The sequence below is a fragment of the Quercus robur genome, chromosome 2 (genome assembly GCF_932294415.1).
Source record: "Quercus robur chromosome 2, dhQueRobu3.1, whole genome shotgun sequence".
NCBI lineage: Eukaryota > Viridiplantae > Streptophyta > Magnoliopsida > Fagales > Fagaceae > Quercus > Quercus robur.
The window spans coordinates 67,907,323-67,979,411 of NC_065535.1; the positions used below are offsets into that span (position 1 = coordinate 67,907,323).

The 72,089-nt window shown below is 33.6% G+C and overlaps 1 protein-coding gene across 15 annotated transcripts; it reads right to left on the bottom strand.

The window, feature by feature from the left end:
* Positions 1 to 5,166: 5,166 nt before the first annotated feature.
* On the bottom strand, positions 5,167 to 46,902 carry LOC126714665 (beta-glucosidase 13-like). 15 transcript variants are annotated; one of them, XM_050414906.1, is made up of 13 exons: positions 46,473 to 46,812; positions 46,275 to 46,385; positions 43,566 to 43,641; positions 43,395 to 43,472; positions 43,169 to 43,256; positions 42,841 to 43,060; positions 42,553 to 42,668; positions 42,229 to 42,449; positions 42,073 to 42,104; positions 41,869 to 41,974; positions 15,120 to 15,228; positions 14,796 to 14,946; positions 5,167 to 5,532 (listed from the first exon to the last, which is right to left on the bottom strand). In XM_050414906.1, exons 1-13 carry the CDS (start codon positions 46,764 to 46,766, stop codon positions 5,515 to 5,517), a joined length of 1,620 nt encoding a protein of 539 aa, XP_050270863.1. In that variant the 5' UTR covers positions 46,767 to 46,812; the 3' UTR covers positions 5,167 to 5,514. The 15 variants fall into 15 exon arrangements, 14 of the variants coding, with proteins under 14 accessions (XP_050270863.1, XP_050270873.1, XP_050270871.1 ...); XR_007651655.1 differs by lacking the exons at positions 5,167 to 5,532; positions 14,796 to 14,946; positions 15,120 to 15,228 and adding exons at positions 14,485 to 14,695; positions 41,219 to 41,469; positions 41,647 to 41,755 and having other exon boundaries at positions 46,473 to 46,809; XM_050414916.1 differs by lacking the exons at positions 14,796 to 14,946; positions 15,120 to 15,228; positions 41,869 to 41,974; ... (6 more) ...; positions 43,566 to 43,641; positions 46,275 to 46,385 and adding exons at positions 5,857 to 5,965; positions 6,080 to 6,185; positions 6,284 to 6,315; ... (5 more) ...; positions 7,774 to 7,849; positions 11,730 to 11,840 and having other exon boundaries at positions 5,167 to 5,683; positions 46,473 to 46,902.
* Positions 46,903 to 72,089: the final 25,187 nt, after the last annotated feature.

A 72,089-nucleotide genomic window follows, 5' to 3' on the forward strand; every position in this document is an offset into this window, starting at 1 on the left:
GAAATTAAGTTCAAGTTCACAAAATTGGCTTGAGCATAGAGTTTCTAAGAAAACCCCCAAAATTTTGAAAAACCATTTGTTCAATTTGTAAAAAATTGACCAATTGATCATCACACAAGTTAGAATACAAAATATAATAATCAATTACATCAATTCAACAAGCCAATTTCATCAATTAAACTCAATTTGAACAAAATCCCCAATTCGGGTTCAATACAAGCCCTAGAATTTTTAATTTTTACAAAACCTCAAATTGATCAAATTAACCATCATAGATCATGAATATATCAATGTAGCAACAAAACCCATTGATCAAATTCACAAGATAAGGCTTGATGAATCAAAAATCCCAAATTATGCATAGTTCGAAAATTTACCCAAAAACCATGAAATAATGCATGAAATCATGAAAAACAATGCAAAAGGAAGGGTAATATGGACATACCGGCTTATGGAGAGAGAAACCTTACAAGAAATTTGGAGGAAAACGACAAAAAAATTGTTGTGGAGCCTTGCCGAGTCAGAGAGAGAGAAAAAGTTTTGAAGAGTTTTTGAAAAAGTAGTTTGAACAAGTCAAATTTGATTTTTTTTTTTTTTTTAAACACCTGATTCACGAGTTTCAATTGATCAAAAAATAGTTTCGATTGGTCGAAAGAGACAGAGGCTCCTTAAAAAATTTAAAACAATTTCGATTGATCTAAAAACAGATTGGATCAATCGAAACAGACAGTGGCTCACAAAATTTTGAGGAAAAAAAAAACACAGTTTTTGAAAAAAATTTTATAAACATCTTAAAGCATTGAAATTGATGAACAAAAAGCATGAGTATGTGATGATAAGTATTTCAAAAACAAAGATTTAAGCCCAATTTTCCCAAAGTTAAAATTTCTTACATTCTCCATAAATTTTCAAGCATCAAATCAGTTTTGCATAAAACTCAAAGTATTTGCAAACTTGGTTGGTCAGACCAAAGACACACACAGTAACATGTACAATGTTTAGCAAAAAGTAACTTGTGTAGTGTGTGCAACTAGCAAAAACTTGAGTTACATGTGAGGTAATATGTGTATAGTAATTAAACACAAATTTTACAAAATTCATCACATAGAATTTGAAAGATACTATTACCAAAAAAGTTACATCATATAACTCCCACATCTCCTAAATCATAAGCTTGCAATCATGTAAGTTTTTTGATTTTGCCTCATATTGTACACACAAATTTTAATTATTCAGAAACTTATTAAAATAGCCGGGATAATGTATACACCAATTTTATTTAATTGATTTAACATTAATTCCAATAATGTACACACCAATTTTAGCATTTAAACCGACGCTATACCTTATGTTCTTTTTGTGCATGTGCTACACTTTCTCGAGCACAAAATCTTATGATATGCACTAAGATGTTCATGATTGGCTAGTGAACAGTGGTGAGATGGTTATTTATGCCTTTCTCTAAAGGTTCAAGTCCGAAAGTCAAAGACATGTGATTTCAAGATCAAGACAAAGTGTTCAAAATCATAAACATCTTTCCCACACAACATGCATTACAAAGCTTCAATTAGTAAAGTGCAATAAGTAAGCTCATCAAGGCTAAACAAGGTACAAAAGACATTTTATGTGAAAATAAATTGACCAACCTTGTTTTCAAAAACCAAGAAAATAGTGCAAAACATAATTTGGTTCCTTTTTTCTTTTTTCTTTTTTATTTGAAAAAAAATAAAAAAAATAACCTAGAATGAAATGCATGAATGTTATGCAATGCAAATCCTAGAAACAGAGAAAACAAAAACCAAAGAACAATGGTCACAAAGAATAGCAATGAAGCACAAGGACCATGTTAGAAGGACTCAATTAGATTGAGCCTTTTGCATCCAAAACTTCTTAGATGCACCACGAGCATTGGAGTTCTTATTCACATGGGAATGATTATCAACTCCAGGATTGGAATAAAGATTTAGAGTCTTTACCAATTCACCAATGAGTACCATAGGATCTTGTGCTTGAGGCATATATACTTTTGGTTTGTTTGCTCTCTTAGCAGCTTGCAGCTTGTAACAGTTTGGATGAATGTGCCCAGACTTTCCACAAAAATGACAAACCCATGCAAGCTTATCATGTGACTTGTCCTTAGAAAGGGTAGGCTGCTTAGGTTTAGACTCTTTCATATCAACCCTAATCTTCCTAAGAGGTGTAACTTCTAAGGGCTTGACAACCTCACTCACAGGGGGTTTAGAAGAAGATGAAGGAACAAAGATAGTGGAATTGGGTGCAGACACATTGATGCTTTCTACAAAACCTAACCCAGTTTTGTCAGAAGGAGACTTTTGAACACTCAGCATATGATCAAGTTTGGAACTAGCAGACCTATTAGATTGTTCTCTAGCAACAGAAAGCTCATGTTCCAAATTCTTGACTTTATCAATTAAAAGCATGTTCTCAGTCTTCACATTATTCAAAAGTTCAATAGCATTAAACAATTTAACAAGCAAAATTTTCTTATCAAGCTCAAGAGATGCAATTTTTTTCAAGCTTAATTCAACATTCATAGCATCTTTTGCAGCAACTTTGCAAAGTTTATTGTAGGTTTCTTCAAGATTTGCTTCCTTAAAAAATTCCCCATCAGAAGGGTTCTCTTCAGCAGATATGCTTTCATTGACTACAGCAGTAGCAGTGAAAGCAATGAAGTTTCCATCCTCGTCAGAACCAGACTCATCATTAGAAACTTTAGAAATTTCACCATCACTAAGGATTACAGTCATAGCCTTACCCTTAGACTTCAAGTAGGTAGGACATTCAAATTTTATGTGACCATACCCTTGACATCCAAAGCACTAAGGACCCATAGAATTATTTGAAGATTGACCTACTTTTTCTCTAAGTTTATCAGTATTGTTAACCTTAGTGGGATCATTCTTCCTAAAGTTTCTAGGTTCAGCAGTGTTCTTATCTCTTGCCCTTCTGTTATCGTTTCTAAGGAAATTCCTAAAGTTCTTGGCAAGGTAAGCAATTTCTGTAGCAGAGAGCTCATCATCAAATCCACCAACATCAACATCATCAACTGACTTAAGAGCCATTGATTTGGATTTGCTCATCTTAGGTAGGTCCAACTCATAGGATTGAAGAGATCCTACAAGTTCATCAACAGGGATGGAGTCCACATCCTTACTTTCAGTGATGGCAGTCACCTTGGGTCTAAAATCTTCAGTCAAAGATCTAAAAATCTTCCTAATAATTTTAAGTTGATCATAGATTTCACCCAAGTTATAAGCAGAATTAATAATATCATTAAGTTTAGCATAGAATTCATCAAAAGATTCATCATCAGACATTCTAATGCTTTCAAATTTTGAAGTTAACTGCTGCAATTTATTGATTTTGACAGCCTTTGTGCCTTCATGCACAGTCTGGAGGATATTCCAAGCAGTATGAGCAACCTCAACATTTGAGATTCTCTTAAATTCCTCCATAGAAACAGTGTTAAAGATAGCATTCATAACTTTGCTATTGAACGCGGCTGCTTCTTTTTGAGAAGTTTGCCACTCACTAACAGGAGTAATGGGCTTTTCTCATCCGTATTCGACGGAGTTCCAGACTCTCTCATCAATTGATTTCAAGAATGCTTTTATCCTTACTTTCCAATAAGCATAGTTATTCCCATCAAAGTGAGGAGGAATAACAAGAGAGTATCCATGTTCCATGTCAACAGGGGTCAAGGATCAGCTCAGTGATCAAAAGATCAACAACAAGAAAGCAACCTACTCTGATACCACTTGACAGTTTTTAGACCCCTTAAAAGCACAATTGGATTAACCTAGGTAATTAGCCAAGTTGTTACTTAGTCCAAATTAACAAATCTAGATTATCACAATCAAAACAATCATATCATGCAAAGCAATGGAAAGATAAATAAGACAATGATATGATCACCCAGGAAACCAAACCGGTAAAAATCTCGGGAGAATTTAACCTAACTATCCTCAAGGTAAACCTGAATCCACTATGAAAGAATCGAAGTTGTTCAACAGGACTTAGACCACTAACATCCTATTGCTACCCACCAGTAGAAACTTACTGACACGATCATGTGCAAGCTCCGAAACCACAGACTCCTTCTTTCTTGGATTCTTCAGCAAGTACAAGCACACCCGCTTGTGTTTCTTTAAGTTCTTATGACAGCAACTGAATGATCATCAAGCTCTTGAAGAAATCTTCTTCTTGATAATCCTAAACTTGTGTAAAGGAAAGCTCCTCATAAATCTCACAAAAGATTTATACAAACAGCAATATGAGCAACACTAAAACGTGGCTAGGGTTTGCCTTATATACCTCGGGCAAATTAGAAAACCCTAAACGTTTTAAAACAAACTAGGGCTGAGTTGGAATTCTGCAGAAAATGCATCTGACCCAATTTTCGATTGATTGAGCCTAAGCTTTGATCGATCGAACTAGGCCGAGAAGCATAAATAATTTCTACATCAGCTTATTCTAACTTTACATAAATGAACCAACTTTGAGCAAGTCTAAACACGACTAAACATCTTGTTTTGATCATGGTTTGCCAACAATACACATTAGAGTTCTAAACACATAAAATCCTAAGTCTTTAGAACCTAACAATCTCTTTCTCTTTCTTTATCCATTTTTCCTTAAATATCAGTATCACCTCGCATATTCCTCCCCCGTCACTTTCTCTCTCTCTTGGACTTTACGTAACAAAATATCTTCTCCCACACTTTTGCTTCTACTTTTAGATTTTTTTTTTTAAAAAAAAAAAAAAACTTATTTCTCTTTATTATTCCCAGACTCTTCACTTTGCTTCATTTTTAGACTTTTATTGTAGTTCTCACAACTCCGAGCGTACAACCAAAGCGTAAGCTCTACTAAGCACACTTCAATAAATAAATAAATGAATATATATATATATATATATATATATATATATATTTATACATATATATTAGCACAATAATTGTAAGCTTCAATGGTGATATTCAATTAATATCCGTACCCTAAAACAATTTTATAATTTATGAAAAATTATTACTTCATGTTTATGGTTCCTTTAACCATTAACATGATTTTTCTATAGAGGTGACATCACATGCCACATTTAAACAATAAAAAATACCCATTGTAATTATGCACGTGAAAATGTAATTTATAATCAAATAAAAATGCATAATATTATTTTTGAGGGCACATAATTTTAACACAATGACCATGCCATAACCATGAAGAAGCATGGATTATTTTCATAGCTGTTAAGGAATTGCAAGTGGAAGTACAATACTAAGTACAATAAGCAATGAAGAAGATGACCAACGAGACTAAATCCACATTATTACAAAACATAAATTCGAAGAGAACTAGTCTCTGTTTTAGCCGCATCTTAAACCACGGTGCTTGGAATACTCCAAATGGTTCAAATTTATTCTACTAAGAAAGTTGGAACTAATTGTCACATTGGTCTGCAACTGATCTGCATATATATGATATATCGGCTAATTAGCTAGCCAAGAAGACCTTGAGCCATTTCCCAGACTTCTTGAGGGTTCTGTCCAAGTTGTTGAGGTAATCAGTGTAAGCAAGCCCGTACCGCACTGTGTAGCCTGACCCCATTTCCAAGCAGTCCATTAAAGCCCACATGAAGTATCCATTTACGTCTGCTCCCTGCCTGCACTCAAACAACATACAATCTTTATGACTTTGTTTGTTGGGACAAACTTTCTTTATGGTCTTATTTATGCATAATATTGGTCCCATCAAAAGAATATGTGACAATTAATTAGTTGCGATCGGTGGATTATAAAGCAGAACAGAATTAGTAGGTAGCACTCAAGAACATACTTCATGGCTTCTGAAATGGCATAAAGATGGGCAAGAATATGCTGAATCCGAACATCATCTTGTAAGGCAGTCTCTACTGCAACAGTATCATCTCGTTTCTCCGGATATCCTATTCCAAGGCATATACAATCATATCAAGATAAATAAATAAAAAATATTTTGTGATGTCTTTTTTTGCTTGATGAATATGAAAAAGAGGAACTATTTTAATTAAATTACTAACCATTCTCAGTAATAAAGAACTTAGGATTGCTGTATGTATTTGAAATATAAACCAATGCATCGGTTAACCCTTGTGGATAGATATAAATTTCAGTACTGCCTGGTGTCTGGGTTAACAATAAAATATCTTGTTCTTAATCGATGTCTTAAAGCCATTGGGTTTAAGCAATGTGTAAACGATAGATTTAAAACAAAACAGTCTTACCGCTGCACCAATGTATACCCCATCTTTCTCAGCTGTGACAAATGCAACAAACAGGAAAGATGGATTAGATATTCCTAACTATCAAAACCAGATTTAGGCTAAATTCAATTGAATGCTAAATTAAGCTATTTTGCAAATGAAACCACAAAAGTTTACCTGAGACTGTAGCAAACTGATAGTCAGAATAGGCAGAAAAGGTTGCATCTTTATCAAATGTTACAGCAGTTGCGTATCTAGATGTATAATAATTGATACCAATAAAGTCAAAGGATCCTTTAATTAAAGTCTTCTCATCATCTGTGAATTCTGGAAGTCCATCCCTTACCAAAGCCTTCATGATGAATGGGTAGTCTCCAAACACTAACGGTTCCAAAAACCTATTCATACAATAGAAAAAAAAGAAAATGAAATTAGACATAATTTTTTCGTCAAAAGGATTTGATTATGTTTGTGCTTTATTGACAATGATAAATTTTCTAACCATCCAACCAAGAAGTCAAATGCTCTCCGGGCTGCATCTTGATCCTGAATTGTATCTGAAGCAGGCAAAAACCATTCTGTCACTAGCGAAAGGCCGATCTGTCCCGCTTGGGTTGCCTATTAACAAAAAAGAAAAGAAAAAAGAAGGTTATATAAATAATGTTATATAGAAATAAAAATGCAAACTAGTTATTCTAAAGCAAAATGGGTGTCAGCTTATGATTGGCCTGGTGGAAAATGCTGCAAAACGTAAAAAAGAAGAAGATGATGATTTAATTAGATTTCACCTGGTATGTGTCTCTGTAGAGTTTTACAGTTGTGGCATGGGCTAATATAATGTGATGGGCACAAAGGAAAGGATCTGTTGCAGCATTTTGGAGTGAGTTGGTCGTATCGACTGTATAACCGTACGGTGCCCAGACTTGTGGTTCATTGATAGTAGTCCAGTGCTTCACTCGGTCACCAAAATATTGGAAACAAACATTGGCATAGGCTTTAAAATCATCCCTATCAGTAGTAAGGTGGCAACCAACTACATTGATTAATATCTCAGGAAACTTTGATAGTATGGTGATTAAAATAAGACATCGAATATAGGAAGAACTTGAACCTACACAATCTGGCTGCTCCAGAAGCCATTGTATTTGTCTCCCAGTGCTTGAGGTAAATCGAAGTGGAACAGTGTCACAAATGGGGTTATACCTACATGGAAAATTCAGAGTCTAGCTCATTTTTTGAGCAGTTGAAAAGAAAATTGGTTTGAAACTTTAGGAACAAAAATTTATTGTCCTTTCATCATGAATTAAGCACAAGTAGGGCTAAAAAGTAAATTGATTCATACCATTATTTATAAGTTCATTTATAAGATTGTTGTAGAAATTGATTCCCTCTTGGTTTATTCCACCATCTACGGTCCCATCTGCAAGTTGATTATGAAAAAGTACATAAATTTCATATTTTCCGAAATAGTTGGCTTGTTTGAGGTTGGGTTGTTTAGAAGAAAAAAACACCAGGCAGAATTCTTGACCAGGAAATGGAGAATCTGTAAGTGTCTGCCCCCATATCTACCAGCGCTTGCACGTCATCCTGTGTTGTGAGCCAGTTAGAAAACGAAAGAAAGAAAAGCACTATCTTTTTATTTTAGTTACAAATTAGTGACAAGAAGGAAGTTGTATTTATTTGGCGAAAATATTGACCTGTTGCATGAAGTTTGTATTTTATCCATAAACTTTAAAAGTTAATTTTCAATTTTTAAACTATTCCTTCTCAAAAAAAAAAAAAATTTAATTATTAAAAAACATTATACTTTCTTTTAAGATTATTTTTTTTTTTCACTAGCTTGAGGGCAAAAATATAAGAACAAAAAAAAGATTTTTCTTTCAACAACTTAGGAATGAAATAAGATTATTTTTTTAAAGTTTTAAGACCAGAAGGTGTAACCTTATTAACAATTTAGAGAAGCAAAGGAACGTTTTTTAAGGGTGTGGGATGAATATTGAAATTCATGCAACATTTAGGTATAAAAATAATACTTTAACCCTTTTTTAAATTCCTTTTGATATATGTTGTGTTACAAACTTATTTTCCAAAATATAATCCTAGAAATAATACAAATTTTACTATATAACTTTTACAAGCTAATGTGTCATCAATCACAAAAATATAACTCAAACATTAATTTCTTTTTATCAAGATTTCTAATATTCATTTATAATATTGTTGGAAACCACCAATCACATTTATTATTATATCAATATATAAAAGTTAAGTATTAAAATTTGTAATATTTTTAACATTTTCCTTTATGAATTTAGGTTGCAACAAAAACTTTGATCCACGAAGAAGGGGGAAAAAGAGAGGCAATTTTCCCGTGTAGTTGTTGTTATTATTATTATTATTATTATTATTATTATTATTATTATTATTATTATTATTATTATTATTATTATTATTTGTAAGGTTGAATTTATTCAACCATCTAATTGGCTTTATTCCGTGCCAAATTTGCTTGTAATTCAGCATTTAGTAACCCTGTATTTAGGTGGGTTAGTTGTAAGGGTAGTGAGTGAGATAGAGTGAAGTTTGCTCAAGAGTGTGCAAGAAAACAGAGACTCGCGGCTGGGACTCGCGGGTGGACTCGCGGCTGCAAGCCGCCAGAAGCAGCACACGTGCCAAGCATGCTGGAAGATGAACAGTCATGCTAGCTGGAGCACTACAGGACAAAACAGGACAACTGGCCATACGGTTAACTCTCGACTGGATCTCGCGACTTGGTCAAGCCGCAAGGTCAAGCCGCGAGCCACCCCTGTTTTGTAAAACCTGACGTTTCACATTCCTCTCCCACTCCAGTATAAATACCCCTTTAACCCACGATTGAAAGAGAGCTTCCAGAGAGAATTTTGAGAGAGAAACCCTAAAGAAAAACAAGATTGTTTCACCCACAATCTATACCTTAGAGTCTCTTCAAATTCCCTTACTCTCTTCCTCTCCATTGTCAAATCCTTGAGAGACTTTATACCAAACTTGGTTCTCACCATTATCATCCCTGTGAGACAGTCGTTTGGATTTCTGGGAAGCAGTTAGGAAGGAGCCAATCTTCATTGGTTGATGCTACGGTCTAGTAGCGGAATCCGGGAAGCTAGAAAAGAAAAAGGTTCGGTGCAACCTCGTTGGAGCAAGAAGCTTGGAGGGCTTAGGTGCACTGGGTAGTTAGGCTTGGAGGGTCTATTGCTGTCCTTGTATCCCAACTGTATTTTCTAGTGGATTGATTACCGCTTGGAGGGCGGCGGAGAGGTTTTTCGCCGAGGACTTCGGTTTCCTCTTCGATAACACATCGCGTGTTGTCTTTGTGTTTGCATCTTCCTTCCTCTCTATCTTTGCCTTTATATTATCTGCTGTGGTTTTATTTTGTTATGGCTTAGATAGTATTTAACCAATTTCGTATTATAGCATGTGTTAAGTTTCCGCACACTAGTTGTTTGACATATTGCTTGTATTGGTTAAGTTGTATTTTGGGGGTCTAAACGTTCAAAGGTGTTTTGTACACGTTTTTGAACTTTCATTATTATTATTATTATTATTATTATTATTATTATGTTTTTATTGTTTCCAAAGCTTTATTATTGTTATAAAGCAGATCAACAATCCTACCAATGCATAAGAATATTTTCCTAATTTGAGATTCATGATTCAATTAGGTATTTTCCTTTAAAGATTTTAGGGCAAATTAAATTATATCCACCTGAGTTCACCTTAGTTAGTCTTTTATAACCCACATTTGTTAAAAAAAAAAAAGAGTAAATATGTATTTCTAAGCTCATTTTATGTCTCTCTTCTCTCAAAATATAAAAAAATATAAATAAAAAAGGAGAAATAAAGATAAAAATGATAATCTTATAAAAACATTTAGGGGTAATTATACTCCCTTCACTTGAGGTTTGGATGAATGACATTCCACGCCAACCTTGAAGGAAAAAAGCACTCCCCTCCTTTGAGATTTGAAGAAATTAACACTCATCATCTTTCATTTATATTAGTAACGAAATATTTTAAATTTGCCTCTTTATAAAAGTTTAACCATGATTAGTAAAAACATAATTGATAAATTTAGAATAAAAATGCCAAATTTATCAAGCTCTAAAACACTTGTAACAACAAATCTCTCCATAACCCGTTTATAAATATAACAAAGAGAGTAAGAAACATGCTTAATATTTTAAAATGCACTTTAATTAAAATTTTAAAGCAACCCTCAAAAGCCAAGCTCACTCTCCAAGGCCACAACCCACAGACCCATTAACCCACTCGTTTTTTCTCTAGATTGAGTCCCAGATACTTGATGTTTTGGGCATTTGATTCAAGTGTCTTGCTACTGTGGTTGGTATTGTTGGCTTGCTGGGTTTGAAGTTGTAAGGTTGTAGACGGAGGAGACGAGATTTGGAGTGGCTCAACTGTGAACCCTGTGAAAGAGAGAGGACTGTTTGTTTCTCGATCGGGAAGATGTGGGGTTTTTTTATGGTTGAGATTTGTATTGGTTACACAAAATAGACATTGGAACCAAAATAGTGTAGATGATTAGTCCATGCTGAGCTACAAATTGAAGGTCGGTCATCATGAATTGTTCCTGCCAGCTTGGTCATCATGGTTTGTTGTTGATTAGATGACCGTGGGTTGCTAGGATTTTTGTCTGCGTGTTCTTGTCTTCTTGAGGCAAACAAGCAGTGGAGAATTTAGATCAATTCAGGTAATGTGACATTAATTAAATACACAATTACATTTATAATATCAATTTGAATTATGTAAAAGGCCCATTTAAATAAAGATAATATATATATATATATATATATATATATATGTTTCCATTGAGTGGCACTATCATTCTTGTATTTATAAAAGATAAAAAATCACTATTCCTTTCCCAGGATAAATAATAGATTCACATTTTCATTTAATCTACTAAAAAAAATTTATTAGGTACTCTGAGAACAATGAACCGTGATATGTAAAAGAAATGTGATAAACAACGCTATTGAGTACTCATTAACTTTCTAGAAATGAGAGAAATTTATTGAATACTTCGAGAATTAGTAGCGATACGTAAAATAAATGTAATGAACAATGTTATTAAGTAGCCAATAAATCTCTAAAAATGAGAGAAATTTATTAAATACTCCAAAAAAAATAATAATGAGCAGTGATATCAAAAAGAAATGTGATTGAACAATGTTATCAAAGTACCCAACAACTGTTCCTCAAAAAACAAAAAAAAAACAAAAAAAGTACTCAACAACTTCCTTGAAGTGAGGTCAAACTTTTGAACTATATATGCACATGAGTTGTGTGCTCTATATATTGCTTTTTGTACTTCCATCCCGTGTAGAAATGCTGTTAAAAAAAAAAAAAAAAACTTTTGTAGAATTGGTTTTATAATATTTATTGAGAACTATGTAGCAAAATTCATATATACTTTGTAACGATTGTATGAATCAACTGCAACGTCCGTGATTCCATCATCATCTTGGATATAACTATCCCAGGTCGCTGGTCCTCTCCCTCCTTCATCACCTTTTCCTTCTGTCTGTACCATTTCATTACATGTCAGTTATATATGCAAAACACATATTCTAAATAAATGAATGTATGTGTGTTTATAATAGAGAGAGAGACCTGAAAAGCAGAAGTGGAGCAACCAAACTTGAACTCAGTAGGGAAGTCTTTTCTTGTTATTTTGCTGGCTGCAGCTATTGCATCCGCGATTGGGTCTGTGCTGGTAGTTGTATCAGTAATTGAAGCTGGTGGAACAGAACCTTTCCAACATCTAATGGTAAGCCTCAAACTCTTGTTCTCATTTCTCAGAGATGGGACTCTCCGACTTGCTCCAAAAATGGTAGTTTCTGATTTCTTCAAAGAACCCAAACCAGCCATCGATGGCCTCATTTGCAATGCAAGGTTAAATGCCATGTTGAGAGAGAGAGAGAGAGAGAGAGAGGAATTTGGTGCTTAGGGATCTATAGCTCTGGGCTATTTATAGATTTGACGTGATGAAACAGTATCGGAAATTTGATTGAGGACTTTGGTGCATCTCCGACAAACACTCTAAAACCAAAATTCTCTCTAAAACCATTTCATTTCATGGCGAACCAAAATGGAAAATGTTAACCTTTCAAAATAAAAAAAGAAAAGAAAAGGTTAACATTACACCGTATGTGTCAACTAGTACCATGCACGTGTTTTTTTTTTTGGGTAGAAAGGAGGATAACATTAACAACAAACCAAACTCCAAAAAGGAGTTAACATGACGATCATACAAGGTACGAACAGAATCTAAACTAATTAAGAAGTAAAGCAACATTCGAGGGGACTCAATAAAGATAGTAAAATCCTGGGAGAAAAGGGCTCTCCTTTTAGCTTGTCCATTAGCACACTTATTAGCTTTTTGATAGCAATGTTGAACTCTAACTAGAAGGATTTCCTTCAGTCATTCTCTGCGTTAGTCAAAATAACATTGATACCATTCGGGTTCCCAACCTCCTTCTCCACAAGATCAACAACCATCTTCGCATCTAACTCACGTGTTACATTTGTTGCCTGCATGTTACATGACTCCTTATAAGTTTTCGTTTGGTAATGACTTTTAGTGGGCTTACTTTTACCACTACTGTGGGTCCTTAGCTTGTTTTTATTTGAAAGGTGTAGTACCATTTGAAAGTTTTTAACTGTTAGCTCATGTAAGAGGTTGATCAGTGGATCACGTGGCACTATTTGCTATAAATGCAAAAAACGTGGAACTCTTTCTTGATAAAATAATGATTACACATTTATAGTTTCATCTACCCGCACTGTTTGCTATAAATGCAAAAAACGTGGTACTCTTTTGATTACACATTTATAGTTTCAACTACTGCACCCAACTCCATTTCCTCTATCCGAATACAACTACTGGTCTCTGCGTTTTAAAATTCTTATTGCAGTCTCCCTGCCTCTTTTTTGCTGCAAAAAGCAGATATGTGAAGGTTGAAGTTTCATGAGTAACTCACCTCAGACTCAGAATCATCAAAGGTCACCTTCAGTTTTTACCCCTTCTCACTTCATTGTTGTAGATTTTTGGTTATAATTGATGCTGTGAGTTAGAATAGAATCAGTGTAACTCAGAAGAGTCAGGACACTGCTACATGTAATGTTAATAAAGAACAAATTCATTCTGGCATATGCTAACTTGTTGTGAGTCTTGTCAGGAACGGACCCATGATTTCTTATTGTTACTCACCCACAGCGCAAAAAACATTGTTAGATCATAATAGGCGTAGAATTTATACAATTTTATCTAAAAATGACCTATATTAGATTATGTATAATTGTATAAATTTAAACGTTTGTTATAATAACCGTGTAAATTTACACTGATATTATTTATTTTATATTTTTTATCTCGAGATGTATCCGAGGTAAAGAAAGAGAGTGGATGATAATTGTCGTAAGTGAAAAAAGAGAATCAGCTATAAAAAAAAAATTGATATTTTAATGAAATGTAGTGTAAAATAAATAATCTGCTGTGAAGTGTTTTGATAATTAAATATGTAAAATAGAAAAAGTAAGTTCTTATACTAAAATAGACAAAAATATATATATATATATATATATTGTAAGAATTGATGCGAATGTCCTTACCTACCCACTACCAATATTCAGTGGCGACTTCAGGATTTTTTTATAGGGAGTCAATAAGAATATAAATCTTAGATAGAAAATGAATCTTGGTCTACGATATTTTTTTATTACAAATTTACCCATACATTTTGTTTGAAGCTACTACATTTATACACCATGGGGTTTTGTAACTAAGTACTTCCTCATCTTCATCGTTTATGAAGTGAAAAACTTTGTAGCCAACAACAACCATTTAAGTTGTTGGAGTTAGTCATATACTAGGATTCGTGCAAAGGATAAAGTCACATATTGGAGATTTGTACAACAAATGATAGAAGACTATTACAATATCAAATCTAATTGAGTATTAGACCGAAGGTTCAAGTGTAAGTTGGTATTTTGGGATAGGTTAAGGTAGTGGTAAGATTCTTCATACTTGTAACCACTTGATTATTAATTAGTGGATTTTTGAGAGTGTTGACCTTAAATTCACCTGGTGAGGTTTTTGTCTTGCTAAAGGTTTTCCCCATTTGTCAACAAATCACCGTGTCAATATTATTTTTGAGGGCACATAATTTTAACACAATGACCATGCTAGAACCATAAAGAAGCATGGATTATTATCATAGCTGTTCAGGAATTGCAAGTGGAAGTACAATAAGCAATGAAGAAGATGACCAACGAGACAGAATCCACATTATTACAAAACATAAATTCAAAGAGAACTAGTCTTTGTTTTAGCCGCATCTCAAACCACGGTGCTTGGAATACTCCAAAATCGATAAGGTTCAAATTTATTCTACAAAGAAAGTTAGAACAAATTGTCACATTGGTCTGCAACTCTGCATATATATGATATATCAGCTAATTAGCTAGCCAAGAAGACCTTGAGCCATTTCGCAGACTTCTTGAGGATTCTATCCAAGTTGTTGAGGTAATCAGTGTAAGCAAGCCCGTACCGCACTGTGTAGCCTGACCCCATTTCCAAGCAGTCCATTAAAGCCCACATGAAGTATCCATTGACGTCTGCTCCCTGCCTGCACTCAAACAACAAACAATCTTTATGACTTTGTTTGTTGGGACAAACTTTTTTTATGGTCTTATTTATGCATAATATTGGTGCCATCAAAAGAATATGTGACAATTAATTAGTTGTGATTGGCGGATTATAAAGCGGAACAAAATTAGTAGGTAGCACTCAAGAACATACTTCATGGCTTCTGAAATGGCATAAAGATGGGCAAGAATATGCTGAATCCGAACATCATCTAGTAATGCAGTCTCTACTGCAATAGTATCATCTCGTTTCTCCGGATATCCTGTTCCAAGGCATATACAATCATATCAAGATAAAAAAAAAATGATTTTGTGATGTCTTTTTTTGCTTGATGAATATGAAAAAGAGGAGCTATTATAATTAAATTACTAACCGTTCTCAGTAATAAAGAACTTAGGATTGCTGTATGTATTTGAAATATAAACCAATGCATCGGTTAATCCTTTTGGATAGATATAAATTTCAGTGCTGCCTGGTGTCTGGGTTAACAATGAAATATCATGTTCTTAGTCGATGTCTTAAAGTCATTGGGTTTAATCAATGTGCAAACGATAGATTTAAAACAAGATAGTCTTACCGCTGCACCAATGTATACCCCATCTTTCTCAGCTGTGACAAATGCAACAAACAGGAAAGATGGATTAGATATTCCTAACTATCAAAACCAGATTTAGGCTAAATTCAATTGCATGCTAAATTAAGCTATTTTGCAAATGAAACCACAAAAGTTTACCTGAGACTGTAGCAAACTGATAGTCAGAATACGCAGAAAAGGTTGCATCTTTATCAAATGTTACGGCAGTTGCATATCTAGATGTATAATAATTGATACCAATAAAGTCAAAGGATCCTTTAATTAAAGTCTTCTCGTCATCTGTGAATTCTGGAAGTCCATCCCTTACCAAAGCCTTCATGATGAATGGGTAATCTCCAAACACTAATGGTTCCAAAAACCTGTTCACACAATAGAAAAAAAGAAAATGAAATTAGACATAATTTTTTAGTCAAAAGGATTTGATTATGTATGTGTTTTATTGACAATGATAAATTTTCTAACCATCCAACCAAGAAGTCAAATGCTCTCCGGGCTGCATCTTGATCCTGAATTGTATCTGAAGCAGGCAAAAACCATTCTGTCACTAGCGAAAGGCCGATTTGTCCTGCTTGGGTTGACTATTAAAAAAAACAAAAAAAGGTTATATAAATAATGTTATATAGAAATAAAAATGCAAACTAGTTATTCTAAAGCAAAACGGGTGTTAGTTAATGATCGTCCTGGTAAAAAATGCTGCAAAACGTAAAAAAGAAGAAGAAGAAGAAGATGATTTAATTAGATTTCACCTGGTATGTGTCTCTGTAGAGTTTTACAGCTGTGGCATGGGCTAATATAATGTGATGGGCACAAAGGAATGGATCTGTTGCAGCATTTTGGAGTGAGTTGGTCGTATCAACTGTATAACCATACGGCGCCCAGACTTGTGGTTCATTGATAGTAGTCCAATGCTTCACTCGGTCACCAAAATATTGGAAACAAACATTGGCATATGCTTTAAAATCATCCCTATCAATAGAGAGGTGGCAACCAACTACATTGATTAATATCTCAGGAAACTTTGATAGTTATGGTGATTAAAATAAGACATCGAATACAGGAAGAACTTGAACCTACACAATCTGGCTGCTCCAGAAGCCATTGTATTTGTCTCCCAATGCTTGAGGTAAATCAAAGTGGAACAGCGTCACAAATGGGGTTATCCCTACAAGGGAAATTCAGAGTCTAGCTCATTTTTTGAGTAGTTGAAAAGAAAACTGGTTTGAAACTTTAGGAACAAAAACTTATTGTCCTTTCATCATGAATTAAGCACAAGTAGGGTTAAGAAGTAAATTGATTCATACCATTTTTTATAAGTTCATTTATAAGATTGTTGTAGAAATTAATTCCCTCTTGGTTTATTCCACCATCTACGGTCCCATCTGCAAGTTGATTATGAAAAAGTACATAAATTTCATATTTTCCGAAATAGTTGGCTTTTTTGAGGTTGGGTTGTTTAGAAGAAAAAAATACCAGGTAGAATTCTTGACCAGGAAATGGAGAATCTGTAAGTGTCTGCCCCCATATCTACCAGTGCTTGCACGTCATCCTGTGTTGTGAACCAGTTAGAAAACGAAAGAAAGAAAAAAGCACTATCTTTTTTTTAGTTACAAATTAGTGACAAGAAGTTGTATTTATTTGGTGAAAATATTGACCTGTTGCATGAAGTTTGTATTTTATCCATAAACTTTAAAAGTTAATTTTCAATTTTTAAATTATTTCTTCTAAAAAAAAAAAAAAGATTGAAAACATTACAGTTTCTTTTAAGATTATTATTATTTTTTCACTAACTTGAGGGCAAAAATATAAAGACAAAAAAAAAAAAAAAAAAAAAAAAAAAAAAAAAAAAAAAGATTTTTCTTCCAACAACTTAGGGAATGAAATAAGATTATTATTTTAAAGTTTTAAGACCAGAAGGTGTAACCTTATTAAAAATTTAGAGAAGCAAAGGAACGTTTTTTATGGGTTTGGGATGAATATTGAAATTCATGCAACTTTTAGGTATAAAAATAATTCTTTAACCCTTTTTTGAATTCCTTTTGGTATAGTGTTGTGTTACAAACTTATTTTCCAAAATATAATCCTAGAAATATTACAAATTTTACTATATAGCTTTTACTAACTAATGTGTCTTCAATTACAAAAATATAACTCAAATATTAATTTCTTTTTATCAAGATTTCTAATATTCATTTATAATATTGTTGGAAACCACTAATCACATTTGTTGTCATATCAATATATAAAAGTTAAGTAGTAAAATTTGTAATATCTTTAACATTTTCCTTTATGAGTTTAGGTTGCAACAAAAACTTTGATCCACGAAGAAGGGGGAAAAAAGGGAGACAATTTTCCTGTGCAGTTATTATTATTATTATGTTTTTTATTGTTTCTAAAGCTTTATCATTGTTATAAAGCCGATCAACAATCCTACCAATGCATAAGAATATTTTCCTAATTTGTGATTCATGATTCAATTAGGTATTTTTCTTTAAAGATTTTAGGGCAAATTACATTATATCCACCTGAGTTCACCTCAATTAGTCTTTTGTAACCCATATTTGTTAAAAACAAGAGTAAATATGTATTTCTAAGCTCATTTTATGTCACTCTCCTCTCAAAAAATAAAAAATATAAATAAAAAAGAGAAATAAAGATAAAAATGCTAATGTTATAAAAACATTTAGGGTTAATTATACCCCCTTCACTTGAGATTTGGATAAATGACACTCCACGCCAACCTTGAAGGAAAAAAACACTCATCTCCCTTGAGATTTGAAGAAATTAACACTCATCATCCTCCATTTCTAATAGTAACGAAATATTTTAAATTTGTCTCTTTATAAAAGTTTAACCATGATTAGTAAAAACATAATTGATAAATTTAGAATAAGAATGCCAAATTTATCAAGTACTAAAACACTTGTAACAATAAATCTCTCCATAACCCGTTTATAAATATAACAAAGAGAGTAAGAAACACGCTTAATATTTTAAAATGCACTTCAATTAAAATTTTTAAACAACCCTGAAAAGCCAAGCTCACCCTCCAAGGCCACAACCCACAGACCCATTAACCCACTCGTTTCTTCTCTAGATTGAGTCCCAGATACTTGATGTTTTGGGGATTTGATTCAAGTGTCTTGCTACTGTGGTTGGGATTGTTAGCTGGCTGGGTTTGAAGTTGTAAGGTTGTAAACGGAGGAGACGAGATTTGGAGTGGCTCAACTGTGAACCCTGTGAAAGAGATAGAGAGGACTGTTTGTTTCTCGATCGGGAAGATGTGGGGTTTTTTTAATTATGGGTGTGATTTTTATTGGTTACACAAAATAAACATAGGAACCAAAATAGTGTAGATGATTAGTCCATGCTGAGCTACAAATTGAAGGTCGGTCATCATGAATTGTTCCTGCCAGCTGGTTGGTCAACATGGTTTGTTGTTGATTAGATGACCGTGGGTTGCTAGGACTTTTGTCTGCGTGTTCATGTCTTCTTGAGGCAAACAAGCAGTGGAGAATTTAGATCTATTCAGGTAATGTGATATTAATTAAATACACTATTACATTTATAATATCAATTTGAATTATGTAATAGGCCCATTTAAATAAAGATAATATATATGTATATATTCCATTGAGAGACACTATCATTCCTATATTTATAAAAGATAAAAAGTCACTATCCATTTCTTAGAATAAATAATAGATTCACATTTTCATTTAATCCACTAAAAAAAATTTATTAAGTACTCTGAGAATAATGAACTGTGATATGTAAAAGAAATGTAAAGAACAATACTATTGAGTTTTCAATAACTTTCTAAAAATAAAAGAAATTTATTGGATATTTCAAGAATTAGCAGTAACATGTAAAATAAATATGATGAATAATGCTATTGAGTATCCAATAACTTTTTAAAAATGAGAGAAATTTATTATATACTTCAAAAGTAATGAGCATGATGTTTAAAACAAAAGTGATGAACAATGTTATCAAAGTACCCAACAACTTCTTAGAAATGGGGTCAAACTTTTTTTTTGATAACCAAATGAGGTCAAACTTTTGAACTATATATGGACATGAGTTGTGTACTGTATATGCACGTGAGTTGTGTGCTCTGTATATTGCTTCTGTACTTCCATCCCGTGTAGAAATACCGTTTAAAAAAAAAAAAAAAAAAAAACTTTTGTAGAGTTGGTTTTATATCATTTATTGAGAACTATGTAGCAATATTCATATATACTTTGTAACGATTGTATGAATCAACTGCAACGTCCGTGATTCCATCATCATCTTGGATATAACTATCCCAGGTCGCTGGTCCTCTACCTCCTTCATCACCTTTTCCTTCTGTCTGTACCATTTCATTACATGTCAGTTATATATGCAAAACACATATTCTATATAAATGAATGTATGTGTGTTTATAAGAGAGAGAGACCTGAAAAGCAGAAGTGGAGCAACCAAACTTGAACTCGGTAGGGAAGTCTTTTCTTGTTATTTTGCTGGCTGCAGCTATTGCATCCGCGATTGGGTCTGTGCTGGTAGTTGTATCAGTAATTGAAGCTGGTGGAACAGAACCTTTCCAACATCTAATGGTAAGCCTCAAACTCTTGTTCTCATTTCTCAGAGATGGGACTCTCCGACTTGCTCCAAAAATGGTAGTTTCTGATTTCTTCAACGAACCCAAACCAGCCATCAATGGCCTCATTGGCAATGCAAGGTTAAATGCCATGTTGAGAGAGAGAGAGAGAGAGAGTGAGAGGAATTTGGTGCTTAGGGATCTATAGCTCTGGGCTATTTATATGTTTGACGTGATGAAACAGTATCGGAAATTTGATCGAGGACTTTGATGCATCTCCAACAAACACTCTAAAACCGAAATTCCCTCTAAACCATTTCATTTCATAGTGAACCAAAATGGAAAATGTTAACCTTTCAAAATAAAAAAAGAAAAGAAAAGGTTAACATTACACCGTATGTGTCAATTAGTACCATGCACGTTTTTTTTTTTTTTTTTTTTTTTTGGGGGTGGGGGGGGGGGGGGGGGTGTGGGGGTGGGGTGGTGGGGAGGGGGGTAGAAAGGAGGATAACATTAACAACTAACCAAACTCCAAAAAGAATCTAACCATCTTCGCATCTAATTAATTCACGTGTTACATTTGTTGCCTGCATGTTACAACCTCCTTCTCCACAAGATCAACAACCATCTTCGCATCTAACTCACGTGTTATATTTGTTGCCTGCATGCTACATGACTCCTTTTAAGTTTTCGTTTGGTAATGACTTTTAGTTGGCTTACTTTTACCACTACTGTGGGTCCTTAGCTTGTTTTTGCCAGAAATCACTACTTTGCAGATCTTACCCTCAAGATTTTTGCTTACTTTTTTTTTTTTTGTTTATTGTAGGTCCATTTTATCCTCTTTTTTTCCTTTTTTTTTTTTTTTTTTTTTTTTTTACAGTAATTTCAGTAAGAAAATAATAAATTTATTTTATTTAGTTATAGCTTTTATTTATAACATTTTTAGTAAAAAACTAAATAAATAATTCTCAAACGGACACTTAAACATTTGCATGTAAGAGTAGGCAAATGCAAGTGTAAGTGAATATAAAGCAAGAGTGAAATAGTGAAAAATGATGTGTATAGTAAAGTATATGTAATATTTTTAGTATCAATAAATATTTTTTTTTGAAAAACTCTTTTTTGGTATTATACTTAACGTGATGAGATTTATTATAGAGTATTTTGAAAGTTCAAAAACATGTACCAATACACTTTTGAACGTTTAGACCCCCAAAAATTAACTTAACCAACACAAGCAATATGTTAAACAACAAGTGTGCGGAAACTTAACATATGCTATAATGTGAAATAGGATAAAAACTATCTAAGCCATAACATAATAAAATCACAGCAGATAATATAAAGGCAGAGATAGAGAGGAAGGAAGATGCAAACACAAAGATAACACCCGATGTGTTATCGAAGAGGAAACCGAAGACCTCGGCGAAAAACCTCTCCGCCGCCCTCCAAGCGGTAATCAATCCACTAGAAAATACAGTTGCGATACAAGGACAGCAATAGACCCTCCAAGCCTAATCTACCCAGTGCACCTAAGCCCTCCAAGCTTCTTGCTCCAACGAGGTTGCGCCGAACCTTTTTCTTTTCTAGCTTCCCGGATTCCGCTACTACACCGTAGCATCAACCAATGAAGATTGGCTCCTTCCTAACTGCTTCCCAGAACTCCAAACGACTGTCTCACAGAGATGATAATGGTGAGAACCAGGTTTGGTATAATGCCTCTCAAGGTTTTGACAATGGAGAGGAAGAGAGTGAGGGATTTTGATGAGACTCTAAGGTAGGGATTGTGTGTGAAACAATCTTGTTTTTCTTTAGGATTTCTCTCTCAAAATTCTCTCTGGAAGCTCTCTTTCAATCGTGGGTTAAAGGGGTATTTATACTGGAGTGAAGAGGAATGTGAAACATCAGGTTTTTCCAAAACAGGGGTGGCTCGCGGCTTGACCTCGCGGCTTGACTAAGTCGCGAGATCCAGTCGCGAGTTAACCGTATGGCCAGTTGTCCTGTTTTGTCCTGTAGTGCTCCAGCTAGCATGACTGTTCATCTTCCAGCATGCTTGGCACGTGTGCAGCTTCTGGCGACTTGCCGCCGCGAGTCCCAGCCGCGACACTCTGTTTTCTTGCACACTCTTGAGCAAACTTCACTCTATCTCACTCACTACCCTTACAACAAACCCACCTAAATACAGGGTTACTAAATGCTGAAATACAAGCAAATTTGGCACGGAATAAAGCCAATTAGATGGTTGAATAAATTCAACCTTACAATCTCCCCCTTTGGCTATTCCGTAACAAAACCCTAAAACAGACTCTAGACTTAACATGTGAGTTGGGAACAGTTGAACAAAACTCACTCACACCTAACTCTAGAAGCTGTGAAGCACTTGAATCATATGAACATAAACTCCTGAAACACAACAATACACCATGATCATTGTAAGCAGAAAATTATAAATGCATATGAAACAGGCAATATGAGATCAAGCAAAGATGGAGTAAATAAACAAACCATGGCTTGATCAACCAAGTGAACACCATAAGGTAGTGATCACAGTGCTCATTCACACTTGGAATGAACACAAGGACATACAAGTTAACAAGCACAAGGCAAGACACTTGTATGCTCAACACTCAACCAATGCATAGCACACAAGGCATATGCATCGCACACAAGGCATATGCATCTAGGAACAATCCTACAAGGGCACAAGAGTGACAGTACAAAAACCAAAATGCAGAACATTTAGATTAAGGTACTGATTTCAACATAGCATAAAGGCTGCACTTAAGCAAGGTAAATACCATAAAGCCTACAAACTATGCATAAAACATTAACCCTAAAAGCTTACAAAAGCATATGGGTACAGACCAACTACCTGAATAACATCATCAAACATATATTAAAGTTTAAACCAAGAGTATATGAAAAGAGTTAGGAACAGCTATACACCAAAACTCAGTGTATGAAAAACCATAAACATTAAAGATACCCAACATAACCATATATAAACACATTACTCCCCCTCAACTAATTACTCCCCCTTAAGAGCTGCTTTTCTGCTTTTCTGCTTCTCAATCATCAATGAACTTCTCCCCCTTTTTGACAGGAATGGCCAAAGGGTCACTGGTCATGCTGAGTTGTGAAGCTGTCAAGTTTGGCAGCCAAGACATCAATCTGGTCTTGCATGGCTCTCATCCTGTCAGAGTGCTCAGTTTGGACTGCCCTGATCCCATCAAGCCTTTCCAGAATGATCTGGAAAGCATCTGGAGGTGTGTCTGCAGAAGTTGAAGCTCTGTGTCTTTTGCCACTTCTCCTAGGTGTTGAAGTTGATGCAAGCCCTGCTGCCTCTGCTTCAGTCTCCATTGGGGCAGCCTCTCCTTCATCACCTTCATCTTCTTCTCCTGGAAGCCTAACACTTATCCTTTTGCAGGTAAGCTTGTTTATTGCAGAGGGTGTAGACATGGGACTGATGTCTTGAGGGATTGGAACACCCTTACTCCTAAAAATCCTCATTAGCAAACTTGGAAAGATCAATTTAGGCCTAGAGGTGGTTCTAGTCTCATCCACAATGGTGTCATAAATGTGGGAACTTATGTCTATGAAGTTCTTTTCTTTGAGATCCATCAGAAAGACTGCTCTAGCACAATTGATTGTAGTCAATTTCTTAATGGGATAGAGGTTAAACATCATAATTATTGTAAGGCACCTCATGTCCACTGGAAAGGCAGTGGTATTCAAACATTTCCCTTCTCTCTGCCCACCTATCCTTTGTTGAATTGTTTCAATAGACACACTCCTATCCTTGTAATTGATAAATTCTTCATCATCCAATCCTTCAAGCCCTAATGCATCATCTATGACATGAGCATCCAAGACAAATTCTTTACCCCTCACCCAGCAACTCAATTCATTATCCTTTATCACAGCATTTGAGTAAAATTCCCTAATTAAGGGTTCACACACAACAGGGAAACCACCCAGAAGCTTTTCCCATCCTCTTCCTTCAAAACAGCTGGGAATAAATGTTTGCCTTAAGTCCTCCAAATCTACAAATCTCTCTTGAATGATTCCTGCATTCAAGAAGTTATCCTTGTATCTCTCAAAGTGGTGAACTGATCTAAACAGTCTGGAATCCATCTTTAATCTTTTGTCAGCCTTCTTTGTAGTAGATTTCTTCTTCTGAGGTGAGGGAGCCATCTGTGAACAATCAGAAAAGGCCACAACAACATAGAGCAATATATGTGCATAACCAGTCAGTACCATGTAATTAACAAAGAGATATCAACCATACAAGTGAACTTTAAAAACTTAAACAACAAGCTACTTAGTTCAAGCATATGGAAAAACCAAGCCTAGGATAGGAAACACATGAACAACATGGTGAAACTATCCTAAAGGCATAATGGAAAAATGATATGACACACAAACAGTATATTGAGCCTAACAGAAGCTTTCCACAGATTAACACACTAATACATGCAAATCTAGCACAGTAAAACTCACAACCTCAAAAAGAACCAATAGAAACAACTCAACAGCTCAAAGTTCAGATTGAAATAAAAGAAACACTTAGCTAAGCACAAGATGAAGAGCAATAAGAGTATGACTATCATTAACACAAACTATAGCAACAGCATCCACAAGCTAAGCAAGAACAGGTAGCAGAAACCGAAACAAAAACCCATTTCAAAAACACAATCATATGCGAAAAATCAAAGGGTAAAAGCACAAAATCAAGTAGAAAAGAGTGTAAAACAGAAAACCCATACCTGTAACTTGACGATTTTGAGCTACAAGAGTGCAACACTAGAGATTGGAAAAGGGAGCACGGAGTGTTTGGGAGGGAGAGAGTTTAGAGAGAAGATGAACAGTCACAAAAATTCGAGGGAAAAACCGAAAAAAGTTTAAAAACTGCTCCTGTTTCTGTAAAACACGCGATTTTCGCGACTGGATTAAGTCGCCACACAGTCGCCAGCTCAAGCCGCCAAAGCACTCAAGAACAAAATTTTGAAAAATTTTTCTAAGTGTTTTTCGCGACTGGAAGGTCTACCCGCGAGTGAGTCGCGAGCTGAGCCGCGAAAATCTCTGAGTGAACCTCGCGACTGGACCTTCCACTCGCGAACAAGTAGCCAAAAATGACCAGCGAAGATGCGACTGAGGCTCGCGACTTGACATACCCGCGACTGAGCCGCCAAAACAGGGCAAAACTGTATTTTTGAAATTTTCAGATTTTTCAAACAAAATACTTTCCAAAAACACCTAAAACACTCAAAAATCTTTTTGTGCTTGAATTAACAAAGATTGAGCATGTGAAAACACATTTTATCAAGTACAATCACACAAATGAATATGGCATTTATTGAACATAAACTTGTGTGTTGTGTGTGGATATCAACAATGAGATAGTCCTTTGTCTAATGTGAAGCTTCAATGATCAATTCAACCAAGGCATACACAATTAGCACTAGATCATGTGACCAATCTCAATTATAGAAATATGAATATATGACTTCCCACACAACTTGATAACATAACTTGGAGTTTTTCATTTGACTCCACTATCAATCATAACATTTGATCTTTTTGATCTTTTGAGGCAATCATCTCTCATTGTGAGAGGGATATATAACAATTCTCTTTGAAAAACAGGCCTTTGGCCTTTTTGAATGAACATTCACTTTTAATATAAGGTCGCTTACCCTTTTTCCTAGTCAAATACTAGAATGTGCGACAGGCTTTTGCAGCTCAATATTTCTTTTCATTTGGAGATTTACATTTGGTGAGCTCTTTTTAGCAAAAAAAAAAAAAAAAAGTGGGAAGATATATAGACACAAGTCTATGCATGTCTCAAGATCAACATAACCATTCACTAATCATTCATGACAAGTTTGAAGATCTATTTACAACAATCACATAGATTTCAAGATTTTTCCCACAGAGATATGAGTGCATGAAAACAAGCAATGCTCGAAAATGCACACAGCCATTAGCACAAAGGTACAAGGCAAAACAAGTTTTGAGACAAAACTCAACACAGTCAATCAAGCTTTTTGATTTTCTCATTTTTATGTGATTTTTGGATTTTTGACACAAGAAACAAAAAGATTGATAAAACAACATTAAAAAAATTCACAAGAGAATAATCAAACAACCAAAATAAAAAAAAACAAGCATACCAAACAAACATAGTCACAAAGCATAGGAAGTATTAATGCATGGACATGTTGTAATGCTTATGCATGAGTACCCCTTTTCACCCACACATCACTTGCGTCTGGGGTGATTTCCTTAAAGGATTGGGTACGGGAGTTAGGACTTTCAAACCTTCGTGAGAAGCTTTCCAAGCAGTTGGTGAATGCACCAATCATCTTCATCACGTTCATCATTCCGGGATCTCCATTTTGATCTCTAGATTGATCACCTGCCCAAGTTCTCCTATCAATTCTGGGTCCTCCTGACCTTTGAGGAGTTGCACTGTTCTTTGCTCTCAGCTTTTGGCAATTTGGTCGAGTGTGCCCTTGAAGTCCGCAATAATGGCACACATACGTTCCTCTAGGACCTCTTTGTGGTCGTGGACGTGACTTGGCACGGGATTCAGACCTGCCCACAGACTGGTTACGATGATTCAGCATCCGTTGGTCCATCACATTCTTCTTCTCCTCCACCTCGAGCTTCACACCAGTAAGGTCAGCTACAACTGGATCTTTGGCCTTTACAAACTTCACTTCTTTAGTGACATTTCCAGTTGAACTACTTCCTCCGGTATATCCCAGTCCGGATTTGTCTGAAAAGCTCTTTTGAGAAGATATAACATCATCTAGCTTCTTGGTGGTGACCCTCTCTATTTTAGCATTTGCTTGCACCACCTCGTTCTCAAGAAATCTCACTTTAGTGTAAGCTTCGGACAGCTCACCATTCAGTGTTTCAATCTCGCATTTGGCCTCCCTATACCGGATTAGGAGACTTTTGTAGTCCTCCTCAGCCTTCTTCATTTTTCTCACAGCAGCCTTGGCTACCCTTGTGTATTCACCCGACTTCTCCAAGAGTGAGTTGTAATTTTCTTGAAGAGTTGCTGTGCTTTCTTCTTCTTCAGTTTCTGATTCTTCAACAATTCCTAGTGAGTCATCATCACTATGTTCTCCAAGGTCTTGAACAAGCAAATTCAACTCATCCGAAGACTCAACATGAGCAATAGTCATGAAAGCTGAATAGTTCCCTTCTCCATCACAGCTCTCTTCAGATTCTGAGTCAGACGAATCTGAGTCACTCAAGGTCGTGGCATACACCTTGCCTTTCGATTTCAAATAATTCGGACATTCCTTCTTAAAGTGTCCATGCCCGTTGCATTCAAAACAAGTGACACCTTGTGTGGATTGGGATTCTTTTCCATCTTTCTTTTTGAAATCCCTCTTCTCCCTTCCAGAATTTTGGAATTTTCTCTTATCATCAAATTTTCCATTATTTTTGAATTTCAAAAACTTTCTGAAATTTTTAACAAGATAGGCTACATCTTTGTCAACCACATCTTCTCCCGATGAGCCTTGATCTTCCACCTTCTCATTAATGGTCTTTAGAGCAAGGGATTTACTCTTCCGTTGATTTGGCAGCGACATCTCATAAGTCTGCAGAGAACCTACCAGCTCCTGTACCTTGATGTCGTCAAGATCCTTGCTCTCTTCAATGGCTGTCACTTTAGCACGAAAACTTTCCGGCAGTGATCGAAGGATCTTCCTTACAATCCTTGAGTCCTCCGTTTTCTCCCCCAAGTTAAACTTACTGACAACCACCTCATTTAGCTTCCCATAGAAAGAGTCAAAAGACTCATCCTCACTCATTTTAAGCTCCTCAAACCGAGTGGTCAGCATTTGTAACTTGGTGTCTTTCACTTTCTTCGTGCCTTCATAAGTTGTTTCCAGAATCTCCCATGCATCTTTGGCAATGGTAATGTGAGAAATCCTGTGAAATTCATCTGGAGACACACCACAGAAAATAGCATTTAGTGCTTTACTGTTAGCATTAGATGCAACAAGTGCTGCCTTATCCCATGTGGATTTGGCTGCCTCAGGTTTGGTCCAACCAATCTCAACAGCATCCCACACGTATTCATCAATAGAACACAAAAAGGCTCTCATACGAACCTTCCAAAACACATAATTACTTCCATCAAAATATGGAGGTGCATTAAGGGATTGAGACCTATCCATCTCAAAAGGGAGTCAAGGATCACACAAATGGTAATGAAACCAAACAGCAGTGTACCCGCTCTAATACCAATTGAAAGTTCAAAAACGTGTACCAATACACTTTTGAACGTTTAGACCCCCAAAAATTAACTTAACCAACACAAGCAATATGTTAAACAACAAGTGTGCGGAAACTTAACATATGCTATAATGTGAAATAGGATAAAAACTATTTAAGCCATAACATAATAAAATCACAGCAGATAATATAAAGGCAGAGATAGAGAGGAAGGAAGATGCAAACACAAAGATAACACCCGATGTGTTATCGAAGAGGAAACCGAAGACCTCGGCGAAAAACCTCTCCGCCGCCCTCCAAGCGGTAATCAATCCACTAGAAAATACAGTTGGAATACAAGGACAGCAATAGACCCTCCAAGCCTAATCTACCCAGTGCACCTAAGCCCTCCAAGCTTCTTGCTCCAACGAGGTTGCGCCGAACCTTTTTCTTTTCTAGCTTCCCGGATTCCGCTACTACACCGTAGCATCAACCAATGAAGATTGGCTCCTTCCTAACTGCTTCCCAGAACTCCAAACGACTGTCTCACAGAGATGATAATGGTGAGAACCAGGTTTGGTATAATGCCTCTCAAGGTTTTGACAATGGAGAGGAAGAGAGTGAGGGATTTTGATGAGACTCTAAGGTAGGGATTGTGTGTGAAACAATCTTGTTTTTCTTTAGGATTTCTCTCTCAAAATTCTCTCTGGAAGCTCTCTTTCAATCGTGGGTTAAAGGGGTATTTATACTGGAGTGAAGAGGAATGTGAAACATCAGGTTTTTCCAAAACAGGGGTGGCTCGCGGCTTGACCTCGCGGCTTGACTAAGTCGCGAGATCCAGTCGCGAGTTAACCGTATGGCCAGTTGTCCTGTTTTGTCCTGTAGTGCTCCAGCTAGCATGACTGTTCATCTTCCAGCATGCTTGGCACGTGTGCAGCTTCTGGCGACTTGCAGCCGCGAGTCCACCCGCGAGTCCCAGCCGCGACACTCTGTTTTCTTGCACACTCTTGAGCAAACTTCACTCTATCTCACTCACTACCCTTACAACAAACCCACCTAAATACAGGGTTACTAAATGCTGAAATACAAGCAAATTTGGCACGGAATAAAGCCAATTAGATGGTTGAATAAATTCAACCTTACATATTTGATAAAATACTTTTCTTGATTGTCAAATTTATTATTTTGACAAAATTTTTGCGGAGAGAAATCTCAACAATTGGTACGGGTTTCTTTCGGAGGATCTAATGAAAGGAGAAAATGCCAGCAACTCAGGTTTCACATGCATTCTCAAAAAATCTCAACAATTTCAACTATGAACTATTCTTGCCCGAATTTATTATCCATGGATATCCATACCCTACCCAAAACCCATTTAATTTTTTCTTTTTAAAATCCAAAAACATTTTAACTTAAATACTCTACCTTTTTCAAACAGACCAAAAAAAAAAAAAAAAAAAAAAAAACCTTAAAAACTAACCACAAGCGACTTCAGCACGTGCGCGTCTTGGTAGAGCTTGACTGACCTGCCTTTCCAAACTGGGAAGTAGGAGTTTCGGACTCCGAAATGGTCCGGATTGGTTGTGATGCCGCACCAGTATATCAGATTGTCCTCGCATTTCATGAAACTAATTTCGAGTATGCATCCAGTTTCGGAGGCTTGCCGAGTGAGTTTAGTATCGGCAGCCATTCACTGATGGTTTCGCCGAAGAGGATCAGGCGAGTGGAGACAGTGGCAACGCCGATTAAATCAGTGCTAAACACGTCATTGTGTTTGACGTAGAATTCAACTTCAGAGGTCCGGTGTGCAAGGGGGATCTTGAAGCGCTTGTTCCACACGAGGCTTTAGGAGTTGGAGATCGCGTGCGGGCCACGGTGGTGCCGGCAAGATAGAGAGAAAGTTCAGATCCTCTCAGCAAGGCTTAGAGAGAGATTTTGAGGTTGAGAGAGTTGATTCGAAGATGGAGAAGACCACCATAGTGGTGGTGCTAGTGATCGGAGTGATGAGTTCAAGGTATTGGGCCATGGAGGCTTGGGTGAGAGAAATAGAGAGAGTGATGGTGAGGATGGAAGCTCAGGTGAGAGAGAGAGTCCGTTTAGGTTCTACCCATGAAGAACCGGGTATTACCCAAAACATTTGGATCGAATAGGGTAGGATATCCATTACCCAATGGGTATGGCCATCCCTAACTGTGGTGGTCGTGCGTGAAGTCATACTAGAAGGAAATGATTTGTGAGAAGTTACGTGCCGAGAAAGTATGGCCCCATCGAAAAGCTCTTTACTTGCTCAAGCAGTACATGGAGGATAATATGCTAATTCACATATATCAAATACAAATATAACAAAGTAGGCATGGCTCACAGTGTCACACATTAGAGTGGTGCTCATGAGGTACCAATTCAGCAACTCATCTTGTTTCATTTCAAATTAATGGGAAAAAAAAATTGTTAAAATTTTAGTGTTTGAATTAGAGACTTAAATTTCGGCTCTTACCTCTCACCTTACAAGAACTTTGTACTTGTGAAATGACTATTATATCAAGTGTGTGCGGTGTTGATTATGGTTATAGTGTTAATATATCTTACTCTATTTGACAAAATTTAATGTATTGTCCTACTACGTAGTTGATAAAAGCTCTATTGTGGGAAAATATTTACTTAGAGTAGGGTCCATTTGGTTGAAATGGTGGAAAATTAGAAGGGTAGAAAAAAGAGGAAGGGATAGAAAAATGAGAGGTTGGAAAATATTTAGTTTTCTATTATATGTGCTTGGTTGGAAGGATGCGAAAGTGGAAAGATGAAAAACTTATTTGTTTGGTTAAGAAGAAAAATAAGATGATAGAAATGAAGTTGGTATAAATCAGTGGCGAAGTCAAGATTTTAGTCTAGAGGGGGCAAATTAAAAGACAATATTAAAAATGAAATTAATCTAAAAATATTAATCAACAATAATAACAAAATAAATAAACAATTGTAAGCAAATATGAATATATTTCATATTATTAAAATAAATAAACAAAAATAATCAATTCATAGCTACTAAAAAATTTACAAACTGATGGAGTAAAAATGTGATTAGTGTTACTTAAAAAATATAATGAATAAATGTTTAAAATTATTTTTTGTGATTGGCGACATGCCAATTTATAAGACATAAGCAATAAAATTTGTAGTATCTCTAGCATCATTCAAGGATAAAATGCTGTGAAAAGTATTATAAATAGTGAAAATGGTGTAAATAATAATATTAAATAAAAAATAAAAAATAGTGAAATAGGGGCAACATGTAGGACAAGACAAAAGCTATTTGTAAGAATAGTGAAATTGGCGAAAGCGTACATGGTTTGGCGTTTGAGAACATTTTTTCCTTTCTTTTTCCTATGTGTTAGAGTCACTTTCAACCAAGTAGAAGTCATTTTTTTTTCCTCCATATCAATAAGTAATTACTTTAGACTACATATGCTAGAAAATTATAGGAGGAGTCACGGGGGGGTGGGAGGTGCCCCCCTTATCCCCTCTGGCTCCATCCCTGGTATAAATAGAGAGTTATGTCTCTATTAAATAAAACAAAAAATAACACATTTTTTTATTAAAAAATTGTGTATAAATGGTACTTCATTTATACTTTTTTTTTTTTTTTAGTAAAAGACAGGAAGTTCAAGAACCAAAATTTATTTGTCAAAAAAAAAAAAAAAAAAACTAGCTAACTGTTTGAGAAAAGAAAGGACAAGCGCATAATAAAAGAAAAGAAAAAAGAAAAAGAAAAAATAAACCGAAGAGAGGATAAGCACAAAAGAAAAAGGAAAAAAAAAAATTTTTGAAGATAAGCACAAATGAAAAAAAGAAGCCGAATGAATATATAAAAAGACAAAAAAAATATTTATTAAAAATAAAGACAAAAGAAGCAGAGTATAAAAGGACAGTTAGCCTAGACAACTATTCTTTCCTATTTTTTGCCTTTAAGCAGATAAAATATTGTAAGATGAGCTGGATTTTGTCACATAGGTGCAGTTTGGATAGCCCGTCTGCGTTTTCTTTGCGCGTTTCCTTCTTTTTTTTTTCTTTTTTTTTTTCTCCCCAGCAGCATCTATTGACCCGGTCAGTTATGAACAGTGCATTTGTGCACTGTTCACGGGTCCCACAAACTCCACTTTTTATCAAATTTTTCATTAAAAATGGGTCCCACAACACTATTCACACATTTAAAAATTATTTTGCTACAGTGTTTTCAGTTTCAGTTTTCAGTTTCAGCAAAAATAAGCTCAATCCAAACGGACCCATAGAGTGCTGGCCTACCTCCTCCTGAGAAACTACACCCTGTTTCGGGTGTATGTTTCCTCCATCTCACAAGCTGGTGGGACCCACAGCTGGTAGGTCCCACCAGCTGTGAGACAGAAGAAACATACACCCGAAACAGGGTGTAGTTTCTCCCTTCTCCTAGGCGTTGTCAGAATATACTCAAAAAAAGTTGAATACCTGTTTGATGACTGCCACAAGGTGCTAATAAAAATCAATGACTTTGTGGTTAGTATGTGGAAAATTTTTGTGCACCATATTTCTCTATTACGCTACCGGAAAGGTTTGAACTCGATGCTTTTGATCTAGAGATCATTGAAGATGTTAGTGGGTAAGCTATCTGGTTTAAAAATTGAGTGGCTGAGGTACGATTCCCTGCCCCTTGGGCCTTAGGCCAATTGGTTTGAATTGGTCCCCCATTTTCCACCCCAGCTCCTCATATAAATGATTATGGCTATGGTCTAAATATTTTGCTCCATCAGTCAATTCAATATCTTGCGACTGGTATTTGGTAAAAACTCGGTGTAGAAAATGTTTCTAGAAGTCACACTATGTTCATGTCCCACATATGTTGTCATGCTCACATTTGTTTCCATTTTTTTTCTTCCCCTATGACCATGAGTAACATTTTTCCCTAGGGTATACGAATAAGTGACATCAGGTTGCTTCTTCTTCCATTCTCACTTGAAATCTCTCTATGCTCAATTTCTCTTGCAATGCAATGGAATTTTGATCTTGTTAGGTTCTAAAGACTTAGGTATTTATGTATTTAGAACTCTAATGTGTATTGTTGGCAAACCATGATCAAAATAATGTGTTTAGAAGTGTTTTAATCTTGCTCAAAGTTGTATATTTTATGTAAAGTTGGAATCGAGCTAATGCAAAAAGTATTATGCATTTCGGCTTGGCTTGATCAATCGAAGCTTAGGCTCGATTGATCGATCGAATCTTAGGCAGAATGTTTTTTTTACAGATTTCCAACTCAGCCCTAGTTGTTTAAAATGTTTTAAGGTTTTCTAATTTGTCCTTAGTATAAAAAGCAAACTCTAGCCACATTTTAGTGTTGCTCATATTGCTGTTTGTGTAAATCTCTTGTGAGATCTAGAGGAGCTCTCCTTTACATAAATTTAGGGTTTTCAAGGAGAAGATTTTATCTACACCTTGATAATCAACTCGGTTGCTGCCATTGAAGTTTAAAGAAAACACAAGCGGATGTGCTTGTATCTGGTGGTGAATCCAAGAAAGAAGGAGCCCGTGAATTTAGAGCTTGCACGTGGTCATGTTAGTAAGTTCTACTGGTTGGTAGCAATAAGAAGTCAAGCATGGGAGCTTGTAAGTCTTATTGTATGAATTTCGATTCTTTCAAGATAGTAGATTCAAGTTTACCTTGAGGATAGCTAGGTCAAATCCTCCCTAGGTTTTTACCGGTTTAGTTTCTTGGGTGATCATATCTTGTGTTATTTATCTTTCCGCTGCATTGCATGATATGATCTTTGTGATTATGATAACCTAGATTTGTTAAATTGGACTAAGTAACAACTTGGTTAATTACCTAAGTTAAATCAATTGTGTTTTAAGGGGTCTAAAAACTATCAGATCTTGTTTTCAATGACCATGCCAGAACTATGACAAGCATGGATTATTTTCATAGATGTTCAGGAATTGCTAGTAAAAGTACAACAAGACCTTAGGCAGTGAAGATGGCCAACAAGAGTGATGAATACACATTATCTTATCATTATTATTAAGAGAACTAGACTATGTAGTTGCAACTCAAACCATGGTGCTTGGAATACTCCCAAGCGAAAAAGGTTCTTTATTCGGCTTGGAAGTTGTCACACAAGTAATTATTTTGCAATTGATATATGGGCCAATCCATGTTATCGTGAAGCCAAGGACTTTTTAAGCCACTTGCGGTCTTCTTGGGTTTTCTGTTCAAGTTATTAAGGTAACCTGTGTAATTAAGCCCGAACCTCACTTTGTAGAGTGAAGACTCTTTTCCCATTTCCATTTAGTCTATTACATAGAGAAGATTTTAATTTCTCTTATTTGTGATTAGTTGGAGTGGTAGAAAAGTAGAGGGATGAAAAACTTTTTTGTCTAGTTGAAAAGAAAAATGGGAGGATAAAAAATGGAGTTTGTAAAAATTTACACTTATTTTACTATATAATATATATTTTTTGAGATAACATTAATTTTTTTAATATTTATAAAATAGATACACATAATTTATTATGAACTTTCTGGATAAACAAAAAAAATAAACAACACAATGAAGAAGAAAAAAGAGATAAGTATATAATCTCTGTATATTAAGACAATTCAGAAAAAATTAGTTATGCCTTTAAAAAATGTCAAAAATACTCCTAATCTAATTAGATAATTTTTATTCTTTAAAAATAAAAAATAGGGTTAAAATTGTAATTCAACGAAATTCAAAAATAAAAAAACTACCAAAGAAATTTTTTTTCTTAAAAATTAGCACACTCTTTATTTAAACATATTTCACGCACGTTTAATATATTTTTTCTAAAAACTAGCACACACTAAACTCAAGAGTTTATTCCATTTCAAATCCTAAATTTTAGTTTTTTAAAAATCTCTTCTTGTGTAATCTCACTAATAGATAAATTCAAATTGAAAAATTACATTAAACTCAATAACAAAAAAGAGTTTCATCACATGTGCAAAGCGCACGTGATAAGGCTAGTATCAATTAAGTAATTAACCACAAGGTCCACAACTATATCCCAAAAAAATGAAACATATCCATCAATTAAAAATAAACAGAAGAAAAACAAGGCATCCAAATTCAGTAAGAACTAAGAACGAGGAAAAAAAAAAAGAAAAAAGAAAGAAAGAAAGAAAGAAAGATAGAAGCAAAGAAAGGCAGCAGAACGACTAAAAAAAGAACCAAGCTTAGGCGTAAAAAAGAAGAAGTCAGAAATGAAGAAAGGATTAAAAAGGAAGCAGGAGTGGAGGAAGAAAAAAAAAAAAAAAAAGGATGAACGAACAAAGCAGGCAAAAAACAATTCAAGGGTCAAATAGTCTTTCATAATCTTGTTAAGTTTTTTCTCCATTTTGGAGAGAATGTGATTTGGTAGTCTCATAAAGAAAATAGCTGGGCTCTACTAATTTTCTCTCCCTTCTCCTCTCCTATCCATGTTCTGTAATATTTTTTTATTTTTTATTTTTTTATTTTTTTATTATTATTTTTTTCTATCTTCCCCGTTCCACCTCCAACCAAAGGCAGCCTTAAAGCCGTACCCCTTTACGTTTGTCCCATTCCTGCACTCAAAGAATAATCTTCATGACACTTAATAGAGTAAACTTACCGGTCTTATTTAAGCATAATAGTGGTGTCATTAAATGGTCGTTGTTAAAAGCATAATAGTAGCACTTTGAACTTATTTCATGGCTTCTGAAACAGCAAAAAGATGCTTAAAAATATGCTGAATTCATGCATCATCTTCTATTAGTGTGTAATCTTGTGTATATGCACAAGTACAATTAAAAATAATTACGATTATATGATTCAAATTAAACATTTTTTTGAGAAAATATTCAAATTATACATGATATTAGCTTACATTTTTTTAAACCATACATTTCTAAAATATTTAATGGTTTATCATTATATATATATGATTTAAAATTTAATTAGTTTTATGCTCTTTGATTTGTGCACCCAATAATTCACTTGTCACAAAAATTTAAAACTTAGATGGACATGTGATGGAAAATTAGACTCCAATTGCAATCCAATTTAGAATCTAATTGGATTTCTACTCTTCAATTTTTACACTCAATAATTAACTAGGAAAAAAATTAAAAATTAAATGGGACACGTGACGCAAAATTAAGAATCCAATTAAAATTTAATTAGATTGCAATCTCTGTTGGGACCATGAACGGAGAGAGACTTTGACCTGGGAGTAATGGCCACTTGCCACCCCACAATTTTTTAAATAAAAATATTAGTAAGTATATAGATACCAATTTTAGTAATTTTGCTTTGTAAAATAACACTTTTTCCCCTTTAACAATATCATTAACTCTTTTAAGAGTAATGTTAAAGCCATAAACTTTTCTACAAAATTTTACAAACGGCTAAAGTAGTAAATTCTTATTGGTTTGCATTTGGGTTCACCACTTACATCAATTTTTTACTTACTATTAACTACTCACCATATTAGCAATTTGTAAAAAAATTGTAACTCTAGCATTTTCTTCCTTTTAAAGGCCATAAAAAAATTGAAACAAAAAATACAAGCCCTAAAAAATTAGCCCAATAACAAAAGTTACCAATAATAAAGCTAAAAAAAAATAAAAAAATAAAAACTTAATCAACCAATTTTACCCAAAACAAACAACTTGCCCCTATAAAAAAATTGTAAACAAAATAATTTTGTCCTTACTTAACAGAAGTCGCACACATAAAAAAAAAACTAATAAATAATAAATATATTAAAAAAAAAAAAAAAAAAAAAAACCCTTACCAGTTAAGCAATAGAGCTGGAGGCTAGAGTCGTTACTTGCAGCTAGCAACAAAGTCGCCCCCTAACTTCAAGTTCTAGTTTTGTCCCTGATTGAGACAATATCGTCTTGTTTTCTGGATATCATGCATGTTTCAAGGCATATATATAAATATATATATATATATATATATATATATATATATATATATATATATATATCTTGATCATATCTATAATTAAAAAAAAAAAAAAAAAAATTGTAATGGGTTGTTTTTATCATGATGATGTCTTGAAGTCATTGTCTCATTTTTTTTTTTTTTTTTTTTTTTTTTTGATAAGAGAAGTCATTGTCTCATTGATCAATGTTTAAAATATAAGAGTTAAACAAAATAATATTACTGGATCGCCAATGAGTTCCTCATTTCTATCAAGTATCAACTGTGACAAACAAACAAAAAGGAAAGATGTGTTACATAATTCTAGCTATAAAAAATTAGATATATCCCAAAATCAAATTCAACTGCATGCTAAAAAAAGTTGTTTTGCAAAAGTATAACATAAAGTTTCCCTTCCATCAGAAACCGTGTAATTGGATGTATAAATAATTGTTTTTTATTTTTGTTTTTTTTATTTTATTTTTTATATACAAGATACAACACTATTTATATAATTTAAAGTTTTGTTTATTCATTGCCAATCCAAGGGGGGAGAAATCGGTTTATTCCACGTCAATAAAAGCAAACCAATTAATACAAAAATATGACATAGGTTCAAAATTTCATGCGAAAAAGATGTTAATTTGAATTCGGTGGATTGCTTTTATTGATTTGGAGCAGTGCATTTACTTCTATTTTTGACTTAGCATTTTTTTATGCTCATTTTCTCTTGCGGTGCAATTGAATTTTGATCTTGTGTTCAATGTGATAGTTTTGTGGAAGCAATGTAAAATAAAAGTTTATATTTTCATTCAAAGTTTGTTGTACTACACAACCATAGATTTTGAATAGAAGCCAAAGGTCTTGTAGTTGAATTGGCACCTCCCTATATATAAAGTACTTGAGGGTCTAAGGGGTAAAGGATTCGAACTGCGGGATTAGCAGTATATTGTAATTATTTTTCAAAAAAAAAAAAAAAATTTTTTGAATAGAACAAAATTGCATCCCTCTCTTAGCAACCCAATCGTGTTGCCTCTTAAGATATTCATGTCTCTCTCTCTCTCTTGGTTATCAAATGACTGCAGTATCACTTAATAGTTTTGATGAAAAAAGTATTTTGTATCAAATAATACCACGTCATCTATATCAAAATCCAATAAACGAGAGACATGTGTATAAAAATAACTACCCACTAACAAATGTTTTTCATTTGTTAGTGGGGTAATTATTTTTTGCTGACATGTCTTATACTTATTAGATTTTGATACTGTTGACATGATATCATTTAATACCAAATACCTTCTCTGCCAACTCCTTATGTGAAATTTTTTTTTTTTTTAAGGACTTTTGTAAAACCCAAGAGAGAGATAGGACATGGGATCCTAATCTTCAGTTGTAGGATCAATCAATAACTTTTTGAATGTTATTGATTTAGCTTGAAACTCTTTCAAAAAATTTCCTTATTTTTCTCAACCATATCAAAAAAATATTTGAATTTCTACGTATTGCAATGATGTCCATCAACACATTGCAATTGACCCTTGAAGATTAAAGAATTACATATGAGGTCCCGTTACTTAAAATTTTATATAATATTTGTCCTTCCACCACACTATATTTCCATAAGCCACTAGGACTGTATTAATATAACTATCATGTCCCTAACTTATGTAACTCTTAATTTCTTGATTTCATAGTTTCTATTGGATTTCAAAATATCTTTGAAAAACTCTTTAAATATATATACAAATATTATATATATGAAAAACACTTTTGAAAAAAAGTCATTGGCTAGTTTTGTTCTGAGTCCAACTTCAATATGAAAATCAACTAAATATATTATCTTCTTTAGAGACTAGTGGATTTATTGTTGAGTATTTGCTTATTTTGCTCATTGCACACATAACCCAACGTATCTGTATATAGCATTTAAAAAAGCATCACAAGTGACATCGTCAAAGCTATGTGCATAATAAATAAATATACACAAACCTCTTATGTTTGAGAGCAATATGAAAATTGTGATGGAACAACCTTTTAACTAACAGTGATCATGCCATAAGATGTTCTTGATCAGATCTAGTTCAATGTATGTACTTGATACTGTTAGGGTTATATTTTCTATATAATTGGCTAATCCTTTAACAAAACGCACTTTACTTATGATTTGGTAGATCTAACTTGGGTTTAATGTATCAAGAAATATGTTGTTCAAACATATCAAGTGGTTTTATTAAAGACATGAAGATAGATCCAAGAAACAAGTGAAGAAAAGTTGGTTAATTAAGTCTCGACAAAAGCTCAACATATAATGCTATCGAGGATTAATGAAAAGGCTTGACATAAGCTTGACACAAGCTTGATCTATCGAGATCTACGATTTTAGAATTTCCAGATCTGAAATTCGGTCCATGATGACTTGTTTAATTACAGTTTCTTTTCTCATAACCCTAGTCATATATAAGGCTTATTTTAAAAGTCATCAAGTATGGAAAATAGTTACTTAGAACTCATATACTCTGTGTGAAGCTACTATGTTTATACGCCTTAGGATTTTGTAATCAAGTACTTCCTGATCTTCATCATTTTATGAAGTGAAGAACTTTGCAGCCAATAACAATCATTCAAGTTGTTGGAGTTAGTCATGTACTAGGATCTGTGCAAAGAAGTTAGTCACAGATTAGAGATTTGTGCAATAAAGAAAAGAAGATTATTACAATATCAAGTTCAATTGGGTATTAGAGCGAAGGTTCAACTGTAGGTTGGTATTTCAGGATAGGTTAGGATAGTGGTAAGATTCCTCATATTTGTAACCGCTTAATTATGGATTAGTAGAATTTTGGGAGTGGTGACCTTAAATTCACTTGGTGAGGTTTTTGTCATACTAGGGGTTTTCCTCATTTGTCAACAAATTATCGTGTCAATTTAATTTCTGCTGCATTTAGTTTATTTGGCGATTTGTTGGTACCTCAATGATTTGCATGTAATTTGACTTAATTAATCAACTTAGGTAATTGAATTAATTAATCAAAGTCAATTTATCTTAACCCAACAGATACAGTACACCCCTTGTTTGCTCAAAGCCTTTCCTTTCCAATCTCAAATTTGTTTTCTTCCTCTCCCTCCAAATACTCCAAAAATCTCTTTCTCTTTCTTTATCCATTTTTCCTTAAATATCAGTATCACCTTGCATATTCCTCCCCCTTCACTTTCTCTCTCTCTTTTGGACTTTACGTAACAAAATATCTTCTCTCTCACTTTTGCTTCTACATTCAGATTTTTTTTTTTTTAAATTATTTCTCTTTATTATTCCCAGACTCTTCACTTTGCTTCATTTTTAGACTCTTATTGTAGTTCTCACACCTCCGTCTGTACAACTAAAGTGTAAGATCTACTAAGCTCACTTCAATAAATATATATATATATATATATATATATATATTAGCACAATAATTGTAAGCTTCAATGGTGATATTCAATTAATATCCACACCCTAAAACAATTTTATAATTTATGAAAAATCATTACTTCATGTTTATGGTTCCTTTAACCATTAACATGATTTTTCTATAGAGGTGACATCACTTGCCACATTTAAACAACAAAAAATACCCATAGTAATTATGCACGTGAAAATGTAATTTATAATCAAATAAAAATGCATAATATTATTTTTGAGGGCACATAATTATAACACAATGACCATGCCAAAACCATGAAGAAGCATGGATTATTTTCATAGCTATTCAGGAATTGCAAGTGGAAGTACAATACTAAGTACAATACGCAATGAAGAAGATGACCAACAAGACTGAATCCACATTATTACAAAACATAAATTCAAAGAGAACTAGTCTTTGTTTTAGCCGCATCTAAAACCACAGTGCTTGGAATACTCCAAAATCAATAAGGTTCAAATTTATTCTACTAAGAAAGTTGGAACAAATTGTCACATTGGTCTGCAACTCTGCATATATATGATATATCGGCTAATTAGCTAGCCAAGAAGACCTTGAGCCATTTCGCAGACTTCTTGAGGGTTCTGTCCAAGTTGTTGAGGTAATCAGTGTAAGCAAGCCCGTACCGCACTGTGTAGCCTGACCCCATTTCCAAGCAGTCCATTAAAGCCCACATGAAGTATCCATTTACGTCTGCTCCCTGCCTGCACTCAAACAATAAACAATCTTTATGACTTTGTTTGTTGGGACAAACTTTGTAATTTTATGGTCTTATTTATGCACAATATTAATGCCATCAAAATAATAAGTGATAATTAATTAGTTGCGATTGGTGGATTATAGAGCGGAACAAAATTAGTAGGTAGCACTCAAGAACATACTTCATGGCTTCTGAAATGGCATAAAGATGGGCAAGAATATGCTGAATCCGAACATCATCTTGTAATGCAGTATCTATTGCAATAGTATCATCTCGTTTCTCCGGATATCCTGTTCCAAGGCATATACAATCATATCAAGATAAAAAATATATATAATTTTGTGATGTCTTTTTTTGCTTGATGAATATGAAAAAGAGGAAGTATTTTAATTAAATTACTAACCATTCTCAGTAATAAAGAACTTAGGATTGCTGTACGTATTTGAAATATAAACCAATGCATCGGTTAACCCTTTTGGATAGATATAAATTTCAGTGCTGCCTGGTGTCTGGGTTAACAATGAAATATAATATTCTTAGTCGATGTCTTAAAGTCATTGGGTTTAATCAATGTGTAAACGAAAGATTTAAAACAAAACAATCTTACCGCTGCACCAATGTATACCCCATCATTCTCAGCTGTGACAAATGCAACAAACAAGAAAGATGGATTACATATTCCTAACTATCAAAACCAGATTTAGGCTAAATTCAACTGCATGCTAAATTAAGCTATTTTACAAATGAAACCACAAAAGTTTACCAGAGACTGTAGCAAACTGATAGTCAGAATAGGCAGAAAAGGTTGCATCTTTATCAAATGTTACGGCAGTTGCGTATCTAGATGTATAATAATTGATACCAATAAAGTCGAAGGATCCTTTAATTAAAGTCTTCTCGTCATCTGTGAATTCTGGAAGTCCATCCCTTACCAAAGCCTTCATGATGAATGGGTAATCTCCAAACACTAATGGTTCCAAAAACCTGTTCATACAATAGAAAAAATGAAAATGAAATTAGACATAATTTTTTAGTCAAAAGGATTTGATAATGTATGTGTTTTATTGACAATGAAAAATTTTCTAACCATCCAACCAAGAAGTCAAATGCTCTTCGGGCTGCATCTTGATCCTGAATTGTATCTGAAGCAGGCAAAAACCATTCTGTCACTAGCGAAAGGCCGATTTGTCCCGCTTGGGTTGACTATTAACAAAAAAAAAAAAAAAAGGTTATATAAATAATGTTATATAGAAATGAAAAATGCAAACTAGTTATTCTAAAGCAAAATGAGTGTCAGCTTATGATTGGCTTGGTGGAAAATGCTGCAAAACGTAAAAAAGAAGAAGAAGAAGATGGTGATTTAATTAGATTTCACCTGGTATGTGTCTCTGTAGAGTTTTACAGCTGTGGCATGGGCTAATATAATGTGATGGGCACAAAGGAATGGATCTGTTGCAGCATTTTGGAGTGGGTTGGTTGTATCGACTGTATAACCGTACGGTGCCCAGACTTGTGGCTCATTGATAGTAGTCCAGTGCTTCACTCGGTCACCAAAATATTGGAAACAAACATTGGCATAGGCTTTAAAATCATCCCTATCAATGGTAAGGTGGCAACCAACTACATTGATTAATATCTCAAGAAACTCTGATAGTTACAGTGATTAAAATAAGACATCGAATACTGGAAGAACTTGAACCTACACAATCTGGCTACTCCAGAAGCCATTGTATTTGTCTCCCAGTGCTTGAGGTAAATCGAAGTGGAACAGTGTCACAAATGGGGTTATCCCTACATGGGAAATTCAAAGTCTAGCTCATTTTTTGAGTAGTTGAAAAGAAAACTGGTTTGATCTTTAGGAACAAAAACTTATTGTTCCTTCATCATGAATTAAGCACAAGTAGGGCTGAAAAGTAAATTGATTCATACCATTTTTGATAAGTTCATTTATAAGATTGTTGTAGAAATTGATTCCCTCTTGGTTTATTCCACCATCTACGGTCCCATCTGCAAGTTGATTATGAAAAAGTACATAAATTTCATATTTTCCGAAATAGTTGGCTTGTTTGAGGTTGGGTTGTTTAGAAGAAAAAAAAATACCAGGTAGAATTCTTGACCAGGAAATAGAGAATCTGTAAGTGTCTGCCCCCATATCTACCAGCGCTTGCACGTCATCCTGTGTTACGAGCCTGTCAGAAAACGAAAGAAAGAAAAAAGCACTATCTTTTTTTTTTTAGTTACAAATTTGTGACAAGAAGGAAGTTGTATTTATTTGGCGAAAATATTGACCTGTTGCATGAAGTTTGTATTTTATCCATAAACTTTAAAATGTTAATTTTCAATTTTTAAACTATTCCTTCTCAATTTTTTTTTTTTTAATTTATTGAAAACATTACACTTTCTTTTAAGATTATTATTATTTTTTCACTAGCTTGAGGTCAAAAATATATGAACAAAAAAATGATTTTTCTTTCAACAACTTAGGAATGAAATAAGATTATTTTTTTAAAGTTTTAAGACCAGAAGGTGTATCCTTATTAACAATTTAGAGAAGCAAAGGAACGTTTTTTAAGGGTTTGGGATGAATATTGAAATTCATGCAACTTTTAGGTCTAAGAATAATACTTTAACCCTTTTTTAAATTCCTTTTGATATAGTGTTGTGTTACAAACTTATTTTCCAAAATATAATCCTAGAAATATTACAAATTTTACTATATAACTTTTACAAACTAATGTGACATCAATCACAAAAATATAACTCAAACATTAATTTCTTTTTATCAAGATTTCAAATATTCATTTATAATATTGTTGGAAACCACCAATCACATTTATTATCATATCAATATATATATAAGTTAAGTAGTAATTCGTAATATCTTTAACATTTTCCTTTATGAATTTAGATTGCAACAAAAACTTTGATCCATGAAGAAGGGGGAAAAAGAGAGACAATTTTCCCGTGCAGTTATTATTATTATTATGTTTTTATTGTTTCTAAAGCTTTATTATTATTAAAAAGCAGATCAACAATCCTACCAATGCATAAGGATATTTTCCTAATTTGAGATTCATGATTCAATTAGGTATTTTCCTTTAAAGATTTTAGGGAAAATTACTTTATATCCACCTGAGTTCACTTCAGTTAGTCTTTTGTAATCCACATTTGTTAAAAACAAGAGTAAATATGTATTGCTAAGCTCATTTTATGTCTCTCTCCTCTCAAAACATAACAAATATAAATAAAAGAAGAGAAATAAAGATAAAAATGCTAATGTTATAAAAACATTTAGGGGTAATTATACCCTCTTCACTTGAGGTTTGCAAGAATAACACTTCACGCCAACATTGAAGGAAAAAAACACTCACCTCTATTGAGTTTTGAAAAAATTAACACTCATCACCCTTCATTTATATTAGTAACGAAATATTTTAAATTTTTCTCTTTATAAAAGTTTAACCATGATTAGTAAAAATATAATTGATAAATTTAAAATAAAAATGCCAAATTTATCAAGTACTAAAACACTTGTAACAATAAATCTCTCCATAACCCATTTATAAATAGAAAAAAGAGAGTAAGAAACAAGCTTAATATTTTAAAATGCACTTTAATTAAAATTTTAAAGCAACCCTCAAAAGCCAAGCTCACCCTCCAAGGCCACAACCCACAGACCCATTAACCCACTCGTTTCTTCTCTAGATTGAGTCCCAGATACTTGATGTTTTGTGGATTTGATTCAAGTGTCTTGCTACTGTGGTTGGTATTGTTGGCTGGCTGGGTTTGAAGTTGTAAGGTTGTAGACGGAGGAGATGAGATTTGGAGTGGCTCAACTGTGAACCCTGTGAAAGAGAGGACTGTTTGTTTCTCGATCGGGAAGATGTGGGGTTTATTTATGGGTGAGATTTTTATAGGTTACACAAAATAAACATAGGAACCAAAATAGTGTAGATGATTAGTCCATGTTGAGCTACAAATTGAAGATCGGTCATCATGAATTGTTCCTGCCAGCTTGGTCATCATGGTTTGTTGTTGATTAGATGACCGTGGGTTGCTAGGATTTTTGTCTGCGTGTTCATGTCTTCTTGAGGCAAACAAGCAGTGGAGAATTTAGATCTATTCAGGTAATGTGATATTAATTAAATACACAATTACATTTATAATATCAATTTGAATTATGTAATAGGCCCATTTAAATAAAGATAATATATATATATATATATATATTTTCCATTGACTGACACTGTCATTCCTGTATTTATAAAAGATAAAAAGTCACTATCCTTTTTTTAGGATAAATAATAGATTCACATTTTCATTTCATCCACTAAAAAAAATTTTTTAGGTACTCTAAGAACAATGAACCGTGATACGTAAAAGAAATGTGATGAACAATACTATTGAGTTCTCAATAACTTTCTAGAATTGAGAAAACTTTATTGGATACTTCAAAAATTAACAATGATATATAAAATAAATGTGATGGAAAATGTTATTGAATACCTAATAACTTTCTAAAAAATGAGAGAAATTTATTAAATACTTCAAAAGTAATAAGCAGTGATATTTAAAAGAAATGTGATGGACAATTACCCAACAACTTCCTAGAAATGAGGTCAAACTTATGAAATGTATATGCACATGAGTTGTGTACTGTATATGCACGTGAGTTGTGTGCTCTATATATTGCTTTCTGTACTTCCATCCCGTGTAGAAATACCGTTTTTTTTAATAAAAAAAAAAAATCTTTTGTAGAATTGGTTTTATATCATTTATTGAGAACTATGTAGCAATATTCATGTATACTTTGTAACGATTGTATGAATCAACTGCATAGTCCGTGATTCCATCATCATCTTGGATATAACTATCCCAGGTCGCTGGTCCTCTCCCTCCTTCATCACCTTTTCCTTCTGTCTGTACCATTTCATTACATGTCAGTTATATATGCAAAACACATATTCTATATAAATGAATGTATGCGTGTTTATAAGAGAGAGAGACCTGAAAAGCAGAAGTGGAGCAACCAAACTTGAACTCAGTAGGGAAGTCTTTTCTTGTTATTTTGCTGGCTGCAGCTATTGCATCCGCGATTGGGTCTGTGCTGGTAGTTGCATCAGTAACTGAAGCTGGTGGAACAGAACCTTTCCAACATCTAATGGTAAGCCTCAAACTCTTGTTCTCATTTCTCAGAGATGGGACTCTCCGACTTGCTCCAAAAATGGTAGTTTCTGATTTCTTCAACGAACCCAAACCAGCCATCGATGGCCTCATTGGCAATGCAAGGTTAAATGCCATGTTGTGAGAGAGAGAGAGAGAGAGAGGAATTTGGTGCTTAGGGATCTATAGCTCTGGACTATTTATAGATTTGACGTGATGAAACAGTATCGGAAATTTGATCGAGGACTTTGGTGCATCTCCAACAAACACCCTAAAACCAAAATTCTCTCTAAAACCATTTCATTTCATGGCGAACCAAAATGGAAAAGGTTGACCTTTCAAAATAAAAAAAGAAAAGAAAAGGTTAACATTACACCGTATGTGTCAACTAGTACCATGCACGTGTTTTTTTTTTTTTTTCATTTTTTGGTAGAAAGGAGGATAACATTAACAACTAACCAAACTCCAAAAAGGAGTTAACATGACGATCATGCAAGGTACGAACAGAATCTAAACTAATTAAGAAGTAAAACAACATTCGAGGGGACTCAATAAAGATAGTAAAATCCTGGGAGAAAAGGGCTCTCCTTTTAGCTTGTCCATTAGCACACTTATTAGCTTTTTGATAGCAATGTTGAACTCTAACTAGAAGGATTTCCTTCAGTCATTCTCTGCGTTAGTCACAATAACATCGATACCATTCGGGTTCCCAACCTCCTTCTCCACAAGATCAACAACCATCTTCGCATCTAACTCACGTGTTATATTTGTTGCCTGCATGTTACATGACTCCTTTTAAGTTTTCGTTTGGTAATGACTTTTAGTTGGCTTACTTTTACCACTACTGTGGGTCCTTAGCTTGTTTTTGTCAGAAATCACTACTTTGCAACTCCTATCTTCAAGATTTTTGCTTACTTTTTTTTTTTTTTTTTTTTATAGGTCCATTTTATCCTCTCTTTCTTTTCTTTTCTTTTTACAGTAATTTCAGGAAGATAATAATAAATTTATTTTATATAGTTTATAGCTTTTATTTATAACATTTTTAGTAAAAAACTAAATAAATTGTTCTCAAATGGACACTTAAGCATTTTGCATGTAAGAGTAGGCAAATGCAAGTGTAAGTGAATATAAAGCAAGAGTCAAATAGTGACAAATAATGTGTATATATAGTAAAGTATATGTAATATTTTTAGCATCAATAAAATTTTTTTATGAAAAACTCTTTTTTTGTATCATACTTGAGCGTGATGAGATTTATTATAGAGTATTTGATAAAATACTTTTCTTGATTGTCAAATTTATTATTTGACAAAATTTTTGCGGAGAGAAATCTCAACAATTGGTATGAGTTTCTTCCAGAGGATCTAATGAAAGGAGAAAATGCTAGCAATTCAGGTTTCGCATGCATTCTGAAAAAATCTCAACAATTTCAACTATGAATTGTGGTGGTCGTGCATGAAGTCATACTAGAAGGAAATGATTTGTGAGAAGTTACATGCCAAGAAAGCATGGCCCCATCAAAAAGCTCTTTACTTGCTCAAACAGTACATGGAGGATAATATGCTAATTCACATATATCAAATACAAATATAACAAAGTAGGCATGGCTCACAGTGTCATACATTAGAGTGGTGCTCACGAGGTACCAATTCAGCAATTTATCCTGTTTCATTTCAAATTAATGGCAAAAAATTGTTAAAATTTTAGTGTTTGAATTAAAGACTTAAATTTCGGCTCTTGCCTCTCACCTCACAACCTCACAAGAACTTTATATTTGTGAAACGACCATTATACCAAGTGTGTGCAGTGTTGATTATGGTTATAGTGTTAATATCTTACTCTATTTGACAAAATTTAGTGTATTTTCCTAGTACGTAGTTGATAAAAGCTCTGTTGTGGGAAAATATTTACTCCGAGTAGCGTCCATTTGGTTGGAATGGTGGAAAATTAAAAGGATAGAAAAAAGGGGAAGGGATATAAAAATGAGAAGATGGAAAATATTTAGTTTTCTATTATATGTGCTTGGTTGGAAGGATGAGAAAGTGGAAATATGAAAAACTTATTTGTTTGGTTAAGAAGAAAAATGAGATGATAGAAAATGAAATTGGTATAAATCAGTGACAGAGTCAAGATTTTAGTCTAGAGGGGGCAAAATTAAATGACAATATTAAAAGTGAAATTAATCTAAAAATATTAATCAACAATAATAACAAAATAAATAAACAATTGTAAGCAAATATGAATATATTTCATATTATTAAAATAAATAAACAAAAATAACCAATTCATAGTTACTAAAAAATTTACAAACTGATGGAGTAAAAATGTGATTAGTGTTACTTAAAAAATATAATGAATAAATGTTTGAAATTATTTTTTGTGGATTGGTGACATGCCAATTTGTAAGACATAAATAGTAAAATTTGTAATATCTCTAGCATCATTCAAGGATAAAATGCTGTGAAAAGTATCATAAATAGTGAAAATGGTGTAAATAATGATATAAAATAAAAAATAAAAAATAGTGAAATAGGTGCAACACGTAGGACAAGACAAAAGCTACTTGTAAAAATAGTGAAATTGGTGAAAAGCTTACATGGTTTTGCATTTGATAACTTTTTTTTCTTTTCTTTTTCCTATGTGACAGAGTCACTTTCAACCAGGTAGAAGTCATTTTTTTCATATTTTTTTTCCTCCATATCATTAAGTAATTACTTTAGACTACATATGCTAGAAAATTTTAGGCAAGTGCCCCCCCCCTCGCCCCCCTCTGGCTCCGCCCCTACTATAAGTAGAGAATTATGTCTCTATTAAATAAAACAAAAGGTAGCACATTTTTTTATTAAAAAATTGTGTATGAATGGTACTTCATTTATATACATTTATATATATATATATATATATATATATAAAAGACAGGAAGTTCAAGAACCCAAAATTTATTTGTCAAAAAAAGAAAAAAGAAGCTAGCTAACTGTTTGAGAAAAGAAAGGACAAGCACATAATAAAAGAAAAGAAAAAAGAAAAAGAAAAAATAAACCGAAGAGAGGATAGGCACAAAAGAAAAAAAGAAATCGAATGAATATATAAAAAGACAAAAAAATATTTATTTAAAAAAAAAAAAAAAAAGACAAAAGAAGCAGAGTATAAAAGGAGAGTTAGCCTAGACAACTATTGCAGGGCATTTTCACTTGTGTATTCATTCGGAATTGGGGTGATTTAATTTTGGTGGACTAAGAGAAAAAAAATTGTCGGGCTCCATTATTTTTATCCTCTCTTTTCCCTCCTAACTAAACACACATTATTTATTTTCTCTCCTCCATTTTCTATTCACTTTGTTTTCAACTCAACCAAACACACCCTAAATTCATATGAAAATATTAATTTTGTGTATTAAGTAGATTATTTTTTTTAGTTCAGAGTACCACATTAATTTCCATTTCCTAAGTTGCATTTCTTTGTGCTCATTTTCTATAGTGCAATTCAATTGTGACCTTGTGTTCAATGACCATGCCAGAACCATGAGAACATGGACTATTTTCATAGGAATCGCAAGTAAAAGTACAATACTAACTTTTTTACAATGAAGTTAAGAGTCTTGTAACTTAACTAATTGATACCTTCTAGTATTTTCAATAGGGACACTAGAATTCAAAAATGATGAAAGCATGGATTAGAAGAAATTGCATGTGTTTGGGCTAGAATTGTTAAAAAAAGTTTAGTTTTTAGTTTTTGTTTTTTATTTTATTTTTATGTGCAAATAATCTAGCTATTTTTTAAAAAAACAAACTAGTTTTTATCTTTTCGTAACACATTAACATAAAAGTTACTAAAAATCAATATTATAAATACAGTTTCGAACCTTGGTTCGGTTTGTCTATTGTAATGAAATATTTCAGTATTGACCTGTTTCCACGTATTGTTTTAGGGGTTACTGGCTTCCCCTCCCAAAAAAAAAAAAAAAAAAAAAAACACCCCCACACATCAACAAAATTTCCAAAAGATAATTACTAATTACCAAAGCATATACAAATAAGTAAATGATAGGGTCATTATTCCTTTAAAAAAATATATTATTTATCTATACTAGTATACTACCATTGATTGGGTGCCTTTTTTAATTTTTATTTATCAAGGTGTAGTACCATTTGAAAGTTTTTAAATGTTAGCTCATGTAATAGGCCGATCGGTGGATCATGTGGCACTATTTTCTATAAATGCAAAAAACATGGATCTCTTTCCTTGATAAAATAATGATTACACATTTATAGTTTCATCTACCCCGCACTATTTGCTATAAATGCAAAAAACGTGGAACTCTTTTGATTACACATTCATAGTTTCATCTACCGCACCCAATTCCATTTCCTCTATCCGAATACAACTACTAGTCTCTGCGTTTTAAAATTCTTATTACACTCTCCCTGCCTCTTTTTTGCTGCAAAAAGAAAATATGCGAAGGTTGAAGTTTTATGAGTAATTCACCTCAGACTCCGAATCACCAAAGGTCACCTTCAGTTTTTACCCCCCCCCCCCCCCCCCCTCTTCATTGTTGTAGAATTTTTGGTTATAATTGATGCCGTGAATTAGTATAGAATCAATGTAACTCAGAAGAGTCAATACACTGCTACATGTAATGCTAAAAAAGAACAAATTTCATTCTGGCATATGCTACCTTGTTGTGAGTCTTGTAGGAACGGACCCATGATTTCTTATTGTTACTCACCCACGACACAAAAAAAATTGTTAGATCATAATAGGTGGAGAATTTATATAGTTTTATCTAAAAATGACTTATATTAGATTGTGTATAATTGTGTAAATTTAAATGTTTGTTACAATAATCGTGTAAATTTACACTGAGAGGGAGTGGATGATAATTATCGTAAGTGAAAAAAGTGAATCAGCTAAAAAAAAAAAAAATGATATTTTAATGAAATGTAGTATAAAATAGATAATCCGATATGGAGTATTTTGATAATTAAATATGTAAAATAGAAAAGGTAGGTTCTTATACTAAAATAGACGAAAAAAAATTAAAAAAAAAAATTGTAAGAGTTGATTCGAATGTCCTTACCTACCCATTACCAACATTTAGTGGCAATTCCAGGATTTTTTTTTTCTAGGGGGTCAATAAGAAAATAAATCTTAGATAAAAAATGAATCTTTTGGTCTATAATATTTCTTTATTACAAATTTGTTCATAGTACTAGTAAGAAAATAAAATATAAACTATTAGTTTATTTGACATATAGTTTCATAATATAATGAACATACTAATTATTATTGCTAAGATAAAGTATTGAAAATCATTCATAGTTTTCAAATACAATAAAAATATTAATTATTATTCCTAAGTGAACTTTAATTATTATTGCTTAGAATTCTTCTATCTATTAATTTGTTTTAACTCTTTATAATTCTTATATTTAACAATTCAACTCAACTTTGACAACTATTATTCTTTGTAATTGTATTAAGTGTGTTTGGGTCTTGATTATAAGTTAACATATTACTTCATCTTTTGTCCTACTATTTGCAGCCCTCATGTGAGTTCCTACTTATTTTATAATTTAAGAAAAAAGTTAGATAAACTGTTCTCAAATAGATGCTAGGAAAATTTTTGTTGTGTTAACATTTATTTTTATCTTCACTCAATCACTCTTGACTTGTCTTACACCCCTAGTCCCCACTTAACAAATAACTAATTAGAAGCACTTTAGATTCAGTAACTAATTTTTATTTTCAAGGTTTTAGATTTTATTAGCTTGTTGTTGATTTTTTTTTTTTTTTTTTTTTTTTTGGGTTTAAAAATGCCAAAATAGTAATAAGAGGATTATATTTAAAATTATTTTAGTTGTGATTAAAAAAAATTAAAATTAAAGTGTTCATATTTTTATTTTAGAAGATCAAACAAGATAAGTATTTTATATATTATATATATATATATATATATATATATATATTCTTTTTTGCCAAGTTGTTCATTTGAACCCCAGGAACGAGGCTAGCACCGCCCAGGCCGACGCTATATGAATTTATAATGTACTACTAGCACACTTTTGTTTACCTTGCATTTTTTTTTTTTTCCCTGAATCATTGCGCTCTAGTCTGTCGTGCATGTTCCTTGTTGTTTCCCCACTTCCAACAAACGGTCAAGCGAATAAACACTATTTCATCAAACGGTCAAGCGGATAAGGATAAACACTATTTTATCAAACTGTCAAGCGGATAAACACTATTTTATCAAACTGTCAAACTAATAAAACTGGTATTTTATTTTCTGTACCGCCCGCAACCCTCAATATATAATACTATATCTTTACTCACGAGTCACAGTAAAAATAATTTTTATTCTTTGAGACAGGATCACAAACACAATCACACCTGTCAACATACAGATCGATTATTCATATATTCAATTCGGTGTCTTGACAAGCTAATAGTGAAGGAAGGAAAAGTCAAGAAGCTTTTACAATGAGGATTTGAAGATGGCCAACGAGAGTGAATCTATATTTATTATTATAATAAAGAGAATTACAAAAGATCAACTCAAACGCACAGTGCTTGGAATACTCCAAAGCGAAAAGGTTCAAATTTATTCTGATAATTAAGAAGGTTGGAACTAATTTGCCAGACACCCAAATTGGTCTGCATATGTGAGATCTGGGTTAATCCATATTAAGGATCCGTATATTATCTTTGTTTAAACAACAATGGTTAGGGTTCATTTTTTTACACTTAATATTATTTAGTTCATTTTTTACACTTAATATTATTTAAATAACACTTATTTATTTTCAAACATCACCCACAAATTATTGGACTTCCCTAAATATTTTTTACTATTATTATGCACGCCCACAACCATTCTTCATTCTATTACAAAATTGGGCTACAAATATAAAATACTATAAGACCTAATATTTTTTGTAAAGCCTAATCCCAAATTATTTATTTTATTGAGCATAAAATCTCATTCTTTTCTAAAGCCCAAGAATTTTTATACTTAGCAATATTTGAAAAGCCCATTATTCAAATACATGGTAAAACAATTTTATCAATGGAATTCAAATACATGATCAAAGCTCATGATTCAATCTCATGGCAAATTATTTATAAAAAAACCCAGTTCTCACTGGCAATATAAAAAAAAAAAAAAAAAAAAGCTCAGTTCTCACTGGCAATATCAGGGGGGGAAAAAAAGTCCCAATTCTCACTGGCAATAATAAAAAAGTCCAGTTCTCACCGATAACATTAAAAACCCCAGTTCTCACTGGCAATATCAAAAACTCAATTTACATTGGTATTATTTTATCAAAAGCTAGCCTAAGATTATTAACACTTGGCAAAAAATACTATGTCATAATTAATTCACTTAAAAATCCAATGATGAACAATGTTTCAATTTCTTAAACATTACTATAATCTATGACAATCATCTTAAGAGCTCGTGGAAAGTTATTTATCTTAAAACTATGATATTTATCTCATACCACATTATAAACCCATGGAATTTATATAGAACACATGGTCACTATTTATATCACAACATTCATAATATTTATTTTCAAAACTCATGGTAACCATTCATCCTACAAGCTCACAATTTAAATTATGACGTGATTATCGGGAACCATAAACATTATTTATGATATGAAATTCATCATTTCAAAAAATAGTAAGTGTTATTTACAAAATCATTTTGAAATAATTAAGCTTATGATGTTATTTTAAATGTTACAACTCATTGCCCAAAGTCTCACTACAAATATCTATCAAAACCCAAAATATTTACTAATAATAAGAGTCCATGAAGGATGAAAACCCATGGCAACATGTGTCATTGATGTCTATTTTGTAGGTCTGGATATGCTATAAAAAAGAGAACAAGCTCAAGTAAGAAAAGGGATGAACACAGCCTAACCTAAAGGGTCTAGCCCACGTGAGCAAACCCGATCCAAAGAACTCCAGCAAAGGCAAATGACTAAAAATAGATAATTAGCTTGGTTCATCCTTGATCAAGGTCCAGCTGAAGGCTTCTACAAGAGAACCAAGTCTTTGAGGATGAACTAGGGGTTGTCCCATTAACTTTCTGTCACCCTCTACCTGACGTGAACAGTGCCCAAAGGTTGTAATAGCGGCCGAAGTCTAATGGGTGATGGAACTTCATCTCCAACGGAAAGGGAGTTGTAACTAAGTTACCAAAATCTCAACAAATCAATGCTATGAATGTCAAAAACATTCAAGAAATGGTTCATGTGCCAAGCCCATGAATCCTAACGGGGAAAATTTGGGAACATGTGGTTTGGAGGGCATGAAGGAATCTCCAGCAGAACCCTCTGAAGTGGGCTTCAACATTGACACCTGGCTTAGGGTGTTGAAATCCTACTTCATAAGGTCCAAATCTCAGTTGCAGCACTAGCATCATTCCTTAATGCCTGTCTTAACCTCATTGGCTGAATATAACCTTAGAGATCCAAGCATTTAATGTAAGATTATGTTGATTTTACCCATGTGTGACATTACCCAAAGAGGCAAGACAGCCTAAAAGAGAATCCACCAATCATAGCCAAATCCTAGGATAATCAAGCCTACCATTTTACCTCCTGATCAGTCCTACATTTTGGACTTTTGTTAATTAATACCTCCCTAAACACTACTATAAAAGGATAAGCACACTAGCCCACAAAACACACACTAACCCCTCTAAAATTTCTGTTATTCTTGTCATTTTGCTTGTGGTTTAACTCTCCCCAAGCTCATAAATCATTCCCCTTAGCCCACACTCACTTAGCCTCAGATATTCCTTTTCTTTTTTTGCATATTCCAAGCCCATAAATGCTTCCTAGCCTATCAGAAACAATCCTTTACCCATTAAAGACTTAGCTTCAGCATTAACTCCATCACACTACCACAAGTTTAAATACCCACTCACTCAAAATAGCCTACACTACCCCATTCATGTCCCACATATATATTCCCTAAGAATCTTAGTTCAACAATTGCTGCACTGAGCTAGAATCTCTCTCTCCCTTCACACCATGCCAATTAAACCTTTCTTCTCACCATGGAACCTTTAATTTTTACTTTTTGTTTCACTATTGAAGGATATAATGTATTTGTAACAATGAAATTCTTCCCTCATATTGATGTAATGATGGCTGAAAGTACAATAGATCCCCCTAACCAAGACACACAAGGACTCCTAGAAGTGAACACTTTCTTAAATCTATTTAATAATTGACTGCTGGATTTTAAGTGTAATTTCACCCTACTGCTGGAGAATTTATTTTTCTTGTATTATTAAAACAGGACCACTAACATACTAATTAACTATTGAGAAGTATTTTTATTGGGCTTTTGTTGCTGTTTTGTCAAGGTGCAGCCTTTATTTATTGCTTGGATAGGCTTATCACAACACCAAAAGCCTTTGGGCATCATCTTAAGAGCTCATCGTTAAGTTTTGGCTTGGTTTCCCCATATTTTATTCAAAGGCGTCAATTTCCCTCTCAACAATAGTTTTCAGCGTTTAAACAACATTACACGTATTTTCACACACTTTTTCATTCACATATATTTCCAAAAAATACAAATAATATTACTAGAATAATATTATCAAACGGGCTCTAAGTTTAACGTCTCACAAAGGACTTGAGCCAGTTTGCAGATTTCTTGGGGATTCTGTTCAAGTTATTAAGGTAATCTGTGTAAGCCCAAATCTCACATTGTAGCCTACCCCATTTCCATGCAGTCCATTAAAGCCCACATGAAGAATCCATTTACGTTTACTTTTTCCCCTTCCTGCACTCAAACAACAAATAATCTTTATGATGACTTTGTTTTATGAAACAAACTTGTTTAATGGTCCTATTTATACATAATATATTGCTATCATCGAAAGGTATTTGTTAATACTTAGCACTCTGAACTTACTTCATGGCTTCTGAAATAGCAAAAAGAAGGCTAAGAATATGTTGCATTTGTGCATTATCATCCAATGCAGACTCTACTAGGATAGTATCATTTCGTTTCTCTTGATATCCTATTTTAAAGCATATATGACTTGATTATATATCAAAATAAAAAGAATATTTTGTAATGAGTCTTTTTTTTTTTTTTAATACGGAAAAAATTTAAGGAACTATTTTAAGTTAATTACTAAGGAGCTGTTTGGATTCATTTTTTTGATCACTCAATTTCCATCACTCATCACTCATCACTCAATTTTTCGCACCCGTTTGGTATCATCACCCAATTTCCATCACTCAATATTTTTAACACTATTTGTGGGCCCATACCTATCAACCAGTACAGCTTTTTCTCTTTTTTTTTTTTCTTTTTTTTTTCCAATACCCAAACTCACCAAAGCTAAAAAAAAAAAAAAAAAAAAGATGGTCAAAAGTTGCGGCTGTGGGTCTCCTATGAGTGTTTAATTACAATATTACCATTGAGTTATGAGTTATGAAAACTGAAAACAGTCTTTGATTGTTTTCAGTTTCCATAACTCATAACTCAAAAATCAGAGAATTGAGTGATGGAAATAGAGTTATGGAAACAAAGTTATCATTTTCCAAACAACCTTTTTGTTATGGGTCCCACCATTTTTTAGTTATGAGTTATGGAAACTGAGAATTAAGTTATGGAAATTGCCAATCCAAACAGCCCCTAACCATCTTGGGATTGTTGATTTGTTGTCTTCTTGCTTCATATAAATCAATGCATCCCTTAACCCTTCTGGATAAACATAAATTTCATTGCTACCTGATGTCTAGTTTAACAATGAAATAGGATGTTCTTAGATGTCTTCAAGTCATTGAGTTTAATTTAATGTGTAAGCAATTTATAACAAAACAATCTTACCAGATCACCAATGGGTTTCCCATTTCTATCAACTATGAAAAATGCAACAAGCATGAAAGAAGAATTAGATAATACTAGCTATCAAAATCATATCTTGGCCAAATTCAATTACAAGCTAAATTAAGTTGTTTTGCAAAGGAAACCACAAAATTTACCTTTCAGTTCAGCATATTGGCATTGACTAATACTAGTATAGGTATCATCTTTATCAAATGGTTGGGAAAATGCGTATTTGGCGGTTCTCGAATTTATTTTTATGGTGGTTATTAAGAAAGTTAAATTATACAAAATTTAATGAAGAGATAACTTGAATATATCAACATCAAATATGTAAAGTATTACAATTTCTTTCTACTAAGAAAGAGAAAAAAAAAAAGGGGAGGGGGGATTGATGAGAGTAATAAAATGTGAGAGAGTTGAAACAATAATAGAGAGAGAGAGAGATATGATATTTGCTACAACTGTGAGTTGAGTTGCTAAGAAGTGCAAAATTATTGTGACGGTAAAGTCAGAGAGAATAACTACCGACATTACAAAGGAGAATTCATGACTACAATATTTCTCTTAGTACCTTTTTAAGGAAAAAATAAATTAGAAATTATTTTTCATGTCATAGATTAAACGAGCTAGTTACCAATTTGAATGATCATAGATTTTTATTTTTATTTTCTTTTTGAATAGGGTTTTTGTTAAATAATTTGTTCACTTATTATTGTTTGGTCTAGTCATGTTTTTGTTTGGGTTATTTTTGTTGTTATTTGGGCTAATTTTTATTGTTGTTATTTAAGACTTTTTAAATTTTTATTTAAGGGGTTAAGGATTATGTTTGAGGGGACATAATTATTATTAGAGTAATGGTAGGTTTATAATATTTTCACAACAAATCTTATGCGACAATCTATTATTGGTGGGTTAAAAAGTGATATCAATATTGGGCCCTAATTAGAATTAGTAACAGTTTATCATGTATGATTTGTTGTGAAATTATTGTAGCAATGTTGTTAACTTGGTATTACTCTTATTTTTGTTGAACCTAAATTCTTATGAGTTATGATTATCAAGTCAGGATGGTAAACATTTATATTAAGATGGTCAAAATAAGTTAGTTTAGTATAAATTTTTTTTTTGGTAAGTGTATATATATACATTTTTTTGCAAGTCAGTGTGGTCCTATGACCACCTTGACTTATACATGGAGCCGCTCCTGCAATTGGGTAGAACAAACCAATAATGAATAAAACATGTAACATAAAGTTTTGCTCGATATTACCCTCAAAATTCCGAGCGGTGTCTATTACACATATTTTAGTGGTGTCTGTCCCAAAATTTCAATTGCCCTCCAAAGTATTCTAGATTTTTCTCTTACTCTCCAACCTGTTCCCATTATTCCAATTTCCAATATTTTATCGTTCTTGTATCCTATCTCTCATCTCAACCACTCATATCTTTCATTTTTGGGTATAAATTAAAGATGAGTTCAAGTTACACTTGGTATAACTCTTATAAACTTACACCTTTTTTATACCGTAGATTTTTAAGAGATCTAACAATTAAAAAAAATCATTAAATGCTATTGTTTTCCACCTTATCACCTAATTAATACTAGCATTCTCTCTCTCTTTCTCTCCTTATTTATTGCTTTCCACTAGATAATGGGCACTGACACTCCAACAAGATTTGAGGCAGCCCAAGACTCCTGATTCATTGTTCGTGCAAGATAATACACCCATCTGTTGTGGTGCTGGGCAGGGGCGGAGCTAGGGGGGTCGAGAGGGGGCAATTGCCCCCCCAGACCTCACCTAAACCCCACCCCCTTAATATATATATATATATATATATATATATATATATATATCTTTCTTTTAGATTTAGTCTTGCTTTATATATGTTTCTGTTTGCTCTAAGCTTATGGTCTTCAACTTTGCATGTAATTGTACTACAGGGCTGTCGCTCTTGGCTTCACTTTTAATACACTTTTCTTGGCCGGTGATTAGTAAGAAGCTCCATTAACTTCGTATAATAATGACTATATATTGATTTTTTTTAAATCTTTTACTTATTTGAAAAATATACTTGTAGTCACCTATGAAGTATCTTAAGTACAACAACATTTATACTAAATCTAACACTAACATTATATTTTATATGCTAATCATTTTTTTTTAATTAGTTAAGTATTTTTTTTAATTATACTAATTAAAAAATTGAAATTGATTTTATCTTCAGCTATTTATTTTCATCTTGCCCCCTAAATTAAAATCCTGACTCCACCACTAGTGCTGGGTCTTATATTTTGGGGCATTGGTGAAAGTAGTTGTTTGATATACAGTTGCAGCGAGCAGGGATGTTAGTTTGTAATATTTGTTCACTTTCTCAAGAGCATTATATCATGTTGAAAATAATGGAGAATCATGTTGTTTTTGTAAACGAATTGAGCTTATTTTTGGGTTTAGCGTGATGTGTTTCTGAAGTAGGTTCAGTGTCCGCAGTTTGAATAGGATAGAACAAAACGACTCATTGGCCACGAGGGCCACGTAATAGTTTCCATTCTAAAATATTTATGAGCTTTTATCAGGTAGACCAACGAATAATATAAACAAAAAATTGGTTTGTGGATGTTAGCAATATTTCCAGTTGAAACCTGGCCTGTAATTTAATCTTCATAGTGGAAATAAATGATAAGCACGTGGAAGTTTTCTGTGTTTTATTTAATTTACCTATAAAAGATTTGTTTGTTGGACTATGCAAAGATTGACATGTATTAGCCCTTAATGTGTAGAATGACAAAGGTTCTTTTGTCATCCATACCCAATTTTGAGTTGTTACACTGTTGTAACTAAATGCTCGAAAATATGTGAAAACACAAAAGCTTTTTAGACTCTTAAATTAAAGTTACGGCTCAATTGATTTTACTCTAACTTAATACTAAGTGCGAAATAGAGTAAATGCGAGTGGATAAATAAACAAGCTACTCTAACCCATAAACATTATAACACAACAGTAAAATGAAAGGTAAAAAAGTAGGGAAGAAGAATGCAAACATAAGATAACACGTCAATGTGTTATCGAATAGAAAACCGAAGAACTCAGCGAAAAACCTCTCTGCTGCCCTCCAAGTGGTAATCGATCCACTAGACAATCAGTTGGGATACATGAGTTAGCAAGAAACCCTTTAAGTCTAATCTAATCGATGTACCTAAATTCTCCAAACTCCTACTCCAAAAGCTTCTCGGAACCTTGTCTTGTTTAGCTCTCCAAATCCCGCAACAAGCACCATGTTGCATCTGCCATCCTTAGCTTCTTCCAATGCTTCCCAGCAGTGCCAAAACCTCACTTGACACTCTAAAAGGGTGTAGTAAGTGTTTGGGCTATCAACCTCTCAATGATATGGAAATGAAGAGGTAGGAGTTGAGGAAAATCTACAAGAAATTGTGTAGAGGATTGTGGGTATAACAATCTCTAATTCTCAAGGTTTGTGGTTAGGGTTTTCTCTTTGAAGCACTCCTCAACTTTTGTGGGTAATGTGGGTATATATAGTGTGGGTAAAAAAAGTGTGTATCAGATAGCACAGTCTGGCAAAACAAAATGTTTCGCGAGTGTCTTGCGGGAAGGTCTTACCTGTGAGCTACTCGCGAAACACAGCTGTCTCCATCTATCCTGACTCTTCGCATTCTAGTCATGTGCAGGGCGCATGCATCATTTCATGAGATGCTTAGTCACGAGATACCTACGAAAACTCTTCTGTCTTCAATTGCTTGAGTCTTCATACTCTCTCTCTTTATCACACAACTCTTACAATTAAATCCCACAATAAATACAGAGTATAAAAGATTGAATAAAATTACAATCAAATTTGACACGGAATAAAAGTCAACAAAATACATAGTTGTAAATTACAACTTTACAATCTCCCTCTTTGGCTATTCTGTGACAAAACCCCTAAAAACAGACTCTAGACTTAAACGTGAGTTTGAGAACAGTGGCAAAACTCACTCACACCTAATCTAGAAGCTATGAAGCACTTGCACGTATATACCTGTAACCTGAAACACTTGTACACAAATAAAACTTTCATTAAGCTTATGAAAAGTTGAATATATGGTACGTATATGAGCAAGTAAAATGCAATCAAGTTTGTAAACACAATATAAACATGTAAGCATATCTTGATCATACAAGAACAATCATTAAAGAATGACTACAATGAACATTTAATAAGTAAATGCTCATCCGGACATGCAATGCAATAAAGATCACTCACAAAGGTATAAAAGAGTCTTTACACAACCCTTACAATTAAATCCCACAATAAATACAAAGTATAAAAGATTGAATAAAATTATAATCAAATTTGACACAGAATAAAAGCCAACAAAACACATAGTTGTAAATTACAACTTTACAACAACAATGCTTAATTTTGAGTTTACTCCATGGACTCATGCCATTTGTCTCACTACCTAGGTCCTAAGGTAATACCCAGAGACAAATTTTAGGGAAATTCCACTAAAGTTAAACACTTAGCTTTCATGGTGTCGGAATGATGGTTAAATAATTAAATTCATTATTTTCTAATAACTAAAACTTTTGAAATAATTGATAATGTGGTATTGAGTTTAAATCTTGTCCCCACTCTACCTACCTTATTAAAAATTCCACATGTTGAGTCCTATTTATTAAGAGGGAATATATATCACAATAATTGTTTAAAAATTAAAGTCACTATATTCTAATAATTGGTAATTTATAACATACTATTCTCATGGACATGGCAGGGAAGAGTGGTAGCCATATTTCATATCATACCAATTTCATGGTCCACGGAAAGTGGTAGCTATATTCAGTGCACACTAAAACGTCTTTACAATTTAAATTTATAAAATCCAAGCGTATTACAAAAAATCATTGAGTGGAAATGCTATCACAAGGAAGAGAGGATCCCTTGCATGGGATTATTTTTGCAATTTTTTTTGTTAGATTGTGTTGAAGAAAATATTATCTAGTGGAAAGCAATAAATAAGGAGAAAGAGAGAGAATGCTAGTATTAATTAGGTGATAAGGTGGAAAATAATATCATTTAATGATATTTTTTTAACTGTTAGACTTCTTAGAAATCTACCGTGTAAAAAATGTATAAGTTTATAAGAGTTATACCTTTTCAAAACCATTTGATTTAAGTAGATCCAACGGTCAAAAAAAGATACTTGTTAATGCTAATATTTTGATTAGGATCTCATTTATTATCCATTGTTTATGACATTCTATATCTATCTCTAACCCAAAAAAGATATATGTTGCTCTCTCTCTTTCTCTATCACTCTTCCACCTCCATGGCCAGGACATTATCATGTCTTCTTTTGTCCAAAAATAGGACAATCTAAAATCCTGCAAGGTGTCCAGCCCATCTATCCTCATACTGAATTTTTTCTATCCCATTCTTGAGGCTAGACAAGTTGTTAATTAAGAGGAAAACCAAATGCTTTCCAGTACTCAAGCCTTCAAGGATCTATAAAAGGGTTGGCCCACATTTATTTCATCACCTAAAAATAATTATTTTCAAATTAAACTTAATCTATGTGACGCTTGTCCTAGCGTTGTTGTTATCAGCTTCACAACTTGCCTTCATTTCTATCTTGTAAAATTTTTCGGAAGGAAAGGAACTAAAAAAGAACTAAATCATGTACATATTAATATACCATTGTCCTAGCGAAGTTCACAAAAGACGAAACGAAGCTCAATTCCAAACAAATGAATAATATTTACCATTTCAATTCCTCCATCTCGAAAGTAGCTTAACAACGCTATTTGACATTACATTACCCATTGAACATAAAAGCATAACAAATAAAAATTGTATAGGTCATAGACAATGTCATAACTCATAATGCAGGACCAAATAATCTACAATTTAACCACTGCTTCTTTTGCTTCCGGCAACTTGGCCGTGGAGGTGGAATCCTATGGTAGTGGAGGTGGAAGACTGAAGGAGGAGAAAGAGAGAGCAGAGAGAAACATGCAATGGAGGAGAGAGAGAGAGAATAAATAAATAAGGGATAATAAATGATATCTTTATCAGAATATTAGCATTAATTAATGGTGTTTTTATTTGACATTTGGATCTATTTAAATCCAATGATTTAAAAAATGTGTAATTCTAAAAAATTACATCAAGTGTAAGTTGAATTTATCTCATATATATATATATATATATATATATATATAGAGAGAGAGAGAGAGAGAGAGAGAGAGAGAGAGAGAGAGAGAGAGAGAGAGATGGGTTTAAGTTACACCTAGTGTAACTCTAAAGAGTTACACATTTTTTAAACCATTGGATTTAAATAGATCCAATAGTAAAAAAAAAAAACCCTCATTAATGCTAATATTTTAATTGATTTTATTTATTATCCCTTATTTAATACATTCCATACTTATTTTTAATCCCAAAAAAAAAAAAAAAAAAAAACTATACGTTCTCTATCTCTCTCTGCCGTGTTGTTGAATAAGACATTCCATACAACATAAGTGTTGTATTCTATTTCAATGCCTCTGGTCCATGGTTATATCAATAGGTTGTGTGCTGTTATTTATTTATTTATTATTTTTATGAACGTCACTGAAGTCTATATCTACAACTATATGAACGTCTAGGAGTTGATATAGGAGTTGATTAATCATTAAAAAAAAAATTTTGAAGAAGAAGAGTAATCAACTCCTATATGAACGTCACTGAAGTCTAAATCTACAACTATATCTCACTGAAGTCAATAGATTGTAGTTTTATCAATAGGATTTAGAGTTTTGTTGTTTCTGTCAAGTTCAGACCTTACTTCACTTGCTGCACATACTTCAGAAATATATTGTTGCAACAACATAAACAATGTCACCAATCTACAAGTGATTGCCAGCTATTATATTAATAGAAGAGGATTGGAGAAATTCTTTCTTTATGGAGTATATTATTAGGATAATGTGTTTAATCTACTGCCTTATTTAAGTAGAAATCAGGTTGTGGAAGAGAGCTAGTCGGTTGCAAAACTATACTCTCTCCATGTACTTAGGTTGTGACCTTTATAGCACCTTTTTGTTATATTACTCATCAAATAGAAGAAACTGTAGATTCTCCAATATAATTATTTGATAAGATAAAACAAAGAGTATAGAATTTCCGGAAAATTTGAAAAAAAGGTGTCATAAACACACCGTCAATGACATTAAATTAAAGCAAAAAGAAATGAGTAATTGTAACCAAAATTATGGCTGATACTAATAGCTAAGGATCTTAGTAGAAAAACAAAACAAAAAACCAAAATGTATTGTTTCATCATGATTAACAACATAGGTCCTTAAACAATTATATTCTAAGTTACTTGACCTCAATAAATATATCAATTCCACCAAGACGAAGCTCATTTTGTGATTCTCTTCAACCACATGTACCTAAAGTAGAAAAAATAAGAAGGTATAAGTAAATTTGAAACATGAGATATATATATATATATTATAACCAAAGTTTTTTTTTTTCATCATCTTTGCTCTCTCCACTATCAAATGTATTTTTTGTTTTGCATTGCCCTTCACAACAACATACATAAATATGACTTGTTACATTATCACTTCTAGGTGCCTTTTTACTCGTACGAATACAGATTCCAAACCCTTCTTTTTTGGCAAATTCTTTGTAAAAAGTTTCAACACCATCAAGGGAGTCAAATTGCATTCCGACATATGGCTTGGATTTCAACTCACAATCACCAAAATCTTCAAGTGGTAACTCTTGCTCTGATAGTCCTGAATTGTTCGGGGCATCATATAACTCTTCATGTTTCATTTGCTATTTAGTAACTATAAGAACCAATATAAATAATGAACGCAAATAAAAAAATATATATGCAAACTTCTATTACTCAGACTCATTTAAGTAATCGAACTTTTTTTCTTTATTCTTTTTCAACTTCTATTACTCAAACAAATAAGTAACCACGGTCAAGATTTTAGGGTTAGTTGCAAATCAAATTCCATCAAGGTTTAAATATAGAAGCAATGAATAAAATATCAATGATAGAGAATGATAAAAGCAAAGTCTAATATAATTTTTTTTTTTAAAGATTTCTTATCAGTGATTCATGTGAGAAAAAAGATGCCTATATCTACAACTACAATCACATGCCTATATCTACAACAATGACAAAAAAGAGTAAATAGGATGAACGCATCCTCTCAATGATTATAGTAATAGAATAGTAATAAATTCCTAGTCCTAAAAGCCCACCTGTTCCAAAATCCTAGCCAAAGTATAGAAACTGGAGATAGAGACGTGGAGATAGAGAACAAAATAGTCTAGAAACCAATTACAATCACATGCAATAGAATAAAATAGTTCATCGACTCAAAAAAAAAAAAAAAAAAAAATCATACCCCGAACCAAGGACCAGAGACGTTGAGATAAAGTACAACACGTCAACTCGTGTTATTCAACAACCTATAAGATTCAGGACAATTGAGTTCAAAAAAAATCACAAAACCGTTCATAATTGTTTGTTTGTTTGTTTTTATTTATTTATTTATTATTATTATTTTTTAATTTTAAGTAGCACACAACCTATTGATAACCAAGGACTAGAGACATAGAGATAGAATACAACATTGTAGGCTGTGCTCTTTTTTTTTTTTTTTTTTTTCCCCATTGCTACTAGCGACTTGGCCGTGGAGGAGATAGAGGAAGAGCCGTGCAAATCAAGAGAGAGAGAACGTGTAGTTTTGTTTGGGTTTAAAAACAAGTCTGGAATGTATTAAATAAGAGATAATAAATGAGATTAATTAGAATATTAGTATTAATGAGGGACTTTTTTTACCATTGGATCTACTCAAGTTATATATATGTGGGGTCCGGCCCAAAATAATGGGCTAAGTAAACTACGGGCCCGTCCGAGAAGTATCTTGTCCGAGGAGAAGACATAGCCCAAACGTTATTTAAGCCCAATTGCGGTAAAAGAAACCTGTCCGAGGAATAACTCCTCCTCGGAAATTACGAAGTCCGGATCAAGAGCTCGCCCCCAGCCATTTGCAGCTCACCCTCCAAGCATATAAAAAAGAATAAAACCCGAAATATCTCATGGAAAGCTGCCACCACCACATTAAATGTGTCACAACCACTCTCTTGGCCGCATTAATGAGGAAAAGACCCCTGAACAGTGCTGCTTTGGCCACTGCAACTCACAGAGGAGTGATAAGGGTGTCTGATAAGACAGGTGCTCAAGTAAGGACCTAGATGATCAACAAGTGTAAGATTCAGATAAGAATGGGTGGCCTATATAATGTAGTGGAGTCCCTCAAAGAGGGGGACGAAAATTTGTAGGACCTTGACCCAGAAAATAGAATTTACTGTGAGATATCCATTCTTGTGTTTTTGTCTCTGCAATAACATTGTCCATGTATCAGACCGACTAAGTTCACTGAGGCTAAGTTCTTTGACCCATCCTCTACAAAGATTTATTGTGTGTTGCGCCTTGGGCCAGGGCCTGATCAGTAGGATTTGGACCAAGAAAATCGTGCAACTACATATATATATATATATATATATATATATTTATAACTTGAGACAGGTTCAAGTTACACCTGGTGTAACTCTAAGCAATGTTACACCACTCAATTTTTCTTTAATTGAATGTGAATTTTGTCAAATCCACTATTAAATTGTATTATCTTTGTATATTTTCCATACTTGCAAAATTTTAAGGTAATCAAAGATTAATAGCCATATCATCAATCAATTTTTTAAATTCAAATTTTTGTAGTTTAAAATAATGCATAAAATATGAGTTTATAGGTCGAATGGTAAATAACATCCAATTGACATGAAAATTGGCGTGAATGTTAAGAACATATAGAACATGTAAATTAACGGTGAGATTTTCAAAATATAAATTCTATAACAAGTTATTAAGTGATGTAACATTGCTTAGAATTACATCAATTGTAACTTGGACTCAACCCATATATATATATATATATATATATATATATAATATAATATAATATAATAAAAATTGGGCTTAGAAGCCGTGGTTGCACCAAATGGCTTCACCAAATTGCAGAAATATTTTTAGATTTTTAAAAGAATAGATATATTTTTTTGTTCTTATCTTCTTCTCCTATAATTTCTAACTTGATAAAAATCTTAATTGGATTACAATCCAAATTCTAATCCTTCTATTATTAATTTATTTTTTACTATTTTTTTACTTAATTTATTAATCTATTTTTTACTTTTTTTTTTTTAATGAATACTTCTTATAACATTAGACTTCTATAGCTCTATGAACCTAAACGCTATATATAAGATTCCTAATAGATATATACTTATTTTACTATTAAAAATGATGGCAATCTTATTAAGATATAGACAAAACAAGTCAAATGTAACAAAGTTGATGATATTATAGAAATGAAAATCTAAAACTATCATACTAATTTAGAATTCTAATCCTTTTACTATTAATATTTTTTTACTATTTTTTTTTTTACTTAAATTATATTACTACACGTAAGAATAAACAGTAGTGTCACTTTTTTTTTATCTCTGGATTCCCTCTTCACACCTAATTACTTTTTTTTTCTTTTTTCTTTTTTGGATTTTCTCTTCACATGCTAATTATTTTTTAGATTTAAATTTTAGCTTCACACTCACACACATTTATAGATAAAAATAACTTCTTATTTGTTCTTATCAACTATTACTTTATCACTAATTTTTAAATAAAAATAACAACAATTTTTTAGATACGTGCTAATGCTATCTCATGAAATTTTAAAGTTAAAAAAAAAATAAATAAAAAAAAAAAAAAAAAAAACCAACGTGCTTTGTTAGGACATATGTGTTTCATTTGTTAGGAACATATGTCACTATTTTATGTAATTGACTTATCCTTTGACAAAATGCACTTTACTTGTATTTGGGTAGATCTATAATGTGTTTAATACTTCAAGAAACATGTTGTTCAAGTCTAGTATTAAAGCCATGAAGATTGGACCAAGAAACAAGTGAAGAAAAGTTGTTCATTAAAGTTGGACAGATAGCTCGACACCTGCTCGACACCTCTCGACAGCTAGGCTATCTATCGAGCTCTTCAGTTGATTGTTATCGCAATCTCGACACCTCTCGATAGCTAGTGGATTGATCGAGAAAGCTCCTGTCTCCTCGACAACTCCTCGATAGCTTTTCGATAGCTGTATCTATCGAAGTTTAAATCTCGACACCTCTTCGACACCTCCCAATTGATCGAGGTTACGAGAATTCAGATTTTCAGATCTGATTTTCGGCCCATGATGACATGTATGTGTAGGGTTTCTTTTCTCACAACTCTAGACCTATATAAGGCTTATTTTAGAGGCCGTCACATAAGAGAATACAAGGAGAACATATACAAAAGGTGACCGATGCCTTATTCTCTCTGAAAGAAGCTACTGCGTTTTTTGTGTCTTAGGGTTTTGTAACCAAGTGCTTCTTGATCTTCATTGTTGATGAAGCAAAGAACTTTGCAGCCAACATTCTTCTTCCTCAAGTTGGTGAGTAAGTCACGTTCTGAGATTCGTGCAAAGGAGTTAGTCACGTATTGGGATCCGTGCAACAAAAAGGGTGGCGTTCATATATTGAAGAGTAACGAGGTTCTGAAACAGTAGAATATTTTGCTGTGAGTTCATCTACGGGAATTGTAGAGTCTAGGGACAAAGGTTTTGTACTATGAAAGTTCAAATAGTGTATAAAACACCCTTGAACGTTTAGACCCCCAATTACAAAATAACCAATTCAAGCTTTATAAAAAATAACTAGTGTGCGGAAAATGAACAAAAGCTATAAACAGAATTGGTAAACAATCTAAGTCAATTAAAATCACAATCACAGCAGATAATAAAAGGCAAAGATAAAAGGGAAGGAAGATGCAAACATAGGGACAACACTCGATGTGTTATCGAAGAGGAAACCGAAGCTCTCAGCGTAAAACCTCTCTGCCACCCTCCAAACGGTAAGTAATCCACTAGAAAATGTAGTTGGGATACATGAACCGCAATAGACCCTCCAAGCCTAATCTACCCAGTGTACCTAAGCCCTCCAAACTTCTTGCTCCAACGAGGTTGCGTCAAACCTATTTCTTTTCTAACTTCTCGGATTCCGCTACTTAACCATAGCATCAACCAATGTAGATTGGTTCCTTCCTTACTACTTCCCAGAACACTAAACAGCCCTCTCACAGTAATGGATATGGTGAGAAAAGGTTTTGGTAAAAAGACCTCTCAAGAGTTTAACAATGGAGAGGAAGAGAGTTGAGGAATTTGAAGAGTCTCTTATGTAAAGATTGTAAATGAATCAATCTTATTTTACTCTAGGGTTTTTCTCTTAAAATTCTCTCTGGAAGCTCTCTTTCTTTTGTGGATATAAGGGGTATTTATACTGGGGTGAGAATGGAATGTGAAGAGTCAGGTTTTTCAAAACAGGGGTGGCTCGTGGCTTGGCCTCACGGCTTGACTGAGTCGCGAGATCCAGCCGCGCGATAACAAAACGGCCAGTTGTCCTATTTTGTCCTGTAGTGCTCCAACTAGCATGACGCTTCAACTTTTGGCATGCTTGTCACGTGTGCTGCTTCTGGCGACTTGAAGCCACGAGTCACCCGCGAGATCCAGTCGCAAGTCTCTATTTTCTTGCACACTCTTGAACATTTCAACACTCTATCTCACTCACTACCCTTACAACAATCCCACCTAAATACAGGGTTACTAAATACTGAAATACAAGCAAATTTGGCACGGAATAAAGCCAACAAGATGGTTGATTAAATTCAACCTTACAATCTCCCCCTTTGGCTATTCCGTGACAAAACCCTAAAACAGACTCTAGACTTAACATGTGAGTTGGGAACAGTTGAGCAAAACTCACTCACACCTAACTCTGGAAACTGTGAAGCTCTTGAATCATATGAACATGAAACTCCTGAAACACAACAATACAACATAATCATTGTATGCAGAAAAGTATGAAGTGCATATGAAGCAAGCAATATGTGATCAAGCAAAGATGGAGTTAAGAAACAAACCATGGCTTGATCAACAAAGCAATCACTACAAGGTAGTAACCACAATGCTCATTCACACTTGGAATGAACACTTGAACAAACAAGCTAACAAGCTCAATGCAAGTCACTTGCATGCCCAACACTCAACCAATGCACAATACACTAAGTATATGCATCTAGGAACAATCCTACAAGGGCACAAGAGTGACAGTACTTAACAAGAAAATGCATGACATTTAGTTAAAAGCACTGATTTAACAAAGTATAAAAGGCTGCATAAAGCATGGTACAGACCATAAAGCCTACAGATAAAGAACATAAACCCTAAAAGCTTACAAAAGCAACATGGGTACAAACATATTATAAATTGAATAACATCAACAATATATATATATATAAGGTAAACCAAGTTTCAAAAACATCTATGTGTTATGAGTTTTAACCAAACATAAACCATAACCAACAAAGTTTCAAAAACATAGAAACAACACCTATCCAAAACATAAACAGAATTAACAAGATAGACATTGTTTTTGATTTGCTCCCCCTCAAGAGCTGCTTCTCAAAAACTTCTCCCCCTTTTTGACCGGAATGGCCAAAGGGTCACTGTCCATGATGTGTGGTGAAGCTGTCAAATTTTGCTGATAGAATATCAAGTTGGTCCTGCATGGCTGCTATCCTCTCAGAGTGCTCGGTCTGGACCTCTCTGATTCCATCAAGTCTTCCTAGAATGACCTGAAATGTATTTGGAGGTGTATCTAAAGAAGTTGATGCTCTAGTCCTCTTGCCACTCCTTCTGGGGGTCGAAGTTGATGCTTGACCTACTGCCTCTGCCTCAATCTCCATTGGGACACCCTCTCCTTCATCACCTTCATCTTCTTAACCTGGAAGACGAACACTTATCCTCTTGAAGGTTAGCTTGTTAATTGCAGAAGGTGTGGACATAGGACTGATGTCTCGAGGGATTGCAACACCCTTCTTTCTAAAAATCCTCATGAGCAGACTAGGGTTGGCCTAGAAGTGGTTCTAGTCTCATCCACAATAGTATCAAATATGTGGGAACTGATATCAATGAATTTCTTTTCCTTGAGCTCCATCAAAAAAATTGCTCTCGCATTGTTAATTGTAGTCAACTTCCTTATGGGATATAGGTTAAACATCATGATAATAGTGAGACACCTCATGTCCACTAGAAAAGCTGTGGTACAGTTTCAATAGACAGAATCCTATCCCTGTAGTTGACAAACTCTTGATCTTCTAACCCCTCAAGACCTAGCACATCATCAATGTCATGTGCATCTAAGGTGAATTCTTTACCTCTAACCCAGCAGCTTAGTTCCTCTTCCCTTATCACAGCATTGGAATAAAACTCCCTAATCAGGGGTTCACACAAAACTGGGAAATCACACAGAAGCCTTTCCCATCATCTCCCTTCAAAACAATTAGGGATAAAGGTGTCTCTCAAATCCTCCAAATCCACAAACCGCTCTTGTATGATTCCTGCCTTTAAGAAGAAATCCTTGTATCTCTC

Excerpts from the sequence above, each read along its gene's own strand:
- LOC126714665 (XM_050414916.1), bottom strand. The coding sequence starts at position 46,766 with ATGGCATTTAACCTTGCATTGCCAATGAGGCCATCGATGGCTGGTTTG. Across the intron at positions 7,850-11,729 it reads ATTCATACAATCGTTACAAA|GATGACGTGCAAGCGCTGGT; the intron begins GTATATATGAAT and ends CTCACAACACAG. Across the intron at positions 5,684-5,856 it reads GCCATTTCAGAAGCCATGAA|GCAGGGAGCAGACGTAAATG; the intron begins GTATGTTCTTGA and ends GTTTGAGTGCAG.